At 36.8% G+C, this 56,299-nt stretch overlaps 2 protein-coding genes across 2 annotated transcripts; one reads left to right on the top strand and one right to left on the bottom strand.

Moving 5' to 3' along the window:
* Positions 1 to 2,741: 2,741 nt before the first annotated feature.
* Positions 2,742 to 27,777, top strand: LOC110445603 (putative ammonium transporter 3). The gene is made up of 9 exons (XM_021490287.1): positions 2,742 to 2,881; positions 18,223 to 18,480; positions 18,872 to 19,157; positions 19,518 to 19,589; positions 23,078 to 23,137; positions 23,966 to 24,042; positions 24,401 to 24,514; positions 24,925 to 25,046; positions 25,372 to 27,777. The coding sequence occupies exons 1-9, from the start codon at positions 2,872 to 2,874 to the stop codon at positions 26,038 to 26,040; spliced, it is 1,668 nt and encodes a 555-aa protein (XP_021345962.1). The 5' UTR covers positions 2,742 to 2,871; the 3' UTR covers positions 26,041 to 27,777.
* Positions 27,778 to 28,089: 312 nt separating this feature from the next.
* LOC110445604 lies at positions 28,090 to 44,039 on the bottom strand. The gene is made up of 3 exons (XM_021490288.1): positions 43,738 to 44,039; positions 30,865 to 31,237; positions 28,090 to 30,336 (listed from the first exon to the last, which is right to left on the bottom strand). Exons 1-3 carry the CDS (start codon positions 43,909 to 43,911, stop codon positions 29,447 to 29,449), a joined length of 1,437 nt encoding a protein of 478 aa, XP_021345963.1. The 5' UTR covers positions 43,912 to 44,039; the 3' UTR covers positions 28,090 to 29,446.
* Between the last annotated feature and the right edge of the window lie 12,260 nt (positions 44,040 to 56,299).

Below are 56,299 nucleotides of genomic sequence, written 5' to 3'. Positions count from 1 at the left end.
ACTAAAGTACTGCCAATAGCAGCTTCATCTTATGAGACTATAACTGAAGTTGGTCTTTGCACCTCCGAGCGACTTAACAGTGTCACTACCGAACTTATCGGTATCTTCTGCTTTGATCCCGAACACCAGCTGACTGTCTCAAGTGTCTGTGAGATCAACAAACAATTTTACGCCTGGATTTTTCACCAATCAACCTTCTCCGGTTGCACGATCAACATCAACAACATGCCGGACTGTAAATATAACTCTGACCCGATTACTGCGGGCTTCCGTTGAGTTCGTGCGCCGGATATAGGTCGCAATAAAATCGGAAAATGTTTTACGACACTTGATTAGTTACTTACAAAATGTCATTTGTTATTATTTATGAATCGAGAATATGATATATATATAAATCAAAATCAAATGAATTATTAACGAAAATTGCGGAGTCTTTTCAATTTTGTATGGGAAATAGCGCATGACGTCAGCTGTTATCTTTTTGCCGTTCTAGATACTGACCTGACCTGACGGTAATAAGCGGGAAATTTGAAATTTGGAAAAGACATAAAAAAAAATTACGCTGGCAGTTATACCAGTTGGTCTGCCACATCTATGCAGTTTATTGCTTAAGTATACAACATTCAAATATCTAAGGATTAATTACATAATACCACTGTATTGAAGAATTTTATTAATAATAACAATGGATTTTTATTCTAAAGTCCTCCAGTTCATATGGAGATAAGTCATGATTGAAAATACCACCAAGAAGAACATGAAGAAGATGGTAATTAGACATTACATAAGATTAAACACAAAATCTATATCTTTTACAGTACTGAGTACACACAAGAGCTGGTCACGTGATGCTCTGTGTGTGAGCATTCGAGTACACTATGCATAATAGTATCTTTGTGCATAGATCCACAGTAATGACACAAATATATATTTTCATTATCGCGCATTTCAACACAAAGTTTAACAACTTTCTTAAAACATGGACTGTATTGTGGAAAGCGTAAAGCAAGGTTCCATATAGCATACGGTTGTATCTTATTATGTAAAAGAGTGAAGCGAGAGAAGTCCCTATCAGCGTTCATTCTTTCACATAAATTAAACTATTCATAGTTTTTACATGGTCATTGACTAAATGCTTCTATTGACATTTGTTTGGAAATACACCACTCTTCAAAAATTCATCAATAACATGGTACAAATTGTATTTTTTGTAAAACATTAACAATGTCGGGAACAAAACCTCTACTAAATTGAGACAGGTTGAATTCGAATAGGCGCTTGATAAGAATTTCGCGTGTTAAACAGCCAACTTCCATGGAACATATTCTACCAAAAAGTAACATTTTCTTTACGCTGATGTATACTTCTACAGAAAACCAACCAAACAAGGACGTGCACATATCTGTTCTTGTTCTTACATTAAAACCTTGGATTGATTTGACAATGAAGATTTGTGCTTTTTCTAACATATACATTTCATTTTGCTTTAATTTTGGTTTTTGCCATAACGGATTTAGCTGAATTTAGAGCGTCATTAATAATATTGGCGATACCAAACTTACTTGCTAATTTTTTAGCTTTTACATCCCATGATTTACCTTTCCTGGAGGACCATGAATAAACTTTGTACAGAATACGGTCATTATCCACCGATTTTAACTTACAACACAACCTAAAAACTTCAATTCGTTGTTTGGATACACAAGACATCCAACCCATATCGCCTTTTTTACCTAGATTGGAAGAATTTCTTACATCACGTGTGGGAACAGTACCAGAGTGATTATTGTTCACCAATCACATGTGACGTAGTTTTGCATCCGCTTCAAAGTTTTCAACACCTGAACGCATTCTATTTTCACATACAAAGGTATATTTCGCGTTTTACCCGATAGAAATATGAATCTTTGAGTTAGAAATAAATAATATATAATGTTATTGTTCCACATGCATGTTTATTAATCTTTATTTTTATTTGTAAGAAGTATTTTGTTGTTCTCTTCACATACATGTACGAAGGACAGGTAAATGCCGAATATATACATATACGAAAACAGCATAGTCCAGCGTTAAATAAATATACATGTTCTTTCATTTATTATATGAAAGTATTTTTATCGCTGATGTATGCAAAGTCATCGTCGGACACCCACGGTCGGTAAGTATACCGCCGTCGACAGTGAGTATCCAACGACGATGCAAAGAGCCCTTTTTTATATGCCGTATCAATCTTCCAAAAATCTTGTTTACTCCTTAAATACACATAATCATTCTTTTGACTTAACCCTCTTGTATTTTTGTTTAAGTTTTTCATGTGTGACCACCTAAGAATACAATCGAAGTGTACCTTGATTTATGTTTATTATTACCTGTAGTTTACTTCTACAGGTAATTGTAACTTGGACAAGCTTAAGTCCCGTGGCGTCAATCGACCCGGCCCACGGGACTGACATTGTTTCCACGCACGTTTCACTGATCTTCATTAATCGTGATTATAATTAAAAAATATCATCTTAAAACATTCTTCAATCAGTCTTTATTTCATTGTTGTCATTTTTACAACAGAGATCGATCCGCACGTTCTCCCGACAGCTGGTTGGTTGGTTGACGGGTTTTTCGCCTACATGATTCCACCCATGCAGGTTTCTTTTCACTGACGTAACCGCATATTACTCTTGAATCTGCTGTTGATTTAAAGACAAACTGTTAACAGCTGTGGCCGGAGACTGCTTTGGGATGACCACTGAGATTAACGGAACTACTCCTGGTCAGTTCTTCACGTCCGAAGGTCGTTACAGCATACGGGACGATCCCGTACGGTCACATGACGACGCCACGTGGATCTTGACCAGTGCGTTCATCATCTTTACTATGCAATCAGGTATGTCTGCTGTTTCAAACCAGAATGTCTGCTAATCTATTTCTCAACTGCTCATGAAAATGTCTTCCACTTGACGGTAAATACAAGTTAATATGGATTGTTGTAAGGACACCAGTAGTATTAGATACGTTCAATACAAGTTGTGATGTTACACTGGAGCTGATAATAATGAAGACGTTCTGTGTGATTCTATGAAGGCGACACATGTGCTGTTAAATTATTATATCTCATTATTTTTACCTGTTTGACTGGTTTACGTTAATAGCATGGCTTCAAATCGACATATAATTATGTTTTGCCTATTAATGAAGACTCCCGAGAACACCTCCTTTTCTGTACACTTCTTGGTTTACCATTGACGTGACCTACAGACAAGAGATTTCACAAATGAACGAGAGTATGTGTACTTACACATTTGGTGTGTGCGAAATAGTCGCCTTTTGGAGAAATGTCAGTTATTACTCTTGTTCAACACACATACAGTGTAACGTAATCCAACGATTGATATATGTTCTCTTTGCAAGTTGTTTCTTTCCGATATAATTGACAATGCATTTCCCTTGAAGTATGAAGGTTAACAAATCTTCATTTATCTCTGTACTTTTGGGGCAATAATTGAATCACTTTGGGTTTTATTTTTACCTTTCGCGCTCGAGTTTCCTCGGTTATATTTCTTTTATTCCGAGCCTCTATACAGTGAGCAAATGTGTCACACATGAGTTCCAAGAGACTAAAGGAGACGATGACAATAAGTTTATTGTCCTTGGTCTTCATGAAACAGGATTAATCTTAGGGAAACAAAGAATCATGTTTCCCTTCAAAAACGGCAATAAATGCAAATTAACTTCTGCGTATCACCGGCGAGTTTGAATTGTTTCCTAGTATTTAATTACAAAATCCCTCAAACTATAATAAACTGAAATTATTAGTTATCCTAATTTAATTTAAAGATTCCCTGCATGTAGGGCGTAAGAATGGTATCTGCTGCCCCCATTGCATGATCGTAAGAGGCGACTAAATTTCGGATCTTATCTTTTCTCTTCTTTATTAACAACTTTCTTCTTCCTAATGTTTCCCTTGACAATGCCTTTAGTTGAGCGTTCGCCCCTGTGAGGAAGGCTTTGGGTTCTGTCCCCTGACCGAGACATAACATGGTAGTTTCTACTCCTGCTTAACACTCAGCAATTTAGGAGTGGGACGACTGGTTCGCCCGTTGATAGTATAATGTGACCGGATGGGGTGTCCTGCTGGGTGTCTTCGGCAGTATGTTTCAGTGAGGTACATATGTAGCACTATAAAGTCGGCATCAGTTCCGCGCTATTACAAGGAGACAAACACGAACATATCGCAGCCTCCCAAAACACATACGCATACACTACACGCATGCATCTTGCACACATGGGAGGCCGTCCTTAAATGACCATAGCTGTTCATAGGACGTTAAACAATACTAAACAAAACCAATCAATCTAAACAGGAAATAATAATTGGAGAAGGTACGTCGCAACGATTAAAATAATATGACAATTACTCATCGATTGCATTATTTACGTCACTTTCATGAATAATTCATTACAAACGTAGATCAAGAGTCCACAGGTTGGACTAATTTGTGTTTCTTTATTGTTTCATTTATAATTAATCCCATTTAAGCTTTTGAATGATTATGACTATGTATTGAACAAATCAATATTCTATTGAAAAATTATTAATTTATTGATGAACTTGTTGGCTGTACTTTGACTATCAGGAAATGAAATGTTCTTCAAATTTTCAGCTTTTGATGTAAGTTAAGAGTGTTTGTGCTATGTAACTTCCGGCCTACCGCCGTGGTAATGGCCATTAGTGTTACACGGTGAACATGAATTGATCTGTGAATGCAGTGAAAGGCCGTGCACTTCCCGGCACTCAATATCCTACAGTGCCACGCGTGACAATGTGGCGACATCATGTCAGTATAGATTATCGTGAGTCTTTTACAGTCCTTTTGATAGTGAAGCCCAACTTGTTATCCGTTAGCTTAACCTTTTTTCCTCTTTGAAGATCAAAAGAAGACCAACGTCATGGTTTTCCCGGATGTATGAAAAAATTCCTATAAGTGACAACAATTTAGATGGCGTTTTATTGATGTAGATCTTAAATTATTGGAACGTCGCCTCCAGGAGAATGTGTATACGTGATAGATGTCAGGAAGATCACAACGAACTGGTGACAACCGGGTAAAATGTCGTACTTTCAACGACGTCACTTCCTGTTCTGCACGGGCTTTACTTTCTCTGTTAAATGGTTACATGTGTATTGCTATACAAATCAGCTGGCGTAACTCAACTTAAACGTGTTGACACAGAACATGATATGTTTCTTTGCATTTAATTATCCCTATGTGACATTTATACCAATATACAGTGTGTTTTATCCCTCAGCTGTGAGACATTTATACCAATATACAGTGTGTCTTATCCCTCAGCTGTGAGACATTTATACCAATATACAGTGTGTCTTATCCCTCAGCTGTGAGACATTTATACCAATATATAGTGTGTCTTATCCCTCAATTGTGAGACATATATACCAACATACAGTGTGTCTTATCCCTAGGCTGTGAGACATATATACCAACATACAGTGTGTCTTATCCCTCGGCTGTGAGACATATATACCAACATACAGTGTGTCTTATCCCTCGGCTGTGAGACATATATACCAACATACAGTGTGTCTTATCCCTCGGCTGTGAGACATATATACCAACATACAGTGTGTCTTATCCCTCGGCTGTGAGACATATATACCAACATACAGTGTGTCTTATCCCTCGGCTGTGAGACATATATACCAACATACAGTGTGTCTTATCCCTCGGCTGTGAGACATATATACCAACATACAGTGTGTCTTATCCCTCGGCTGTGAGACATATATACCAACATACAGTGTGTCTTATCCCTCGGCTGTGAGACATATATACCAACATACAGTGTGTCTTATCCCTCGGCTGTGAGACATATATACCAACATACAGTGTGTCTTATCCCTCGGCTGTGAGACATATATACCAACATACAGTGTGTCTTATCCCTCGGCTGTGAGACATATATACCAACATACAGTGTGTCTTATCCCTCGGCTGTGAGACATATATACCAACATACAGTGTGTCTTATCCCTCGGCTGTGAGACATATATACCAACATACAGTGTGTCTTATCCCTCGGCTGTGAGACATATATACCAACATACAGTGTGTCTTATCCCTCGGCTGTGAGACATATATACCAACATACAGTGTGTCTTATCCCTCGGCTGTGAGACATATATACCAACATACAGTGTGTCTTATCCCTCGGCTGTGAGACATATATACCAACATACAGTGTGTCTTATCCCTCGGCTGTGAGACATATATACCAACATACAGTGTGTCTTATCCCTCGGCTGTGAGACATATATACCAACATACAGTGTGTCTTATCCCTCGGCTGTGAGACATATATACCAACATACAGTGTGTCTTATCCCTCGGCTGTGAGACATATATACCAACATACAGTGTGTCTTATCCCTCGGCTGTGAGACATATATACCAACATACAGTGTGTCTTATCCCTCGGCTGTGAGACATATATACCAACATACAGTGTGTCTTATCCCTCGGCTGTGAGACATATATACCAACATACAGTGTGTCTTATCCCTCGGCTGTGAGACATATATACCAACATACAGTGTGTCTTATCCCTCGGCTGTGAGACATATATACCAACATACAGTGTGTCTTATCCCTCGGCTGTGAGACATATATACCAACATACAGTGTGTCTTATCCCTCGGCTGTGAGACATATATACCAACATACAGTGTGTCTTATCCCTCGGCTGTGAGACATATATACCAACATACAGTGTGTCTTATCCCTCGGCTGTGAGACATATATACCAACATACAGTGTGTCTTATCCCTCGGCTGTGAGACATATATACCAACATACAGTGTGTCTTATCCCTCGGCTGTGAGACATATATACCAACATACAGTGTGTCTTATCCCTCGGCTGTGAGACATATATACCAACATACAGTGTGTCTTATCCCTCGGCTGTGAGACATATATACCAACATACAGTGTGTCTTATCCCTCGGCTGTGAGACATATATACCAACATACAGTGTGTCTTATCCCTCGGCTGTGAGACATATATACCAACATACAGTGTGTCTTATCCCTCGGCTGTGAGACATATATACCAACATACAGTGTGTCTTATCCCTCGGCTGTGAGACATATATACCAACATACAGTGTGTCTTATCCCTCGGCTGTGAGACATATATACCAACATACAGTGTGTCTTATCCCTCGGCTGTGAGACATATATACCAACATACAGTGTGTCTTATCCCTCGGCTGTGAGACATATATACCAACATACAGTGTGTCTTATCCCTAGGCTGTGAGACATATATACCAACATATAGTGTGTCTTACCTCTCGGATGTGAGACATATATACCAACATATGTCTTATAACGAAATATGGTGATTTGACTTCTAGCTGTAACCCTGCTGAATTTTTTTTTTCTGTTTGTTGTTGACAATGAGCTTGAAGGGACAATTGGAGTGTGAGCCGGCTAAGCGTTGAGCTAATTAGTGTACAGAAGATAATCGAAAAGAGTAAGATCCTTGCCAGAATCTCGACGGGAAATTCATTAAGTACAATATCAGATAAGGTGGATTTAAAATTAATCTTTTAGATTACTTATTCAGCCTTAAAACAATGTTGACTAATAGGAACATTTCCCAATGGTACAACTTGTGACCTTAAGCTTGACCTGACGTCATTACAGGGATGGCCTAGTAATCAAAATAGTGGTTTACTTACGGCGTTGATGTGTCAACGTGTACGAACAAGACAGAGTACATTACATTATAGGTAATGATGCCTATATATGGAGGGTTCATGTGGGTTCATGGTGACGTAACTCGTGGTACAAATGCATTAAGGTACAGAAAAGTAGTGACACATGCCACAAGACCCAGATAATATGCCTGTAATGGCGTAGGTGTCCTGAAATAGACCAGAACTCACAGTTAATTCTCAATAAGTTTTTTATAACTTTCAGTCTTCCGACTCATTGGTCGTTCATAGGAGTTCAATACACAATATATGGTTGTTGAACACTACATAGACACCGAAGTGTTCGATAAATTGTGCCAAAGCACTGAAGTAAGAAAAATGTGTTCTGTTCCGGGATATACATTGGCCATAATATATACATACAGTAAATGGTACCTATAGATATACAACGGAAGTGCTACATAGGTCCAACAGACGAACCCAACAACATTACGGAAGTGACGTATGTGTCAAAATGTAGGATGAACCGATAATTACAACGGAAGTGACGTTGAATATGGTCATTAGACTGTATCGATCAATGCACCAGAAGTGGCGTTTATGTTTAATGTACGTTACCGAACGACAGAGCTGAAGGCATGTTTATATTCAATAAACCGACCAACACATGTATGTGTAACCTTCAGCAGAAGGAGCCTAGTATCACAAAGGAAACTACGTGGGTGTTTACTTGACAATATCGAGTAGTGACACAACGGAAGTGACGTATTTGTTCAATACTCGCAACCGAGCAAGATGACAAAATTGACTTAAATGCTTAAACTAAACGATTCATACCGAGTACTGAATAATGGAAATTCAAGATACCAAACAAAAGTTAAGGGTATCGAGAAAAAAACAGTAGATAATGCGTAGTCGTTAAAAGGACTGAATTTCAACAATTCATCGCAAGGAACATCATATATTATTTAGGCGGTACACTGATTTACTAAACTCCGGTACTAAATGAGTGTCATGGTTCCAATTAAACAGCTGTGCCATCTTGGTCGGAGACACCTATTGTAAACAGGTGCCCAGTAGACTTATACTTATGAAAACCTTGGATGGACATATTTTAGCCACGTGACTTTCGCTCTATTATTGTATAGTTATGAGTGTTGAGAATGTGACCTCGGCAATGGAAGGTAATGCGTTTGCTGACCCTCAGACGGACAGTATCTGGATTTTATCCAGCACTTTCATCATCTTCTCAATGCAGTCAGGTTGGTACAATTGTCAAAATGTCTCATGTGTTTTCTGTGTGATAGCCAACGCTACCAAAACCGTAGATATGTACCAAACCATGACTGGAATATCAGTCAGGTTTACTTCACAAAAGTCTAGAATGTCGTGTACAATGGAATCTCAAAGTTAACTAATCTTTTTGTTTGGTACGTATTCCCCCACAACCACACCCAATCGTACTTATTGGGTCAATATGAGTTTAAGGGGAACGACAGTTAACAAATTATGAATAAATTGAATTAAAAACTGAGAGACATATCAAATAATGCGGAGTTAACTTCCTTTGAAAAATGTGTTTTTGACGCGTAACTAACAATTTTTTAACGTTTTTTCTTAAACGTAACTAGGGCCTGGTTCCCAGTTCCGTTTATCTTAAACGGAACTAGGAACTAGGAACCAACTTCAGGCTCCCACTAACAATTGCGATTAACTTTGAAATTAACTAAAAATATAGCCTGGTTTTTTAGCCCACCATCATCTGATGGTGGGCTATTCAAATCACCCTGCGTCCGTGGTCCGTCGTCCGCCGTCCTTCGTCCGTCCGTAAACAATTCTTGTTATCTGTATTTCTCAAGAAGTACCAGAGGGATCTTTCTCAAATTTTATATGCAGGTTCCTGAGACTGATCGGATAAACAACATGGCCGACAGGCAGCAATCTTTGATTTTGATATTGAAAGTTTGTTATCGCTATTTCTCGGGAAGTACCAGAGGGATCTTTCTCAAATTTTATATGTAGGTTTCCCTTGGTCCTTAGCTGTGCAGGGAAACTTCTGAGATTGATCGGATAAACAACATGGCCGACAGGTAGCCATCTTGGATTTTGATATTGAAAGTTTGTTACCGCTATTTCTCCGGAAGAACTAGAGGGATCTTTCTTAAATTGTATATGTAGGTTCCCCTTGGTCCTAGCTGTGCAGGGCAATTTTAGAGACTGATCGGATAAACAACATGGTCGACAGGCAGCCATCTTGGATTTTGATAGTGTGGGTTTGTTACCGCTATTTCTCCGGAAGAACTAGAGGGATCTTTCTTAAATTGTATATGTAGGTTCCCCTTGGTCCTAGCTGTGCAGGGCAATTTTAGAGACTGATCGGATAAACAACATGGCCGACAGGCAGCCATCTTGGATTTTGATAGTGAAAGTTTGTTATCGCTATTTCTCGGGAAGTACGGGAGGGATCTTTCTCAAATTTTAAATGTAGGTTCCCCTTGATCCCTCGTTGTGTATGTTATATTTTGAGACTGATCATAAAAACAAAATGGATTAAAAGAAGAACTAAACAGATCTTTCTCATATTGCAATGATCGATTCTATTTCTTTCACATTAAGTACTGTACTAGTAAATATGTGAAATGACAAACTCACTTTGAAGGTTGGCTTTCATACACATCAGTATTAAGTTTAGATCAAAAGTTACCCCAAGGTGCATTTACTATTAACATGACTCGATCAAACAGATTAGAGGAAAGAAGAGAAAAGATCGAACTAACAAAGAACTAATGAAGATGGTACAAAGGTGGGCACCAAGATCCCTCTGGGATCTCTTGTTTCTACTAAAAAAACTCCAGTGTTGTATTGAATTTGAAAATAACTCATCAAACGGAAACCTATACCGTACAAGTCTGATCGTTATGTATATATTTTAGACTGGTCGAGAAAAGGCATTTTTAACGCCCATTTTTAATTCAATATTTCTTGTGTTTCTAAAGTAAGAGACGCAATAAACTTTTCGTTAATTTAATCCAAACCTTGTATGAGTTAAAAAGGAGTGACACAATCAGATATGTTCACGATTTCGGTGGAATTATTGATAACAGCACATGCGTCCATTCAACTTTGTAATCAATGTAGAGGATGTTATAAAACGGAATTAAATCTTATAAAATCTATTTAGATATAATTGAAACTGACAAAAACTAATAAAATCTTATAAAATCTAAAAAAAAAAAATATATGATGAAATGCTGCAATTTATTTAACTAAAATCCAAGAAGTGATGATGCCGTGACGGCGCTGGGACAGTGGTGCGAAGGTTATGGGTTCGATTGCCGTTGATCTATTATCCTTTTATTGTTGTGATCCGGATATATTTATGACAGCACTTGATGGTTGTTAACAGACTTGGTAAAGCAAAATAGTGTATTCTTCAACGCCGGATCTACAGTATCTGCAAACATGATCCCTACACACTCTCATTAAGATGGGTGTACCATTCCTTCTACATGTATAAGATTCATGCTTGTATCGGGTTGGTGTGGTCACATTGTCTTTTACGTCCTATAAGTAACAGCTATGGACGTGTAAATATGGAAATGGCGCCACAATTTTTTGTTTGACGATTGATGGATATTCCTTAATAACGCTGAGTCAGAAAAAGGAGAATTATTGATGATAAATACAAGGTACATAATTAGGAATGTGAGGTTTATGAAGGGATAACTGCAGTGATGAACGTGCACTTACGTTAAATGTAATAAGATGGTATAGCGAACTCACCTTTCACCGAGTCCACCGCATTCGTCCGTCCGTCCATCCGTCCGTCAAATCCAACATGACACAACATTTTTAGTGACGAATATGTTAGGGTAATGCTATTTGACCGAAAACATAATGAGATGAAATTTAATCAAATAAATTACCATGACCTACTTTCAATGTCACAAAAGTCAGTCAAATGTGTTCAAACAATATTTTAAAGATCCATAAGGTTTAGAAATAATGGTATATGACTTTTATTTTGCACGGATTTAATGTCTATTCAGATTAATGTCCCTGAACTGGTAAATATGCTAAAATGACTTCTCGTTGACCATAATGTTTAGAGTATTGACACTTGGCTTGTATAAAATTTTGTGTATTTTCATTTGGAATTTACGTCATCTGAGTGGCTCAGGTGATGGACCCATTGCGATCACTTTACGTATGTCGTGCGTAGGAAAACATTCACGGAGCTCATGGTGCAGGGAAGTCACTTAGTGCAGAACCTGAAACAATAGTTTACTTCTTAATCATCAACCTCAGATCGGGATCAGAATTTATTATCAAGATCGGTCTGACCCTTTCGGGGCCAGAGTGGCGAAGCCAAAGGGGGTCAAGCTAAAAGTTCAACAATCTTCTCCCACAGACCGAGATAATTTATGCTACATTCATATTCTCTTTATTGATAGAATGGTCTAAAGGTGCTTTATTGATCACAACTGTGAATTTCATATTCCCGGGCTACCCCCCCAATAAAAAGTGTTTTAAAAAACGGTTTCTTTTATTTAGAACTTTCTTTTATAAACATAATGTTGGTAAATTATGGCTATCTTGGTGAAGATTATTTTCTAATGCGCGTACCATAGCAACAAAATTAAAACAGAAATAACCAAAATATGGTGTTTTTGGAAATTTAACATTCAGAAATGAAAGCCTCCGTATGTGACAAACATAAAATCCTTTCTACGAATGAACACTTGTACGACAATGTTTAAGCATGTCAACTATTTGTTTGTTTGTGCATGAGGAGGCTTTCAAAAAATCAAGAGTGTTTAGTTAATTTCCTTCAAAATGGTAACGTTTCAACCAAATAGCGCACAACAGGCAATATTCACGAATTTTATTACGAAAATGCAGGTTTATGTCTCCCTTCATAATGCCATATCTCCTAAACCAGTTGTCGAATGAATTTAATATTCCATATTTGCGTACGTCATTTATTCCAGATTACGAATATAACAACTAATTATAAATCCCTGATGCGGCCAGAAACGGCCCTTAACGCCCCTAGTCCTATAACTCAGGTGACTGTTAAGGCCTCTTGTTCAACAGTAAATACATTAATATCAACGCCGACCGTAGCAAGGTTAGTAGATTAGAAAATGTTCGGACTTATCCCCTTTTTTCTTAAAGACCTTTTTTGTGACCTTTTGGTAATTTATCATGAGATACTAATAAAATCTTCCCCTACCTTGACAGTATGAGAGATTTCTCTGTCAAACCCTCCGGGAAGGGGAAGATTATTTTTCTCCCATCCTATTATTTCAGTCACAACTCCACCGACAGTAGTCTGCCATGTTTGTAAACAAAAACAAATGTGGGATATGCATATCGTCATTCACTTTTGATGACGTCACACTTATCGGTGACAAATTCTATGACGTCACAATTGAACACTTGCTTATCGGCACGAGACTATCTCCCCCTAGAGGATGACAAGCTGATCTTTCCTGGCTAAAACGGGAGACACACCTGTGAAGGATGGGAGAATAATTACTTCAGTCACAGCTCCACCGACAGTAGTCTGTCATGTTTATAAACAAAACACATGTGGGGTATGCATATCGTAATTCACTTTTGATGACGTCACAATTATCGGTGACACATTCTATTCAGATAGGAGAATCTCAACCCGAGGGGGAAGATTATAAAGTTGCCAACCACGAGGCTTTGTCGAGTGTTTGGCAACTTAAGAATCTTTCCCCGAGGGTTGAGATTCCCCTATCTCACCCACAAGTGGGTGAATGATATTTTTTCTCTTACCCTGTTCTCAAATTGTGTATCATATACACAATGTAATGATAACGTTACATGCTAAATTCACGGTTGACGTGACGTTGATTAATTGTTGACGTGACGTCATTGTATTGTTGAAGTGACGTCATGCCATTGTTATGAATAGGGGAATCCCCCGTCTCAACCCTAGGGTGAGACAAGGAATTCTCACACCGGTAAAAGTGCGGATACACCTGTACAGGGTAAGAGAAAGTATGGTCTCTTTAATAAAGCAATTGTTTTTCTGAAACCATGCTATATACAAGCGAGGGTGATATTGGTGGTATATATTTTTTTATTTTTCTGTTGAGGTTTTTTTCAAGTTAATCCATTTAGCAATTTTCTTTTATAAATGAATGTGAAGGTTCGATACGTCAAAGTCTCCCGTCTTCAGGTAATATTCTACACACAAAACTGGCTGATATGTTATTTTTTAAGTGTTTTGCATTCCATTTTCATGAGCATTCTTCGTGACACAAGCCTGCATCGTTAGATGTTAACAGCAGGCTACAGAATATGCCGGATGTAGAGCGATAACGCTAATTAAACATTCTAATCTTATTCTGCAAAATATTTTGGACAATATCACTCTCTGTATGATCAGCTATTGAAACCGTTTCCAATCAAAAAGCTTTGTACTTTCGATTAGAATTGCGTCAATAATCCGTCTGGTGCGCCGGGACGAATTGACAAGACCGATGAATAAAGGGTTTTACAGTTTAAAAACTACGCTTTTCCAGGAAGTACCAGTTTCACATAAAAAATGTATTAACCTGATTTAGTGGCTGATGCTATGTATTTACATGTTGTACGTATCGTAAGATTTTATCAAGTTTGTTTAAATAAATATCCTTGATCAATGAAATAAAAATTCAATCGTCGCATCTGTGAAATAAGTTCAAATCGTTCAACAAAAATCACTTAGATATTCATTAATGATATTTAATCTGTAGTGCTTGTTTGCTTTTAAGTCTGTTTAAATGAATCTGACTTTACCTGTTGCGTTTCATGACGTCATCGATAGCAATTAGCAAACATATGGATCGGAGTTATCAGCAGTTGTTGTTGTCATGGACTGATCACACCTGTAACTATTTTTAGGAAGATTAAAAAGACAATTTACAATTCCGTGGGGAGGACGAATGTTCCCCCTATCTTGATGCAGTTTACCAGTATGTACATGTAGGAAATTGAACAGGTACGGCTAAGTTTGAAAACAAATATTGCAAACTATACACTGCACTTATGTACTCGTAACTTACGCCGTTAAATAGTTAAGACAATGAACGAAACATCACGTGATAACGATATGCCGTCTAAGTACCGTTCTGCTGTGATGTCATTTTTCTTTTGACGTTTGAACATATTTCAGTTTCCGATCCCGTGATACGTCTTATCTAGACGACGTTATCACCCAACGTCATTAACTACAACATCTCTCTGACGGCGTATCTATGATGACGTCATTAACCTTAAGGACTACCTAAGACGACGTCACCTACATTACGTGTATTACGACGTTAGTAACCTAACGACTAACTAACAAGGAATCTAAACACTCGCACAATTATTACTAAGAATCTGGTTCAACGGTACTTCAATGCCTATAAGTATCTTTTGATGTCTTCCTCTGGCATGTCTCTTTAATCTTGCTTTGGTCGATTTCATGGGGTGATGAATTGAGTTGGTCTTGAAACAAATTTAATAAAACAGTTCATTAAATTTGTTTCAAGACCAACTCAATTCATCACCCCATGAAATCGACCAAAGCAAAATTCAATCCTTATATTTCAATCAACGTGTTTTTTCCCCCCAATAATTGGAAATTGAGGAGTCCATTCTGATCGTTTGTCCGAGGTTCTGGAGCTTGTGCAGGTCTACGTATTGACGTAATGTAAAAAAAATATAGTCCGTCATTGAAAGATCATCATACAATATGATGGTGTACGTTGATACGCCAAATTAAGTAGAAACAAAACACAAAACCATATTTTAAGTGTCATATTTAATTTTTGTTGATAAATTCATAGGATATCAATTTTTCTGATGCTTCATCGCGGAAGAACAATGTCTAGACGCGGTGCACAGGCTCAGCTGCGAGTCTACGGCAGCCATCGTTTTACTAGCTCGAAGTGGAGAGCCGCTAAATTTTGAGGTTCTTCATCTTCTGGAATGTGAAGCTGCAGTAACTGAATGTCGATTTAGACAGGAAACCAAACGTAGCTTGAATGGACGAAACATTTTATATGACATGGCTGTTCGACTGTATTTCAACTAAGACGGGACCACATGGATCTACCACAGGGGTTCGGTACAAATGTCTGAAATGCTATACTGATCAGATACGGGTCACGACACACATAAACATACATTTATACACATATGCTATACTGAAATGTGTCACAGCACACAAAAACATACATTTATATGTGTGTTTATGTGTGCTGTGACCCATATCAGTTATAGCATGAAATGTGTATTTCAGACATTTGTAACGAACCCCTGTGCATCTACGTTGTTTTCGATTTGTACCGGGGGCTTGCACAAGGCAGAATAGGTAGCTGTAGGGAGAATTTCTAGTGCAGTAGATCACTTGTTTTAAAAGCGATGTCCGTGTACGCTTCCGGTGACAGCGTACAGTCTCCGGGAAATACGTCTGATTTGCCAGGAATACATGGGGCTCTTCATCAATACCACGCGTTGGCCGTTCAGAGAAGTATCTCTTTGTCTCTCTGACTGGTGACAAAGATTCGGCATTAGATACATGACGCCTATGTTACCATGGTGGCTGTTCCTCGTAAGCAAAGACACTGTTGATTGGTCAGATTCGAAAATAAGATCATCTAAAATAACATAGTGTTAAAGAGCTGATTCGAAACTTTTATTAGTCCATTAAACATAGATAAAATTGCTCTCGTTCTATTAACCCGCACAACGTCCGACATTTGCAATTTCACAAAACTATGAACTCTGACGTCGGCGTTACCATGCGAAAAGACGTTCGCCAAAAATCTCTTGAAGAACTTACTTTTTCTTCCTCCGTTAGGGCCCGTTATCACGCTCAAACTCCAATTCTGTACTCAAGCCCAATTTCTTGTTCTTGAGATAAATCATGAAATATCATTTTTTCCCATTAAAATGAAATAAGTTTGGAGAGACTTAAAACCGAATACCGTTATCTCTGAAAACACAAAGCCTATTGATTGTGTCATATGATTTGAGCAAGTAACAAGAAAGCTTGAGCACAAAATCAATGCTTGAGAATAAGAACAGATCTATGAATACTTGCCCGAATGTTTCCAAAGTAAGAAATTACCTTTGATTGTGGGAGGCATTAAATGTAAGGGCGAGAGTTCGTAGTGTTTGTGTCTGTAAGTTTTTAATCGTCGTTTAGTTAACAGTACAGTTGTAATATAAGCCGGCAAATGACGTCGTTCATTACTTAATATTTACATTTCTACTGAACTTGGACTCAATATACTACTTAACATTTTAAAGGTTATTTTTCAATGAACTTTTCGGTTGGCGTAGGAATACATCAGCATATTATCAACCTGATTACTCTGTTACTTCGCGGAGCGCGGGAAATAGTTCCACTCATAGATTGTTTTCAATTTATATTTTTTTTGTCAGAAGTATTCAATTGAATTCAAATAATAATTTACATCTTAATTTGCTTATTCATCGTCTCACAGTGAGTGATGACGTCATACGTTTTAATACCTTCCGTGGGGTTAGACTTGCACAAGACCGATATTTTAGAAATTATCCGAACAAATATCATCGCTCTGAATGTAAATATAAGGATAGAATCCCATTTTGTTGACGTTTATGAGGTATAAACCTCAATTGGTCTTGAGACAAATTCAAAATGAACTGCTTCGCAGTTCATAAAATTTGTCTCAAGACCCATTGAGGTTTATACCCCATAAACCTCAACAAAACAGAATTCAATCCTTAAATGCCGCCATCTTGTTTTACCAACACCACCACCCTATGATTGGTTTGGTTTGGTTCAGCCTTTCAACAGCTATGGTCATTTAAGGACGGCCTCCCCTGTGTGCAAGATGCATGCGTGTAGTGTATGCGTGTGTTTTTTGGGAGGCTGCGATATGTTCGTGTTTGTCTCCTTGTGATAGCCGACTTTATAGTGCTACCTCACTGAAACAAACCAAATATCGACCATATAAATACCCAAAAGATGACGTCGTATCGCCCCGTATTCGTATCCAATCATCAGGCATGACATTGAATCAACTCTTACATGGTAATATTAGATGACACACTTTCCCTTTGTTGTCATGGGTTGAATCATGATGACGTGAAGGTTGGTGACTCATAATATTTACTCAGTGAAACTATTTTTTTGAAGCAACGGGCCAATATCCTTTTTATATCGTTACGATAACTGTTACGTCACAAAGCTGTGTGCCTAGAGCACATTTTCTTTGATATTCGTACGTTCCATCTCGTTTAATGATTTATAAACCACAATTCGATATCTAAATTCAACAATAAAGGACTTTTATCTCGGTGAATATGGGGTTTTTTTCGTAGCTGAGAAAGCGATATTAACCGAAACGAAATTTCACTTTCTCGGGTTCATATTACCACATATTCACCTCAACAAATGTATATAATTGATAATTATATAATCGCTTCCTTAAGGTTTCGGACTGCTGGAGAGTGGGTCTGTATCGGTGAAGAACGAAGCAAACATCATGGTGAAGAACGCCGTTGACGTAATATTCGGGGGCCTCACGTTCTGGGCGTTCGGATACGCGTTTGCGTTTGGCGAGGATGGCAATGCTTTCTGTGGATGGGGCCATTTCTTCGTGAATGCCAATGAGGATAATATCGGCTGGGTGTATTCGAAGTTCTTCTTTCAAGCCTCATTTGCCACCACGGCCACAACCATCGTGTCGGGTAAGTCTATTCCTACAAAGGTTGTCAGGTCTGTTCGTATGAAATAATTGCATACTTTGTGTTGTCCCTTTCCTTGTTCATCACAAAAAGGTCTTTTTCGTGTCGGTCTTCTCCTTTATGCATGTTGGCTCGCCATTTTATAAATGAAAGCTTACTGTTTAAAAATTAGTCATTTTGTAATTGTGTCAATGCTAGCTCACTGCTGTTAAGGTGGGCTATATCGTGCATGGAAGAATAAGATTCAGCCAATCATAGTTAGTAGACCATGAGCTCATTTTGTGAGGTACATATGTATAAGGATTCGACTTAGTCTTTAGATCGTAGGCTGTATGAACATCTACAACACGATCGTTTCACACTTGTTTTATGTAGGCGAGTTTAAATGTTTCAGGGTCGATGGCTGAACGGACCAAACTGGAGGCGTATATAGTTTTCTCAATGGTCAACACCTTCATTTTCTGTTTACCCGCCCACTGGGTATGGGCCTCTAACGGCTGGCTCCGGAACATGGGCGTGGTCGACATTGCAGGGGCGGGACCTGTTCACATTGTGGGCGGGGTTACCGGTCTCGTGGCGACAATGATGCTAAAGCCGCGTCACAATAGGTTCGTCACACCCGAAAAGGTGACCGTGATGGGATCTCCGACTAACGCAATCCTGGGGATGTTTATGCTTTGGTACGTTGTGTATTACAGGTGACTAATTGATATAGTAATTATGCCGTCATATGTAATCTGCACATTAATCCACCAAATTAAACAGGTGCAGCCGTGTACAATGATGTGGCATTATGGCATGTTTGAAGATCTCTAACCCCTACTTGCATTTTTCATTCATATAATCATATTGGCATTTAAATAAAATTCGGTTGAAACAATTTATTCATGCGATCACACCCTAGCTAGGGTCATTGGCTTGGAGTTACTAATTTGGAGGGTTTATCGTTATAAACTTAATGTTAAATATAAAATACATCATTAGGGGATTATGCAAGTCCCGACGCGTACTAAGCAATGATGGTACTTCTGTCTTTCTAGGTGGGGCTGGCTCGGGTTCAACTGTGGCAGTACGTTTGGTATATCTGGGGTCAAATGGGTGTTGGCGGCAAGGTAAGAACAGAATAGGTAGACATGCATAGTGTACGTGTGGTACTAGATAACTGTTATATACAATATCATTCAATGTAAAGATCACGCACTTGTCAAATGACAACACAATTTATAACGTTTTCCAGCGTAAATTTCGATTGCGATATTGGTTGTAAATTGAACACTATTTAAATGAACTGCTGAAGGAGGAAATTGACACGGGTTATACACTGTCTCCAAATGTACTAACTCCCTGGTCAACTCATGTACTAACTCCCTGATCAACTAATGTACTAACTCCCTGACCTACTTATATATAAACTCCCTCATCAACTAATGTAATAACTAACTGACCTACTTATATATAAACTCCCTCATCAAATAATGTATTAACTCCCTGACCTACTTATATATAAACTCCCTCATCAACTAATGTAATAACTCACTGACCTACTTATATATAAACTCCCTCATCAAATAATGTACTAACTCCCTGACCTACTTATATATAAACTCCCTCATCAACTAATGTAATAACTCACTGACCTATTCATATATAAACTCTCTCACCCTCATCAACTAATGTATTAACTCCCTGACCTACTTATATATAAATTACTTCATCAACTAATGTATTAACTCCCTGACCTACTTATATATAAACTCCCTCATCAACTTATGTATTACCTCCCTGACCTACTTATATATAAACTCCCTCATCCTCATCAACGTATGTATTAACTCCCTGACCTACTTATATATAAACTCCCTCATCAACTAATGAATTAACTCCCTGACCTACTTATATATAAACTCCCTCCTCCTCATCAACTAATGGATTAACTCCCTGACCTACTTATATATAAATTCCTTCATCAACTAATGGATTAACTCCCTGACCTACTTATATATAAATTCCTTCATCACCTAATGTATTAACTCCCTGACCTACTTATATATAAATTCCTTCATCAACTAATGCATTAACCCCCTGACCTACTTATATATAAACTCCCTCATCAACTAATGAATTAACTCCCTGACCTACTTATATATAAACTCCCTCCTCCTCATCAACTAATGGATTAACTCCCTGACCTACTTATATATAAATTCCTTCATCACCTAATGTATTAACTCCCTGACCTACTTATATATAAATTCCTTCATCAACTAATGTATTCACTCCCTGACCTACTTATATATAAATTCCTTCATCAACTAATGTATTAACTCCCTGACCTACTTATATATAAACCCCCTCATCAACGTATGTATTAACTCCCTGACCTACTTATATATAAATTCCTTCATCAACTAATGGATTAACTCCCTGACCTACTTATATATAAATTCCTTCATCACCTAATGTATTAACTCCCTGACCTACTTATAAATAAACTCCCTCATCAACTTATGTATTAACTCCCTTACCTACTTATAAAAAAAACTCCCTCATCAACTAATGTATTAACTCCCTGACCTACTTATATATAAACTCCCTCATCAACTTATGTATTAACTCCCTTACCTACTTATAAAAAAACTCCCTCATCAACTAATGTATTAACTCCCTGACGTACTTATATATAAACTCCCTCATTAACTAATGTATTAACTCCCTGACCTACTTATATATATTAATCCAGAGCAACTTATATATAAACTCCCTGATCAACTTATGTACTTACTCCCTGGTCCACTAATGTATTAACTCCCTGATCAACTAATGTACTAACTCCCTGGCCAACTAATGGATTCACTCCCTGATCAACTAATGTACTACCTCCCTGGTCAACTAATGTATTCACTCTCTGATCAACTAATGTACTAACTCCCATATCAACTTATGTAGTAACTCCCTGGTCAACTAATGTACTAACTGGGTGGTCAACTAATGTATTCACTCCCTGATCAGCTAATGTACTAACTCCCTGGTCAACTTATGTATTAACTCCCTGGTCAACTAATGGACTAACTCCCTGGTCAACTAATGGATTAACTCCCTGATCAACTAATGTACTAGCTCCCTGGTCAACTAATGTATTAACTCCATGGTCAACTAATGTACTAACTCCCTGCTCCCTCATCAACTAATGTATAAACTCCCTGACCTACTTATATATAAACTCCCTCATCAACTAATGTATTAACTCCCTGACCTACTTATATATAAACTCCCTCACCCTCATCAACTAATGTATTAACTCCCTGACCTACTTATATATATTAATCCAGAGCAACTAATGTATTCACTCCCTGATCAACTAATGTACTAACTCCCTGATCAACTTATGTAGTAACTCCCTGGTCCACTAATGTACTAACTCCTTGATCAACTAATGTACTAACTCCCTGGTCAACTAATGTACTAACTCCCTGATCAACTTATGTATTAACTTACTGATCAAATATTATACTAACACCCTGGTCAACTAATGAACTAACTCACCAGTCAACTAATGTATTAACTCCATGATCAAATAATATACTTACTCCCTAATCAACTTATGTATTAACTCTCTAATACAGTACAATAATGATGAACTCGCTGATCAACTAATGTATTAACTTCCTGATCAACTAATGTATTAACTCCCTGTTCAACTAATTTACTAACTCCCTGATCAACTAATGAACTTACTCCCTAATCAACTAATGTATTAACTTACTGATAAATTGATTATTACTAATGTACTTACATGTACTCCCTAATCAACTAATGTATTGACTCTCCTAAATCCCTGAACATCTAATGTACTAACTCCCTGATCATATAATGAACTAACTGCCAAATCAACTGATGTATTAACTCCTTGACCTACTTCAATATTAACTCCCTTATCAATTTATGTATTAACTCCCTTGTCCACTATTGCATTAACTCTCTAATACATTAATTATGAACACCCTAATCAACTAATGTATTGACTCACTGATCAATTTATACCCTAAATCCCTGAACATCTAATGTACTAACTCCCTGATCATATAATGAACTAACTGCCAAATCAACTGATGTATTAACTCCTTGACCTACTTCAATATTAACTCCCTTATCAATTTATGTATTAACTCCCTTGTCCACTATTGCATTAACTCTCTAATACATTAATTATGAACACCCTGATCAACTAATGTATTAACGCACTGATAAATTAATTATTAACTCCCTGGTCAAATAATATATTAACTCCCTGGTCAAATAATGTACTAACTCCCGAATACACAGTCAAGCTTGTTTCATGCTAGATAATTCGTTATAAATCGTTCACCATCTAAGAAACGGTGTTTCTGTGTTTCTGCAATTTTAAGCCGAGCACGAAAAGGAAATTCTAAAACATTCTCACATGTCAAGAGTAACTCCTAGCTTTGTTCTGATTGAAGACAACTCGAATTTAGTACACATATACGTTTATGTAGTAACAACGTGGACATTATTTTAAGGGTCACAAAATATTTCAAGTTATCATGAGAAAATTAAGGTTGTGTACTTTCTCATTTTTCAGGTCAGCAGTTTCAACCGTCACAGCGTCTGTAGCAGGAGGGAGTATGGGGCTGATGATGAGGTAAGGGGCATAACTTGATGACGAGGTAATGGTCATTTGTGAACTGTAATATGTATACCAAGGTATAATGGTCAGTAGTGAATTATGAGATCGATGACGAGGTAATGGTCATTTAAGAAATATAACATTGATACCAAAGTATAAGCAACAGTAGTGAATCATGAGGTTGATGACGTGGTAAGCGTCAGTAATGAACTGTGAGATTTGATGACGTGGTAAGGGTCAGTATTGAACTGTGAGATTGATGGCGTGGTAAGGGTCAGTCGTGAACTATGAAATTGATGACGTAGTAAGCGTCAGTATTGAACTGTGAGATTGATGACGTGGTAAGGGTCAGTAGTGAACTATGAGATTGATGACGTAGCAAGCGTCAGTATTGAAATGTGAGATTTGATGACGTAGTAAGGGTCAGTAGTGAACTATGAAAATGATGACGTAGTAAGCGTCAGTATTGAACTGTGAGATAGATGACGTAGTAAGGGTCAGTAGTGAACTATGAAAATGATGACGTAGTAAGCGTCAGTATTGAACTGTGAGATTGATGACGTGGTAAGGGTCAGTAGTGAACTATGAGATTTATGACGTAGCAAGTGTCAGTATTGAAATGTGAGATTTGATGACGTGGTAAGGGTCTGTAATAAAATGTGAAATAACATGATCTGTGAGATTGGTGACGTGTAACGGTTAGTAATGAACCATGAGATCGATGATGTGGTTAGGGTCAGTAGTGAAATGTGAGATTGATAACGAGGTATAATGGTCAGTTTTAAACTGTATCGTTGGTTCTGTTTCACAACTGCATATTAAAGAAAATTCCTTTTGTTTCAGTTACGTGATTAAGCAGCGTCGGTTTGACATATCGTACATGATCAATGGTGTGCTGGGCTCACTGGTTGGGATAACGGGTTTGTAGCATAGATTGGATCTATGACCTGATCTCTCAACACGTAATTCTGTAATATCAACGAATTCAAAAGATTTGAATTGGAGATTTTTGATTTTTTGAAAGATTTTACTAATTGCGTGGAAGCACAGCTCTAATAGCTTTATCATAAACGGGTAATGTCTCCAGGATATTTTTTGGGAAGTGAATCTTCATTTAAATAAGTTTTCTTCAATAAACTGATATTACATACTTCTGAAGCTTACCTAGCACATGATGAAACCAAAAATGTAGTATGATTTTTTCAGATCTTGTCGTGGTCCTGTGTTACGGCAAACGTGAATGTATTTGTAGCAATAACCCGTGTGTCTATGTTACAGCTAATTGCGCCATAGCTGAGCCCTGGGAGGGGCTACTGATCGGAATTGTCGGAGCACTTATCACTAACCTCAGTGTGGAGTTGATCAGCAAACTCAAAATAGACGACCCCGTCGGTAGGTCAATTATTAAATGTCTTGAAAATGATAGTTTTGTTCACCGCAAGATCGTAAAAAGACAGGAATGAATACCTCAATATTTAAACATTAACATTTCTCAATGATATGCTCCAGTAAATATAATATCATACGTGTTTGGTCCTTATATATGTGCCTACTCAAGTTTTTAATTGATCAAAACATTAAAGTACATAGTCCGGTCGGTTGCACTCTGTTGATAAAGCCCAAAAACTACATTGCGAAGGGAGCTAACTCCTTCTTCATTCCCGATACAAGTAGTATTTTTCGACAGCAATGTGTAAGGAAGTTCTTCAGACCAATGAGTTGAGTGGCCTAAATCTGTGCAATTGATAAATAGTTATAGGTTAATGGTTTCACAAGTATTTCTGCATGCATTTCCCTGACAGGATGTGTAGGTACGCATGCGTGCTCAGGTGTGTGGAGCCTTTTATCGGCCGGCCTCGTTACGAAGCCTGATAATCTCTCGGAGGCCATGCAGCTGCACAATGTTCGGCAGGGATTATTCCACGTATGTATCCGGGCACCTGACCCCGCCTCTTCATTAAATATGTATCCGGGCACCTGACCCCGCCTCTTCATTAAAACTGTATTTCACTTATAATTACTCAGATGGTAGGGAAAGATTGTCATTGATAGGTCTGGCTTCATTTTGTTTGTCCTTTTACAAGTCACGTATATATTATACTTCTCAGCAGATATTGAATTGCTGATGAAAATGAAATCTCCGTTTACGTGATCGAAAGTTAATCTTCTATAACCATTTATTTATTGGCCTACAGCCATACCAGATGTATATGTACACATGTTGATGAAGGGGAGCACATCTTTTTCAGGGAGGTGATTTTTACCAGTTAGGTATCCAGACCCTCGCCGCCTTGGTAATCATTGTATGGACGATCGTGAACGCCTTCTTCTGGCTGAAGTTGATCGACTTGGCGATTGGTATCCGCGTACCTCTGAAGGAGGAGTTACTCGGGGCCGATATTGTAGAGCACGCCGTTGGGGGAGTCATCTACAGCAAGAAGGCTAGGAAAATTGTGTATTCTCCAGACATCGACTCGGCCCCGTCCCCCGGGGAAAGTGATCAAGGAGACACTGAGATTAACAAAGCGATGCAGAGGAGCCGACGTCACAGTCTCGGTGTCCGCATAGGCAAATGCAGATACAAAAGCACAAATGATCCCACAAAAAGTAAAAAGAATATTAAGATGCGTACTAGATTCTCAAAATTATATCAACGCCCAAAACATGATATCAATCAGAATGGAGATGTGTCGAGAGAAGCAACGCATGAGGATATTTACAGTATACATGGAAATATGTGTTTAAGAACGAACAGCTCTTTAGCAGCGTACATCAATGACGAGGTGACGTTTACAAACGATGGAGTCACGCCGGACACGGATGTAAAATTAGACGTTGGGAAGGGACATAACTCCGTACTGCAACATCGAAATGGCTTCAGCCATAGTCCGCGAAACAAAATTATTACGTATTTGTAATGCATTGGGTGTCCGTGTTGCAAGGAGATTAAGAACTTTAAATTGGTTGTGACGTATATTTAGTGACATATTTGTGATCTGCATGGTACAATACACACTGTTTGTCCTCCTGTGGCCTTTGTATTTGTACAACTTGTGTATCTGGCGATGAAATATTTGTACCGAGTTGTGTTTGGATCAGAGAGTAAAATTTGGATGTGGCTTTGACATACTGTATTTGTAATGAGACGTGTTTGGATCAGAGGGTATAGTTTTTCTGGCTGGAACGTATTTGTAGCGACGTTGTGTTTGGATCAGAGAGTACAGTTTTTCTGTATGGAACGTATTTGTAGCGACGTTGTGTTTGGATCAGAGAGTACAGTTTTTCTGGCTGGAGCGTATTTGTAGCGACGTTGTGTTTGAATCGGGGAGAATAATTTGCGTCTGGCTCTTACGTATTCGTAATAGATACCTCTTTGGATCAACGTCAAGCACAAATTGTCTTGTTGTGACATATCTGTAGCGAGTTGTGTTCGGATCAGAGAGTATAATTTGTGTCTGGCTGTGGCATACATGTTTTTGTAATGAGACCTGTTTGGATCCTAAGCCAGACACAAATTGTCAGGTTGTGACATATCTGTAGCGAGTTGTGTTCGGATCAGAGAGTAAAATTCGTGTTTGACGTACTTGTATATGTTGTGAGACGATTGTTGACAGGGGATGGGAAGGGAAGTTGCACTTTGTGGTGAAACATTTGTTGGTCTCATATTGGCTTATATGCATTTTCCTCGACTCCTTGAAGTGCATATGCACATCATCTCACCTCATATGATAACAATACAATAAATCTTCTTAATAATGATGTACCTGTATTTGTTTCTAAAACTTCAACCTACCATTACATTAACAAGTACGATAAAGATGATTCAATAATTCAACTTTTTAATTATCCTTGATATACATTTCAAACAAGGTTAGTCACATCGGGTTAAGTACAAAGGCATAGCCATACACTATCATTGAATATAAATACATATAATTAAATATCAATGAACCGCAATCAGGAGTAAGGAAACCGCTCTGACAATACCTGACAAGGTCATGTCTACAAAGAGTTTTATAGCATCATGCATCAAGTACATTTCTAATATTTAAATGATCCAAATTCAAATACGATTTTATTTCAAGTTTGTACATTTATTTTGGCGTCAAAATAGTGGCGTTAAAGGACATGTCGAAAGTGTATTACGTTAGAAAAGTTTTTTGTTTTTTTATGACTTTATAAATCTTATAAGGTTATATATTTAAAAATTTGAATTAATAACGCGCTTTGCAGTCAAACACTGATATTCGCACGGAGGTTTACTTTTAGATGTTCGAGCGAAAACATTGCAGTCAACCCGTGTTTACTTTAACTGCAGGTATGTCGTGAAATTTATTTAAAAACACTTTCTTTCAAGTGTCCATGAACCAAAAAGATTTAGATTCATTCAACAAAACCGAAAATGAAACGTATCCCAATTCAAAGATCAGGTTAATTCACATACATTTAAGACCAAAATGTTAGTAACAAACTAGAGCTGAAAACGTGATATCTGCGAGATTTCGAAAATTTAGAATGAATATTACAAATTTGTCAACAAGCATGAAACACTGACTACAGTTTTCTGCTATGAAACAGTATTTATTATTACCCAATAGTCTATATATATTATAATTAGTAATATACAATTGTTTCATGGCTATTTGGGGAACAGTCAAAACTATCATTCCGAGGTAGGGGGAAGCCCTGGCGAACAGTTCCACAGGGCTTCCCCCTACCGAGGGATGGTAGTTTTGACTGTTTCCCTAATAGCATTGAAACTATTGTTTTATTACCAAATAGATATTTTAGTATCAATGCTGAGGTCAAATAAACGCTTTAACGGGGCTCTCAATGGGAGATTTCTGCGCATCGAACTCGCGTCGGGTAACAGTTCACTCTGACCGGGAAACAGTTTTGACTGTTTCACCCCTATAGTCGAAATTGGACAAAAAGCCAGAAACAGTCAAAAATGACTTTTAATTATAATTAATATTGTCTATTGGGTAATAATTTTTGACTGTTTCTTGGCTTTTGTCCAATTTCGGCTGTAGGGGTGAAACAATCAAACCTGTTTTCCAGGTCAGAGTGAACTGTTACCCGGCGCTAATTAGATGCGCAGAAATACCCCCACGAGAGCCCCCGTTCAAGCGTTTCGGTGAGCGCGACTCAGTGCTGAAGCAATGGCATCGCATGCATCATTGATACTAATATGTATTTGGTAATAACACAATTGTTTCAATGCTATTTGGGGAACAGTCAAAACAAATCATCCCTCGGGAGGGGGAAGCCCTGGGAACTGTTTGCCCGAGGCCGCTAGGTTTTCAGTCTTTTCCAGAGAATTTTTATTAAAACAGTCAAAAATACCTCGGGATGATAGTTTTGACTGTTCCCCAAATAGCCATGAAACAATTGTATACTTATGATACCAAACTAACAAGTAGTTATTCATATCTCGTAAGATTTCATGTTCCAATCTGTCCTCGATACTCACTTTCAAAGCCTTCTGCACCCCTGGAATATGTCGTAATAAAATTGAAGGCACGAAGAAAGCTGTTTGATTGGTCTCGGGTAGAAAAAAAGACCAATCGCTAGGTTGTTTACCAGTTCTTTCATGGTTAGAGAGGAGTGACACCCGACTTTAAATCCAGTCAGTTTAACAGTTACACGGCCGAGAGACACTTCTGATGTCTTATCGTCTCATCCACAAGGTGGTACACACGAAGCCTTCGATTTTGCAATGACATATTCATGGGGTGCAGAGAGCGAAAGTGAGCGTAATCCCTGGAGTATCGAGGATGGTTCCAATCTGACTTTCGTTCCAACACATGCCAACACGTTCATTTTACCATGTGGCATACCTGTCCCCGTTATGAGGGTGGCCGAAATCCTTCCAATATTTGGTCTTGGTATTTTATGTACAAACGGAGTAAGTACGTGTAGGTCTTTTCTCGTCGTTCATTTGTATTTGCAAATATTTCGATAAATATATATAAATATATAAAGATCGGTAGGATTTCTATTGGTCGTCCTTAAGACCGTAAGTTTCCGTCACTGAGTTCCACATCTACCATACATCTAAAATTACGATTTTCAAGCCGATCTACGTTATTTTTGCGACTTTCTGTAGTTCTAAAATGTAACACAGCACGATATGTGTTATAAATACGTAGAAACGTGTCACTACCATCTAGATTTATCTCTGTATCATATATGTCACGTTTTTGACAGCCTGACGTTTTTACAAGTTCTCGTTACATTCGGCATTTTGTTTCCGTATTTGCGTAGAAAGTACACATCCACAGGAATCTCCCATGGTGAAATATCCGTGTGGGGATCCCCACCTCACTCACATGTACACATTTCAGACGCACAGAACTCGGAGTTGCAGTTGGTTGCGCACCACGAGTCCATGGCAGCGTCCGTCCATCCCGGAATACCTCTACACCTACTGTTCATATCTAAGTAGTTAGGATTCAACTGCTGAAGGACGTTTATAGGGCACGTGCATCCACAAATGGCGATAGGACAGACTCCGGACGGGCACATGGACTGACACCATTTCCCTATGGCGGGCAATTTGTTCCAAGTCGGAAGTGAAGAGCACGTGGGTTTTGTGTAACCGTCTGGGCATACCTCAAAGTTAGCGTTATCATTTCCGTCCGGTACGTTGTTGGCGTATGACAGTATGGTAGCGGTTAGTGCGCGGGGGTCGGTTGGTAGCTTAACGGTCGCAGACTGTGCCGAGGCCTGTGAGGCCCGGGAATAGTGAACCTGGGGTCGGGGTTTGGGTGTGGTAGGTGGTGCGGGCTGTGGTCGAACAGGTCTCATCGCCATATTCATATAGCCCATATCGCCGTCGAACATATTTCTAAACATACTCTGCATACTGGTACTATGTATTCCATATCCAGCAGGGAAGACCTCGCGAGAAATTTGCGTGAACATGTTTTGTGTTGGAGTCGGTGCTGGGGCAGGATCTGCCGGGCGCGAAGGAGCGCTGTAGAGAGCCGCCGTGTTCTTGCTGGAGGACTTAACTTCGTATGATATGGCGCTTGAAACTTCCGGTTTGAGTGCCTTGAACCTGACCACAGCCCCGCCGGACAAGGTACGGGATAGGGGAAGGGGCGAGGTCTGGTAGGGGCTAATAGATACATCTGCACAATTGATAAAGTATTCCTGCGGTCCACAACCAAAACATTCTCCACCCTTGCCGTCAGGACCACGGTTTTGTGCTGAAAGTGGAAACAACAATACACACCTTTAGAGTGACAATACAATACACACCTTTAGAGTGACGAAAACAAACGATACGACAAACTATTTTTCGATACATTCTGTGACAAATGGAAGTCAAATTCGTGTTCTTTTAGCTTTCTTTCTGTGATATACAAGCGCTCTAGTGCTACGGCTGAGTGAATACGCAATCATCTGTAGTCTCAGATTGCTCCAGAGCATTGCGCCTTATTGATATATATTTCACGAAGGGTTAAGTCGGAACACGATTGTCGTTCTGATGTACCATTTTCATATCTACATTGTATATCCTGACGACAGGAAAAAACATTCAATGCCTCCTTATTCGTGAATAAACTTAAAATAGAAAATATCTCGTGTTCGACACACACAGAAATGAGATGAAACAATTTAAGTTGTTCATCAAAAGCAATGAGTGTTGAGTGGGTTGGTATTTACCAACTCTGTCACACCTAAACACCCACCACTACTTTCTACCTGAGAAGGAAAAGAAGAAAACTATTTACCTGCGCGCCACTTCCACTGAAGGACACAGTTAGTACAGCTGACGCCCGGGGGTAGTTCCAGCAGGAGGTCAATAAACACATTAGAGTCGGGGGCGTCTATGTGGTACTTGGTACCTAGCCCCACGATCCTCAACAGGTATTGGTCAAAACACTGCTGTGTCACACGTAATTGACCGTTGTTGTTTGGACATAATCGAAATTCAAAGTAGCCTTTATGGTTGCTGGTCAGTTGGACCGTGATGTTGATGGTCTGACCAGATGCGTACTTTCTCGTGATCATTCCTATGGAGTATTTCCCGCCAGCCTCGTTTTCGCGAGGACCCTGCCAGGGGTCGCCGCATGGCCCGCACCGTCCGCCTTGACGCATCATGTTCTAAAATAAAATACAAACTTGCATGAGTTGGAATCTTTCAAAGCATTCATGAACTTTTAGTAATAAGAGCTTACAATTATGAACACAGAATTCAAGATTTATTTGTCGGACTCCAGGACCATATACAGACAAGTGTTTGAATATATCGGCCCATCCCGCCTTAAAGTAATAACTTAAAAAAAATTAAAGACCTACTGCAATATGCTTATTATACACTAGTAACCTTGTTCAAGGCCAAGATGTTTTGTTAAAAAAACATCATTAAAGGGGCGCTCGATTCAAGACCGTTTGTGTCAAAGCCTGACTTTTATCAAAATATTCATAAACAGTTACATACACATACTGTAAAGAATTGTTGGATAAGTTTGCGAAACTCTCCATAAAGTACAAAGGAAATATTTATTCTAAATAGAAGAAAAAAAATGGAATTCTATGCAGAAAAATTCAGAGTGAAACAAGAGTGTTCACTGTTTCATAAGCCTGGAGACAGTTGCTATTTTGATTGTGCAAATGAAAACTTCGTGTGGTCTTTTTGTCAGATACATGTAGATATCCCGGTATTTGACGATACTTTTACACGAAACAAACAACGTTTAGAGTTTGACTTATAAATTACAACTCCTGGAATGTAATAATCTACATAACACAAATCCATTGTTGCAGAAAAGACTTTTATATTTTTTATATTGCAAATACCATTTCTTTTGTGATCTTTTAGTTCATACTCAAACATTATTCACATAGCGCCTGTCCATTGTGAAGACAGGCCGGACGAAGTAAATACACGTATTTCCTATTTGTCATACCAAGTTATTACCCATCCCAGGTATACAGTTGACGCTCTCGTGCGATTATTAATCATAACGCTACATATAATTACATTGTTTCGTGTATATATTGGTAAATATAATTATACACTGTAGTAAATAATGTCGGCCATTCCCTATTCACTCGACTGGACGTTACTCCTGGTGAGCAAGTTAAAGACATACAATAGCCATTATTATGCTAGCAGTGCTCATCAATCACAGGTGTGCTGTACAGGTATATCGACGCAGTAAGGTGTCAGAGCCTTACTTATATACAAACAAATGTGTCGCTGGAAATAATGGTATCTAGGTAGACTGGTTAGTATAGGACATACGTAGATAAGAAAATCATGGTAACATGTTTAAATGTCAAAATACAAACATACAGAATTTTATTTCATACTTGTTTTAAGTTAGAATAGATTCAGCAGACAGATTGACGAACGGATGTAAATGAACAATAAATACAAAGACCCGACAAAGTGAAATATCGAAAGGCGACAAAGGCGTTAAACACATGTTGTACATTTAATAACGCCAAAGGGAAGCCTAATTTACAACAGCGCTACATATTTTCAAGAATGTCCCTCGTACTTTTGTAAAGCAAAATACATCTACCATAATTATGAATAGTTAAATTTAGGTCAGTCGTTGTTTGTGACATGGGATATACGCACAAAAAAGTACAGGGGTTTATCAATGTAGACATTTATAAATTTTACTGGAAAGTATGAGAGACAAGCCATTACTTTTCCACTACTCTCCCGGAAATACCCTCACTATAATCACCGGGATACACTGTATAACATGCCCTCACTACAATCGCCGGGATACACTGTATAACATGCCCTCACTATCATCACCGGGATACACTGTATAACATGCCCCCACTATAATCACCGGGATACACTGTATAACTTGCCCTCACTATAATCACCGGGATACACTGTATAACATGCCCTCACTATAATCACCGGGATACACTGTGTAACAAACCCTCACTATAATCACCGGGATACACTGTATAACATGCCCTCACTATAATCACCGGGATACACTGTATAACATGCCCTCACTATAATCACCGGGATACACTGTATAACATGCCCCGACTACAAAAAGATTTTGTTTGGTTTGTTTGAGATTTACGTCCTATTAACAACTATGGTCATTTAAGGACGTGCCAGGTTTTGGTGGTGGAGAAAAGCCGAAGTTCCAGGAGAAAAAAACAGCGACCACCGACCTACGTCCTGGCGACAGCCCCACGTAGGTCTCGAACCTGCGACCCAGTGGTGGAGGGCTAGTGGTAGCAGAAAGACAGACGCGGCCAAAAGGAATGAACTGGTTGACATACATGTGAAGTAAATACTCGTCAACATTGCTCTGTTATAGCTCTTAGCGTAACAAAAACACTAACACGATTCAATCATTAAACATACAAAAATTGGTCTGAAGGGAAACTTGTTATAAAAAAGAATCCATAATTATGGAAATACTAAAACAATGGAATTATAGAACAAAATATATGACAATATACACTGAAGAAGATTTTCGGCTCCTATTTTTATCATCATCATCACCGATAACTCCTACATACCGGAAGTACAAAATGGATAGTCGTGATATCGTTGGCATGGCGGACATGAATTCGTGATAATAGCAATTTAGTAGAAACACAGTCACATTTGGTATGTGGTATAGCTATGACGCACAATATGGTCGTAATATGCCCTGTGTTACAACACCTAACACATTTGTAACACAAAGTCATGTCAATGGACTTGAACGTGTCGCTGCACTATACCGATGACTGCCCACGCGTGCAGCACAAGCATGTCTTTTTATTGTCCTTTTATTACACAGCCCTATATGGATGTGTACACCTCACCCTGGGGATATCTGTACTAGCCAGAACTTTCTCAAAGATAGCTAATGGTTACTGCAATTATAGAACATGTCATATTAATTTACTGATCGAATTAAAAGCAAGCTGACATGAAAAATGAACCTGCAGAAGAATATTATAAAATATCTGTGACAAAAATAAACTCGGAGGTGAATGTAAGTGTTTGTTTGCTGTATCGACTAAAAATACTGCAAAACAGGAGACGTAAATATTCTAAATACCCAAAACTTTCAAGTTAAATACCGGCTTACTCAATTATGTAACTCATGATGATTCAGTCACACTTATTAAAGTTTAGAGCATATAACAGAACTAACACTCTTTATTGGTATACTGTAAACTTAAATCACTGAACCATGAATGTGTGCATGGAAAAACTGCAGTCAGTGAGTCAGGGGGTGGGTCATAAATCACAGCAAGCACTGGCCATTCAACCAGAGTCTAAAATGTGTGAAAAAAGGTTAAGGAAAGCTTACAAAAAAGGACAGGTGAGGTGGCAGTATACAAGAAATGTGTGCCGAGGGGAGTGAAAGTGACAAGCTACAGATAAGCGATAAATGGCGATAAAACACCACCAAGGCGTTCAGAAAGAAGTGAAGGCATCGATATACAGTCAAGCGTACAGAGAGAAATAATAGCGATAAAACACCACCAAGACGTTCAGAAAGCAGTGAAGGCAACGAGATACAGTCAACACCACCAAAGCGTTCAGAAAGCAGTGAAGGCAACGATATACAGTTAAGCGTGCAGAGGGAAATAATAGCGATAAAACACCATCAAGGCGTTCAGAAAGCAGTGAAGGCAACGATATACAGTTAAGCGTACAGAGGGAAATAATAGCGATAAAACACCACCAAGGCGTTCAGAAAGCAGTGAAGGCAACGATATACAGTTAAGCGTACAGAGGGAAATAATAGCGATAAAACACCACCAAGGCGTTCAGAAAGCAGTGAAGGCAACGATATACAGTTAAGCGTACAGAGGGAAATAATAGCGATAAAACACCACCAAGGCGTTCAGAAAGCAGTGAAGGCAACGATATACAGTTAAGCGTACAGAGGGAAATAATAGCGATAAAACACCACCAAGGCGTTCAGAAAGCAGTGAAGGCAACGATATACAGTTAAGCGTACAGAGGGAAATAATAGCGATAAAACACCACCAAGGCGTTCAGAAAGCAGTGAAGGCAACGATATACAGTTAGGCGTACAGAGGGAAATAATAGCGATAAAACACCACCAAGGCGTTCAGAAAGCAGTGAAGGCAACGATATACAGCTAAGCGTACAGAGAGAAATAATGGTAGCAAACACCACCAAGGCGTTCAGAAAGCAGTGAAGGCAACGATATACAGTCAAGCGTACAGAGAGAAATAATAGCGATAAAACACCACCAAGGCGTTCAGAAAGCAGTGAAGGCAACGATATACAGTTAAGCGTACAGAGAGAAATAATAGCGATAAAACACCACCAAGGCGTTCAGAAAGCAGTGAAGGCAACGATATACAGTTAAGCGTACAGAGAGAAATAATAGCGATAAAACACCACCAAGACGTTCAGAAAGCAGTGAAGGCAACGATATACAGTCAAGCGTACAGAGAGAAATAATAGCGATAAAACACCACCAAGACGTTCAGAAAGCAGTGAAGGCAACGAGATACAGTCAAACGTACAGAGAGAAATAATGGTAGCAAACACCACCAAGACGTTCAGAAAGCAGTGAAGGCAACGAGATACAGTCAAACGTACAGAGAGAAATAATGGTAGTAAACACCACCAAGGCGTTCAGAAAGCAGTGAGGGCAACGAGATACAGGCAAGCGTGAAGAGAGAAATAATGGTAGTAAACACCACCAAGACGTTCAGAAAGCAGTGAAGGCAACGAGATACAGTCAAACGTACAGAGAGAAATAATGGTAGTAAACACCACCAAGGCGTTCAGAAAGCAGTGAGGGCAACGAGATACAGGCAAGCGTGAAGAGAGAAATAATGGTAGTAAACACCGCCAAGGCGTTCAGAAAGCAGCGAAGGCGACACAATATAAGAGGAAGACGTTAAGAACATAGAAGATGTAACGTTAACATATGAGGCAAGCAAAGTTCAAAAGGCGTGGGGAGCTAAGAGGTTCTCAGGAATACAGGACATGGCGGTGTTGTTATTGGATGTGTCTAAATGTATGAACATGCAAAACAGCTATTAAATACATATAAATGTTCATCTAAATGTTTATTACGACATAACTTGAAATACTTACTAAACATTAAACCGAGGTAACAACTCTCTATTCGTATGTTAATACAGCGATAGGGTCCTCACCCATTGACCAAACCCCATTAGTTATGATGTTACGGAGACAGGTTATACACAGAGCGCGCGTTAACACACATTAACTGTGATTAGTAAAATGTCACTTTAGTTGTACATGTGATTGATTTAGGGTGACAACACACACAGCGCGTGAAGCGGTCCGTCGACAGGTGAGACTTAAATCGGACACACCTGTACACATACCTGTCCCTCTACTTATCATCTGTCGAGGTAATGTAGGGTTCTAAGGTGTTGTTTATACGTATACACCTGATTAGTCATTCACCATACTTACTAGTAGATCTCACACTGATTTATATAACATCCAATACCAATATCACCTTAGGTATCTCGCACTAAAATTTATAACATACTTGACAAATACCACAAACTGAATTTTGAAATATACTTATATATGTCACCATGGGTATCTTACGCCAAACTTTATCATATACTTGACAAATACCACAAACTGAATTTTCTATGTCCCCATGGGTATCTTACACCAAACTTTATGATATACTTGACAAATACCACAAACTGAATTTCATAATATACTTATATATGTCACCATGGGTATCTTACACCAAACTTTATCATATACTTGACAAATACCACAAACTGAATTTGATAATATACTTATATATGTCACCATGGGTATCTTACGCCAAACTTTATCATATACTTGACAAATACCACAAACTGAATTTTAAAATATACTTATATATGTCACCATGGGTATCTTACACCAAACTTTATAATATATTTGACAAATACCACAAACTGAATTCTATAATATACTTATATATGTCACCATGGGTATCTTACACCAAACTTTATGCTATACTTGACAAATACCACAAACTGAATTTTATATCTCCCCATGGGTATCTTACACCAAACTTTATGATATACTTGACAATTACCACAAACTGAATTTTATAATATACTACACCAATATCACCTTAGGTATCTCGCACTAAAATCTATAACATACTTGACAAATACCACAAACTGAACTTTAAAATATACTTATATATGTCACCATGGGTATCTTACGCCAAACTTTATCATATACTTGACAAATACCACAAACTGAATTTTATAATATACTTATATATGTCACCAAGGGTATCTTACACCAAACTTTATGATATACTTTGACAAATACGACAAACTGAATTTTATAATATACTTATAAATGTCACCATGGGTATCTTACACCAAACTTTATGATATACTTGACAAATACCACAAACTGAATTTTATATGTCCCCATGGGTATCTTACACCAAACTTTATGATATACTTGAAAAATACCACAAACTGAATTTTATATGTCACCATGGGTATCTTACACCAAACTTTATAATATACTTGACAAATACAACAAACTAAATTTTATAATATACTCATAAATGTCACCATGGGTATCTTACACCAAACTTTATGATATACTTGACAAATACCACAAACTGAATTTTATATGTCCCCATGGGTATCTTACACCAAACTTTATGATATACTTGAAAAATACCACAAACTGAATTTTATATGTCACCATGGGTATCTTACACCAAACTTTATAATATACTTGACAAATACAACAAACTAAATTTTATAATATACTCATATATGTCACCATGGGTATCTTACACCAAACTTTATAATATACTTGACAAATACAACAAACTAAATTTTATAATATACTCATATATGTCACCATGGGTATCTTACACCAGAATTTATAATATACTTGACAAATACAACAAACTGAATTTTATAATATACTTATATATGTCACCATGGGTATCTTACACCAAACTTTATTATATACTTGACAAAAACCACAAACTGAATTTTATAATATACTTATATATGTCACCATGGGTATCTTACACCAAACTTTATTATATACTTGACAAATACCACAAACTGAATTCTATAATATACTTATATATGTCACCATGGGTATCTTACACCAAACTTTATAATATATTTGACAAATACCACAAACTGAATTCTATAATATACTTATATATGTCACCATGGGTATCTTACACCAAACTTTATAATATACTTGACAAATACCACAAACTGAATTTTATAATATACTTATATATGTCACCATGGGTATCTTACACCAAACTTTATAATATACTTGACAAATACCACAAACTGAATTTTATAATATACTTATATATGTCACCATGGGTATCTTACACCAAACTTTATAATATACTTGACAAATACCACAAACTGAATTTTATAATATACTTATATATGTCACCATGGGTATCTTACACCAAACTTTATAATATACTTGACAAATACCACAAACTGAATTTTATAATATACTTATATATGTCACCATGGGTATCTTACACCAAACTTTATAATATACTTGACAAATACCACAAACTGAATTTTATAATATACTTATATATGTCACCATGGGTATCTTACACCAAACTTTATGATATACTTGACAAATACCACAAACTGAATTTTATAATATACTTATATATGTCACCATGGGTATCTTACACCAAACTTTATGATATACTTGACAAATACCACAAACTGAATTTTATAATATACTTATATATGTCACCATGGGTATCTTACACCAAACTTTATAATATACTTGACAAATACCACAAACTGAATTTTATAATATACTCATATATGTCACCATGGGTATCTTACACCAAACTTTATAATATACTTGACAAATACCACAAACTGAATTTTATAATATACTTATATATGTCACCATGGGTATCTTACACCAAACTTTATAATATACTTGACAAATACCACAAACTGAATTTTATAATATACTTATATATGTCACCATGGGTATCTTACACCAAACTTTATAATATACTTGACAAATACCACAAACTGAATTTTATAATATACTTATATATGTCACCATGGGTATCTTACACCAAACTTTATAATATACTTGACAAATACCATACACTGAATTTTATAATATACTTATATATGTCACCATGGGTATTTTACACCAAACTTTATGATATACTTGACAAATACCACAAACTGAATTTTATAATATACTTATATGTGTCACCATGGGTATCTTACACCAAACTTTATGATATACCTGACAAATACCACAAACTGAATTATATATGTCACCATGGGTATCTTACACCAAACTTTATAATATACTTGACAAATACCACAAACTGAATTTTGTAATACACTTATATATGTCACCATGGGAATCTTACACAAAACTTTTTGATTTACTTGACAAATACGACAAACTGAATTTTATGATATACTTATATATGTCACCATGGGTATCTTACACCAAACTTTATAATATACTTGACAAATACCACAAACTGAATTTTATAATATAATACACTAATATCACTTTAGGTATCCCGCACTTAAATTTATGATATACTTGACAAATACGACAAACTGAATTTTATAATACACTATACAAATATCACCTTAAGTATCTCGCACTAAAATTTATAATATACTTGACAAATACAACAAACTGAATTTTATAATATAATACACTAATATCACTTTAGGTATCCCGCCCTTAAATTTATGATATACTTGACAAATACCACAAACTGAATTTTATAATATACTTATATATGTCACCATGGGTATCTTACACCAAACTTTATGATATACTATACAAATATCATCGTAGGTTTTTCATTCAAATCATGTGAGTGTACTATACTAACACATCATCATAACTGGGTACTTAGGAGTTACATAAACTATACTTGTAGCATTGATCTTACATTTAAGTTTTAATAATTATGTTTATTTTTGAGGTGCTGTAACTAAACTCACTAAGGTGGTGCTAAACTAGTGGGGTTTTTTGTTCCATAATCAGGCAAGGTTATTATATACATGTAACTGCAAAGGGATTGGAAAGCAATATAAGGGCTTGTATTAATTCATTGCCCAAATGTATCGTATAACATAAAGGGGCATGGACACATAATTATAATACGTATCTATTAAACATTAAGTCTTTTTGATGACGTAGTATATCGTAAGTCCCGAACAAAGCGGTTCTGTGATACGAACAATGGCATACATATTTAAAAACATTACCGGTACGACAATTTGTACGATAATTACATCAATTAATGAATCTCGTATATTTTCTTTTTATTTGTTGATTGATGTGAATTATCGGTCCGATTGCTTTATAATTACCCAGACACAAAGACATGCCAGACAATGTGACCTGCACACGTCAGTACAGGTAGAGTCTGTGTCATATTGATCTTCCATCTCCTCGATCAAATGTTGTAACTATGACATGCAATAATGAAACATTGACATGACCTTGACTTATTTAACTTTCTGTTAATAGTTCATAGAACCCGATGTTCGATTATTGTCCGATCCTGTTACAAGTTATCTTTTAACCAACGTTAAGTGCTGTCTACCTATCTTATAAGTGAAACTACTACATTTCGTCCGATCGATTTTTTTATTTTTATTTTTTATTTGAAAATGAGGCCGTATTGTCAAGGAATTATATCAATCTAAGCTCTTGATATTTCATGATAAAGAAACGACTGATATATTTGACGAATAACATGCACAGACGCTATGGTAACGAGACTTTAAGCGCTAAGTAATATTTATCAATCAATAAGTTATTGGATTAAGTTTAAGCAGGTATTGTGATTTTACGTTATGCTACACTAACATCCTCTCGGGCTCATTACTGATCAATTGTTTTAATTAAAAAAAAACAGGTAAAAGGTGGTAAAAATTTTCTCAAAATAAAAAAATAAACTGTAATGATATATGCAGATGCTCCTAAAACCTTTTACACCAGCATATTTGCAAAACAAAAACCAAGATGCATTGTTTCAATAATCAGTAGCCGATTGCATACTCGTCACTTCACATGCATAGAGGACAATTCTACTTACGAACGTGCCAAGCGACAAGATATTTTCATATCTACATATAATTTCTTATTCGGAATGCTGCTTTACGGCATTTAGAGGCTAATTGTTTCTGTGGCACATCACACCTGCCATTATATGTCTGCACTTTCAGAAATAAACCTTGCCGTCAGCATACACGGGTACAAATACAGTACTGATCATTCTTGTAATTCTGCAGGTTTAACACCGTCATTCGAAAATTAAGTTTTTACAAGTCATTGGAAATTCCTAAGTTATTACCAAATAATAAAATACAAAAGAAAGAACTGTTATACAGTGATCTCAGCGTTTCCAGTATTTGCCCGAAGGGGTTTATGCTTCTAAAACTACTAGGGTCAGATAACTGTCGGTACAGTCAAAGCATTAGACACAAATACTTGGGATGTAGTCTAACTAAGGATATATTAAACAACAGACAACATACTGGTAAAAATCCATTGAGTATACTGTATATTTTAGTGATTCCTCGTTTAACATTAAATGTTTCAAGAGGATGGCAGAGTATCGTAGTATTCTGCCAAACAAGTGAAAATGTATTTGATGGTCAACTAGGGAAGAAAATATTGTATTTATTAAAATATAAACTTTATTTATTTTACAACAATTATGAAACAAGTTTTTATAATTTATAATTATCACTCTTGTTGGCCCGGATGTTAGTCTTACTGTGGGAGGAAACCGTAGTACCCGGAAAGAACCCATGTGGTCGGGCAGGTGACCCCATACCTTTTCACGTCCGATCGGGGAATCGAACCCCGGTCGGCTTGGTGAAAGGCAAGTGCGCTATCGACTGCACCAACCGACCATTTCTATTACATTTCGAATTTACCTACAACGACGCAAACAATCAAGGCTGGGTGCCATTTTGATTGGGCTGTTCAATGAAACTCTATAATTTATGCTACGATACAGTAAGATTGGTTTATAAGATGTTATAAATGCTGGTGTTCAATAATGACGTAGTGTATGTAGCAAAACACTTATTCTACTCAGAGACGCTATATATGTCTCTGTTCTACCGTCGCTCCATCTGCATTTTACCAGAAAATCTCCGGATTTGAATGCAGTGAATAATTAAAAGTGAATTGATTGGTCAAAAATTAAAGAAATATCTACACGCTTGATTTTATTTTGCTTACATGCAAAAATGATGCAAATCGCCAACAAAAAAGTGGCTATTTATCATATAAAAAATCGGATTTAATTTCAGCAACCACATGTTTAAGTGCGTAACATAGATCAAGTACATTATAGCTGTTAACATGAAGACACCTTTTACATAGAAACTTAATGCTTAGATAATGTTCAGTAATTAAAACATTTAAGTGCCTGTCTGCCAGGCTTGACTTATCGCCGTCTGTTCTGTCACAGACTGTTACCTTGTCTTGTTGTGCAAGCCTATGAAACACCAAGTAAATCGTCGGGGAGGGCAGTCGACCTTACGTGTCGCAATATAAACAGCATTTGTAGGGTTGTTTTTGTCTTCTAATGGCATTATTGACTCCGATCATTACATCTTAGGGTTCCTTCTCAGGAAACACACATGCTTGTCCTTATTGCATGACTGATTTACCTCGTATTAAAACAATACTGACCCTACTCTGCATGTGCATCAATACAACAAATATTTAAACGACATATAAAACGAATTTTTTTTACACAAATATCAAAGTTGAAAATGTTTTCATCTGTTATAATTAAATTCACACCAACTAATATCAAAATAAAAAAATTAAACTATTAAATATCAAAATGAAAAATGTACACCACCTAATATCAAAATGAACAATTTAAACTATCAAAGATCAAAAAGGAAAAATTTAAACCATTAAATATCAAAATGAAAAATTTACACCAACAAATATCAAACTGAAAAAAATACATCGACAATTATCAAAACCAAATTTACACAAGACAATATGAAACGAAGCATTTATAGTTCAGATAGAAAAATAATGTTAAAGTTAAAATATTAGAACAAAGCTTTACACTGGCGAAATTATAACAAACTTTACAACGACTTTCATCGAAACTCCGATAATATAGAAAAGCAAATATCCTAAAAATTTCACGGAAATAGTGATAACCTGCCAAAAAATCACTAGAAGTAAAAATTATCTCTTCTTCGGGTTCTGTCATTTATATAACTGGCTTCGGAAAACATCTCAACACTATAGACACAATTCCCTAGCCGTAGAAATACTTCGAGAAGCTAAAACGGGGAACAGTGCCGACCTAAGTTCGGCGCAAACATTTAATTATTTTTTTTCAGTGGAAAGTGGTTAATTATCTGGTGTAACTGAAGTAATATGTGTGATAAACATCCTTGTCTCATTTCCTTACGTGTAATGAATAAACTTACTTATGGTATCACACAGAAACACACACGCTTTACCTGTCCTCGTATAAGATCTTAGTTATGATGTTTTGTACGAATACCTAGACCGTTATCACACATCATTTTTTTAGCTTCTCGGTCGACAGACACGGAAGAATACTTACCGGAAATCCGCCACAGTTAAGCTCGTTGTCGTTATAATTTTTCGGCGTTGGAAATCCGTACCTCCAAGCAGCCGAGCGCATTGGAGGTTCTATAAGCCTACCATGACCGTGCACCGTTGGGAGCCAACAACACACAACAAACACCATAAAACACCTTAAAAAGAGCTTCTCCATGCCAAGAATATCGGACTACCTAAAACGTGTGGTAAAAATCCAAAAACTTTTTAAGCAATTCCAGAAATTCTCGACTTTGCTGAGTTGTAGTTCTTGTCCGAAAGTGTGGAGTCGACCTGGTATCGTAGCCTTCCAAGCATACAACTGTCAAACAGACCTCCCCGCCGCTATATATATGTGATGCACCGCCGGGTCGTTAATGTCGGAAGGGTCAGTGCGGATCGTATACGTATAACGGTATGTACGAGGTAAACGTGAGACATATCAACCACAGTTAAGCACGCTTACTAATCAGTGTTAGAAGAAGTCAAGAACGAAGCATAGATTTAAAATACAACTGCGTTCACTGGTTTAAATGTTTCCGAGAAATATTTAGGTGACATTTAAGTTATGGAGACTGCTATGATGAAAGGACTTAGAGAACCGCTAATGAAACCAGAGTTAAATGTTCCCCATCCGTTATATAGGACACTTGTCTATTGCTAAGGTATAAAATTTATATACAATGGACGCAGTTCAAGATCGAGTTTTTAAATTCATATACCGACTGCAGATTAAGTCTACAACTGCTTCTTTATATTATTTTGTATCGCATGTTCATATTTTGCGGTTTTCACTATTTAGAAACACCCAGTATATGGTCGAATTGGTATGGACCATGCTTTTCAAATTGAAGCCTTCTTTATAAAATTTGGACCAGGCTTTTCAAATTGAAGCCTTCTTTATATACTTTGGACCACGCTTTTCAAGTTGAACTCTTTTTTCTAAACTTCGGACCACGCTTTTAAAGTTGAAGCCTTCTTTATAAAATTTGGACAATGCTTTTCAAATTGAAGCCTTCTTTATATACTTTGGACCACGCTTTTCAAGTTGAAGTCTTTTTTCTAAACTTCGGACCACGCTTTTCAAGTTTAAGCCTTCTTTATAAACTTTGGACCAGGCTTTTTCAAGTTGAAGCCTTCTTTATAAAATTTGGACCAGGCTTTTCAAGTTGAAACCTTCTTTATATACTTTGGACCACGCTTTTCAAGTTGAAGTCTTTTTTCTAAACTTCGGACCACGCTTTTCAAGTTTAAGCCTTCTTTATAAAATTTGGACCACGCTTTTCAAATTGAAGCCTTCTTTATATACTTTGAACCACGCTTTTCAAGCTGAAGTCTTTTTTCTAAACTTCGGACCACGCTTTTCAAGTTGAAGCCTTCTTTATAAACTTTTGACCAGGCTTTTTCAAGTTGAAGCCTTCTTTATAAACTCTGGACCAGTTTTTTTAAGTTGAAGACTTCTTTATAAACTTTGGACCAGTTTTTTTAAGTTGAAGACTTCTTTATAAACTTTGGACCAGGCTTTTCAAATTGAAGCCTTCTTTATAAACTTTGGACCACACTTTTCAAGTTGAAGCCTTCTTTATAAACTTTGGACCAGGCTTTTTCAAGTTGAAGCCTTCTTTATAAACTCTGGACCACGCTTTAAAGTTGAAGCCTTTTTTATAAACTTTGGACCAGGCTTTCAAGTTAAAGCCTTCTTTATAAACTTTGGACCAGGCTTTTAAGTTGAAACCTTCTTTATAATTTATCACGTTATCATTATTAAGGGTGTGACCATGATTGTGAATGCATTTTCTTCTCTTTCAATAGTGTTGAATTGTACGTGTATTGTTCGTTATTTCTGTAACTCTTCATTTTTGGAGGAAATAATGGAAATAATAATACGCACTCTGATGAAGTTAGTTGTTTTGTGCAAGCATATATGACTTTTTTTCAAATGGTCCAAAATAAAGAAATATCACATTGATGTTTGACCAAGTTCCATATGCCGCATACTACACTACTATGCCTATTCAGAAACGAATAAAACCAGTAGTATATTGTCTCTGGCCTAGTACATATTGATTGAGTTTCATTTAAAAACAGTTTTTTTTAATAAAATGTTAACATCGGTACGGCTATGTCAGACCATCAAAAGATCGTAAAAACAAGTTCACACGTATGCTATTCCGTTTTCCCTCTGAATCTTCCGTCTCTATAGGGAGACCTTCAGATGAATCTTGGTTACAAAGCACAATAGGGTGGCAGTACTCTAAGTACTGAAAACGGTTACTCTTCACTAAAAAAAAACTTGAATGTGTCAACAGTTTATGTTTTACAATGACAAAGCCATGCAATACTGGTATTCCAAAACCAGAAACACTAGATGGTGACGTCAGAGTATTCTAAAACTATCTCACGTGATACCGAGGAACTGTTTCGTTTGTTAAAGCACCCATCGATTTCTTTTTCATAGCCACAAATTAATAAATATCCTCCTCAATGCATCACTTTTGTGATCCATGTTACACACACGTTTTGTATACGGGGACATCGTGTTGGGATCGTGTTGCTTATACTTCAAGATTACTTAATGCCTTTAGCATGTTAGAGCTTTTGGGAAGTTCCAAGGAATCGTGATCGTAGAAGGGGTGAGCTACGTCAAACCCTGCGTGGGCACACGTCATACAGTTGTGTGCACGCTCCTGTGGATGGTGTGCAGTTTGATGCACACGCCGCGGTGTTTTATAGTCATATACTGTCACTATTAAACAGGAACCTTTGTCTGTGGTGCATGTCAACTCCTGAACACTACTATACACATGGTCACAAATGATTAGAATGAGTTTTGAATGAACAAGATAGCTATTTAGGTATGATTTTTAACAGAATGTGCAACAATGACTAGACAATGTCTGGAGAATATATTTTTTGTCTATCCAAAATTATTTTCTATTTCCCTTTCAATAGATCATAGACCAGGTGAACGTGTATCTGTAAATAGATAAATGTGATTCTTTTGGGAAAGTTTCTTAACGGCTTTATAACCCTCTGCGCGCTCCAACCCGGGCCAACTAGATTGATTGTAAATATATGCGCTCATTGTGAGGGTGTCTTTCGTTATGGTCCTTCAGTAAATGTGATCCTTTTGAGACAGGGAAAATTTCCTAATGCATATTAAATCGGTGATCCTTTTGAGACCGATTTCGTTGTGGCCAGTGAATGTGATCCTTTCGAGGGCAATTTTCCTTATGACCAGTCATTAATGTGTTTCATTTCGGGGTGACTTTCGCTATGGTCTGCAGATGTAATCCTTTTGAAGACATTTTCCCGTACGGGCCGTGAATGTGATCCTTTTCGGGGTCACATCTCTGCTATGGCCAGTGAATGTGATCTTCAGAAGACAACTTTCGTTATGTTAAAAGTTTATATTAAAAGAGACGTATATTACAATGACGCATATTGTAATCTATATGTCTCTGATATCAACAAGCTACATGTTTTTAGCGTTCATGGTAGAAAAGAATATGTTTCACTATGTTTTTCCGGTTTGATATATTTCAAAGAATCTTAAAAATTCCAATTTCCCTAACGTACGACCACGGACTTCGACAGCACTAATCTAATTCCGTGGTACAACAAAGACGTATATATTACATACATACTTCCCTGCGTACAATGATTTGTAATATAGTTCTCTGCTGCCATTGCGTGTAGTCACGAGAAAACGGCAGCTAATACATACGTAAGGACATTGCATAGTGATGTCGTAGGCCTGTAAACAAAGGACTGAGTAATACATCGATCGTGATTGGACGAGACTGGCCTTTGATTGGCAGATAACATAAAAACTGTCGCTCGGTCCCGGTCTTATCTCCGACCAACCTATTTTTGGAAAGGTGTGTAATAAAAGTGTTCATGTAATTATAAGCAAATCAATGCTACAGGATAGGTGTGTGTGAGGGTGACTTCCTGTATGTGTGTAGTAATATGACAGGATAATGGTCAGTGGTCAGTGTCCGAACATCCCCTTGACCAGTTGCTTAAAGTTGTAGTAGCTCTATACAATAAAGGTTTTACACATGTACAGTATTACCAATGTACAGTATTACACATGTAAATATGTTAAGAAAGGGGCCCCGACTCTCAGGTAACATAACAGGTAAATAACATTTCAAGTTTCAAGGATTTTTATTATTAGACAAATAACAATTAGATAAGTGACCAGAAGGTTTTACCTAAGTGCTGGACACATGACCATTATGTAAACACAATTGGACCTTACCTGTGTGTTAGTTACGTTTTAATCGATTTTTGTTATCCACACCTAGTAAAATTACGTAAGTGCCCCCACCCAAAAACCCCACCCCGTCGCCACGATACGTGTATAAGGCGGCTATATATATATGCCTACAAATGTATTTGTACGGGACTGTACCCGATTTGTGTATTTACATGTGTCGACGTAAGTCCTTTATGAATAAGCATGAAAAAACATTTTGAACTGAATACATACATTTTTGTATACTTTAATGATTGATAAGTGTGCAAATCAATTTATCAGAACAGGCACGATTTGTTCAGCCCAGGTGCAATTCCTAGTCTTATTACCTTTATTGTCCTATACATGTATGTGCGCCTGCTATAGATGATCGAACTCGGCTTTAATCTTGTCCATGTATACATACAAAATTTGGTTGAAAATGAATTTTCATTAGGGCAGCTGCTGCACGGAAATCAATTAACCAATCAGTTTGTAACTTCCTAGCGGGCTTGCATTTCACGGGTCAACTATGGTTTGACGCGTTAAACTTCTACTCAAACCCGTAAAATGCTAATGAAAGACGTTAGTTTATTTCTTATTTGACACGTAAAACACTTCATAGACAATCGTCGTGTTGCACCAGTATAGAACGGAAGTTATGATGTATGGTGATATATATTTATGACTCGATGAAATATTTTATCTGTTTGGAAAGACAATTACGCTACTTCACAAATATACGGTATTAATGAAGTCTATAGGATAGAGACAGTCACCTGTTTTGTAGATAATCAATGTGACATCGAGACATCAAACTTCACTACTGTTAAATAATGTATGTGTGACGCCCCAAAACTCAAAAGGGTAATTAGGGGCCATACAAGTACATTTACATAAAACGACAGAGGTTATGAACGAGATGAAACTGTAGTACAACATGTATATCCAGCCACAACCTGCTTTATCATTATAAAACATTATACGGTCAAAGACCGAATTCTGAGTAGTTTCTCTCGTTGCAATTAAAGATGTTAGTGACAGTGTTTTGTTCCCTAGCCACGTGTCCATATTACGGGTCAGTTACCTTCCGTTTTACATATTTATTTATATATGCACCAGTACGTACCGTTATTTATTGTGTTTTTTTTATTGAAAAGGAATTTTAGGAATTTTATGTTAAACTGTGAAACTAAGTTGTCATTATTCGACACTTATATCACTTGTTTACTTAACAATGCTTGTGAAGTCTGGGGATTCTGTCCTTATTTACTATATGCAATGTAAAAGTTTTAAAAAATGTTAGCAAATTTCTAGAAAAACTTGAAAAGCTATTGAATGTACGTAATTAGTTTGTAGCCTTTATGCCTTTGTTATCCGCCATGTAGATATGAATATGATACATATTGACCTCTTGTTACACACTTTGTACGTCTGAGAGAAATAAAAATTCTGAAATCTGAAATCTGCAACACAAATTGAAAAAGTTCATTTGCATTTCCTGAAAGAAGAAGTTCTTGGGGTAAAAAAGTCTGTAAATAATTCTATGGTTTACTTTGAGTTAGGTCGATTTCCTTTACAGATAAAGCGTAAAATATCCATTATAAAGTACTGGTTACTATGATTGAAAACTGACAATTGTATTTTGAGATCTTGTTACGATGAGCTTGTCGAATTAAATCTTAAAAAAACAAATTGTAAAAATAATTTTGTATATCAAGTCAAGCACGAATTAAGTAGAATTGGCTTTCATGATGATTGGTTGGCTCAGTGTGTTTCTAATGAAAAACATTTCGTTTTGTTATACACCCAACGTGTACAAGATACTTTTATCCAAGAAGTGAGAAGCATGTTTGAAAACTCCTCCAAATGTAGGTTGTATAAATATATCGTAGATCATTACGACATGCAGTCCTACCTCACCAAGTCACTAACTTATAAGTGTAAAAATATCCTCGGTAAGTATAGGTTACAATCTCATACACTAAGTATAGAAACAGACAGGTATAATGGTATACCTAGGGCTCAACGGCGGTGTCCGCTTTGCAATAGAAACGACGTCGAGGATGAAACCCATTTTATTTTGTTGTGTCCAGTTTACTCGGAGCTTAGAACCAAATATATAAACCCTATTATTTCCGTCGACCGTCCGTCTATAAATTAATACAATTATTCGCCTGCAAAAAATGTAAAGCAATTAAGAAACTTTTAATTTAGTAAGTATCTAATTCAGGCTACTTCTGAAAGAAAGTCTATACTTAATATCTGATCAATCGTGTATGTTCCAGCTTTGTGCCACTGACAATGATTATATATTTTCTTTTGTATGTTGTCAACATTGCTATGATGTCATCTTTTATCTTACTTAAATGGATTGTAATATTTACTTGTATTTACATGTATATTGTAACTCCTATATGCTATCTGTTGCAATTGGAAATAAAGAAATTGAATGTATTTCTGGTCCACATGTCGTTTGAGGTTAAAACAACATGATTGGTGCTTCCTCCGGTAAGGTACATCGGAACCCAAGCATGTCCGGGGAGATAATTGGCCAGTTGTATTCAAGTTTTATTCGAACTTTAGGCCATTGGCCCATCAGTATACAATACATATTATACACAAATCATGGACAATGTACAGAGAATGAAGACAATCATATTCCATTATAATACCCTTAATTTGTTTGCCTCATAGATTATTTTTTCTAGTATACACAATTCTTTAATATTATGGACACTTAATAACTGAACGACTTTAAACAAAGATGATTTTTTACAATAATATCTTTTGATAAAACGTGATCTGAGATTTTGGAATTTAGAACTGACTAATAAAAAAATGAAATTTGTCCTCTACTTCAGAAGGGGAGTTACACTGTTTACAATATCTACGTTCTGTAGGTATATTATTATACCTTCCAACTTCTACAGCCAAAGAATGTGTAGATGTACCGATTCGAGTTAAACAAATGCGATATTTCATTGGTTTATATTTTGTGAGGTAAAATTGTGATGATTCTCCAAAATCTATGATAGTTTTATACAAAAAACATTTTGGAGAGTTTTCCACTGGGGCCCTTAGGGGGGATTGTATGCCTTGATCAAAAATTCTTCGTTTTATCAATGGTAATAACATATTATGCTGAGAAATACATGGATTTAACCAAACATCACTAAGACCTAGATTATTTAATTCATCTCTTACGGCTTTAGCCTAGTTGAAATCATTTTTACTACAACATTGTAATACAAATCTATATGAAGTGGATATGATACAATTTTAAGATTTTAAGATCTTAAACCAATATTTCATTATTCTAATTTTTCTCATCCAAACTAGAGGTAATCGTCTCAATTCAAGATATACCATATTGTTATTGGCCGATTTCTTCACTTTTAGTAATTTCTTAAAAAAATGTTAATGTACACGTTCAATCTCTGGAGCTTTGTGCTAACACCAAATTTCACTTGCATAAAAAAAGAATACTGCTTACATAATTATGTATCGAAAAGGTGTAGCATAGTTTTTACATTTAAGTTTAATGATGAACACTTTAAAAACAATGCAAACATAGCTTTTCGTCCTTGGGTAGCTAATTGTTTTAGGATAGAAGTGAATTTATTATTGTATTTTAGAATAACGCCTAGGTAAGGAAATTGATCCACATATTCGACTTTACTTCCTTTGTAATACCATTTTTCATCATTATGTAATCTTCCACCTTTTCTGAAAACTACAATTTTTGTTTTTTCCGCATTTACAGTTAAATTCCATTTTGTAGAGTATTCAAAAAGGCTAGCAAGAAGAATCTGCAGGCCCTGAACAGATTCCGAAAAAATAACCAAATCATCTGCGTACAGTAACAGAAACAAACTTAACTCACCGAAGTAGTAATATGTTGTACCGTTTTCAATAAAGGACATTTCAAAATCATTGATAAAAAGTGAAAACAGTAATGGTGACAACATTTCCCCTTACAATAAGCCGACATTGTCTTCAAAAACGTTAGAGCATTTCCTATGAATTGAAACACAGGATTTGACTGATTTATAAAGCGACTTAATAACAGACACCATTTTCCCTCGAATACCAAGCCTAGTCAACTTGCGCCATAAGCTTAACCTGTCGACAAAATCAAACGCTTTGCGAAAGTCCGCAAAGCAACAGTACAAACATTTCTTCGAAGATAAAGTTTTCGTTATAATAGAATGTAATGCGAAAATTGCATCAATCGTACTTAGTTCTGGACGAAATCCGAATTGCGCATCAGTAATAAGGTCATATTTTGTACACACATCTAAAATACGTTTATTTAGTATAGAGGTAAAAAGTTTACAAAGACAGCTAATTAAACTAATACCTCTAAAGTTATTAGGGTCATTTAAGACACCTTTCTTATGGACAGGAATAATTATGTCTGACGGCCAATTAGAAGGAAAATAACCAGATTCTAGTATATAATTAAACAACGTAGATAAAGTTGGAAGAAGTAATTCCTCGCCAGCTTTTAAACATTAATTTCAATTTCCGAATAGCCTTTTTTACTTCTTGTAACGAAATAGGAGCATCTAATTCCTCAAAAACAGTGTCATTATCAGTAAGACTAAAGTCGTCATGATGGTCTGGATCACTATCTTGTTGTACAGAAGATAGGTTTTTGAAATGATTGTACAATTGATTACCATTACACATTGGTGTTTTAGCTTTCTTCTTACCAAATATCTTATAAAAAGACCCGGGGTTATGCTTTCTCATATACTCCAACATATCACCTTCTGCGCTCGAATATTGCCTCTTAAACTTACTTTTAGGATTTTGTACTCTTTTTTCTTATGGATTAGAACCGTGTGTGTTCCAGTAACATTTGTTAATGTTGAATTTCTTCAAAACAACTAAATATTGTTTTCGTAGAGCTCTAACACGATCGTTAAACCAGGGCTTATCTTCGGAACTAGAAAAGGTCTGGGTGACAACTTTAACAGGGGGCTTATCAGTGTTATTGTTGAGCGGTTTTCTTAGAAAAAAAGTTGCATAGTCCCAAGTAAAACATAAGTAAAATTACTTACACATGTATCAATAGAATCTTGATTAAATTCATCATTGATTAAAACCGATTTCTTTAATAAGTCTAAATTAACTCTTACAGATTCGGGAAACTGATGTTGGTACTCCTCCTTCCATTTATACACAGGTCTATCATTAAAATCATCATCTTCATCATCATCATCATCATCATCATCATCATCATCATCTAAATTACAGTGTATTTCAATGTGCAATGGAGCATGGTCGGAAAATTCAACAAATTCGCAAACCATGAATTTATTCCTCTGAATGTGTTCGAGCGATTGGCGGGCCATCGGGACTCCCACACACAATCGGGGATTTTCTGCTGTATTTTTAGCTGAGGGGACATTAAAAGAACTAAAAATTGATCTGCTGTCCCCATTTCACTTCTTTTTATCTTCATCTTTTCTCACATCACTACGCTTTGAGCCTTTCCGACGGTATCTCCTATAGACACCCGTCTTCAAATGACCCTGGCTGTTTCGAGTAAGTTAAACCCCCATACAAACCAAGGTACAGTACATCGGGCAAACAGTTGGAGTATTGTGAACGGACTCGAAATGCAAATCGATCATAACAAACGAGATCCACGAATCAAAGGTATGCGCGATAAATTAAGTTCTTATTATAGTTTAACAACAAGCCTAGTCAACAAAAAATATCTACCTTTTCAAGTTACACCCCATTATTCTACCAGACTTGCGAAAACGCGTGATTTTGGTTTTATGAACATTAACTATACCATTGAGATGTTATTATATTTGTCACTAACGCAGAAATGAGGAAGAAAATAATGGCGGCGTTTTCGAGATGGCTAATAAATATTAAATATCTGTCGACATCTGCATTGTCATAAACCAATGTATACATACAAAGTGACAGTTGCTGTGTAAAATGTGTGAAAAGTAATTAGCCTACATTATCATTTATCTTGCTCCGACTGTCCCTGGCTGTACAATGCAGACATTTAACATTGTTTCGTAAGTTTTATGTCCTAAGCGAAACATGTTTTGCATCAATCTTCCTTCAACGACTTACCGTTTATGTTGAATATGAAGACGACATGTACTAGATCATGGTATAGAAGAGGAATGTTTTCACGACTGAAGTCATTAGTTGAGCTGAACTCAATTTCAATTTTCAACCAATGCACCTGTATGCCTGTCACGATACGGCGTGTCCGATTTGAAAAATGGAAGGCATGTAGCCACGTTGCATTACTGTAACCCACATGTCAATAGAGTAACCAAATCGAATGCAACCTTCCTTTGCTTCATGTAATAATCTTCAAAATCACGACGGACAAGCAATACAGAAAGTGATGAAAACCTAATTTTACGAACAACAAAAATTTGCTGTTTAATGTCCTTAGTTACTTACAGTATACAAAATAACAATGTTGTACAGAGGTTCATGTAAACCAACGCAAAATGTATGTGTGACGTTTCGATGACTAAGTACGTACTTTGCTGCGGGAACCACTATGGTTCGCTGATTTAAACTTTTAAAATAAAATTATAAAAAAAAATATATAAGTAAAATAAGTAAATTGATCGGACTTTGAGCTACGTCTCACACAGCTAGATAATGTCCTCTGTCACATTCAGTACACTACGGAAAAGCGTTGCCGATTCATGGAACTGATGGTCATTTATAACAGCTGGAAAAAACCGTGAGGGCGTGTAGCCGAAACTCGACAGGCCACGTTACAGATAGATTTCCAATCGGAACCCCTCGGTCTTTTCTGAAATGGCCGAGTGGTTACGATTGATAGATTTCTTGTATCTTGGTAGGAGGTGTGAAATTTCCAAACAAAACGTAACAGACACGATTAACAATTCAATTCAGTTTTATTCTATTTACAATACAAAGTACAGAGAAACATATTTACAAGAAAATTAAGAATACAGTTGTTCATTACGTAAGTCACACCAGCACAATCTTGTCAATATTATTCATATCATCAGATACGTATACATTACAACATATTATCTACCTCTCTGATATCATTCATATATTATCAAATAATATACATTGTAAAGGATTATTCTTTTAGATGCAAATAGTTTTTCAAGGTAAGTACACGTTTGGAATTCGTCAGTTGGTTTAACTTTATAATGCTGGGTCTTATTTATTAATATTTATTTAGATATACTTTTCTAAATTCATTTATTGGTGGACATTGCAACAGGTAACGAAATGCATCCCCAATTTGCTGGTTGTTGCAATATGTGCCGATTCTATCTAAAGCAGAGGTAAGGCCAAGTTGTGTTTTGATAACTGTCAAATCGCCAATCAACTCTAATCGGCGATTCAGTTCAAAAAGTACTGCAACTGTGCCCGAGAGTAAAAAGTCATTATTGACAATTTTACAATCAATGTTATAATGTGAAAAATATACTAATCGGTAATAAAATATGTTTACGATGTAAGTTATCTGAAACGAGCCCATCGGTTATTTTTTATTCCGTAACATTGATAAGCCGATCTTAGCAAATCGCACATATGTGCACTTTTTATCGGAAAACGTCCGGAACATTCGATTGTTAAATTGCGCAATTGTGCGCACGGCAATTCTGGTGCATTGCCGCATCTAAATTGAGTTATCTTCCGTTGAACGGCGAACTTTTGTTTCCTACAAGTTAAGTGCTTTAACGGAAAAAAAACATGTAGTATTATGATGATGGGACACTTTGCTAACGCAGACTTTTATAACCAAATACAAATACACAACGACACTCTGTCATTTATCTTTTCAAAATATCTCTTGTGTATTTCAAGTATAATTTTCAAATCCTCGAACAGCTGTTATTAGTAAAATGTACCGCAAGATGTATTGTAACAGTTGTGTACAAATAACCTAAACAAAGATTGTTAGTGGTTATGATGTGTTTAAACTTGATGACACTCTTTACCTTAACAAAACAGCTCAAATAATTGGCAATAGTGTAAGGGAAGTAACTCAAGACAAAGTAGAATAAATATGTCAGCAGTATCATTCACCGATAAATGTTTTAAGTAATTTTGAATTCTGCGATCATTAGATTTCTCCTCAACATCTTTAAAGAAAAAGTTTTTTTCATTGCTTTTACGGCCATTTTTTATTGTTTGTAAACTTTACACGTGAAGATTACACATGTATACTACCAGAGACGTATAATACATTATACGTCTCTGATGCTACACAAATAAGCTACACATCTTAACTACACAGATAAACTACACATCTTAACTACAGAGATAAACTACAGAG

This window comes from Mizuhopecten yessoensis, unplaced genomic scaffold (genome assembly GCF_002113885.1).
Source record: "Mizuhopecten yessoensis strain PY_sf001 unplaced genomic scaffold, ASM211388v2 scaffold2329, whole genome shotgun sequence".
In the NCBI taxonomy this organism is placed as follows: domain Eukaryota; kingdom Metazoa; phylum Mollusca; class Bivalvia; order Pectinida; family Pectinidae; genus Mizuhopecten; species Mizuhopecten yessoensis.
This window is presented reverse-complemented; position numbering and strand designations above follow the sequence as displayed.

Coding starts and splice junctions, on each gene's coding strand:
- LOC110445603 (XM_021490287.1), top strand. Junction 24,043..24,400: donor CTCACTGGTTGGGATAACGG/GTTTGTAGCATA, acceptor TCTATGTTACAG/CTAATTGCGCCATAGCTGAG. Junction 25,047..25,371: donor TTCGGCAGGGATTATTCCAC/GTATGTATCCGG, acceptor CATCTTTTTCAG/GGAGGTGATTTTTACCAGTT.
- LOC110445604 (XM_021490288.1), bottom strand. CDS start 43,911: ATGGAGAAGCTCTTTTTAAGGTGTTTTATGGTGTTTGTTGTGTGTTGT. Junction 31,238..43,737: donor TTAACTGTGGCGGATTTCCG/GTAAGTATTCTT, acceptor ATTTTATTTTAG/AACATGATGCGTCAAGGCGG. Junction 30,337..30,864: donor TCAGTGGAAGTGGCGCGCAG/GTAAATAGTTTT, acceptor TTCCACTTTCAG/CACAAAACCGTGGTCCTGAC.